At 33.4% G+C, this 72,089-nt stretch overlaps 1 protein-coding gene and 1 non-coding gene across 3 annotated transcripts; both read right to left on the bottom strand.

Annotated features, from left to right (window-relative positions):
• Window positions 1–47,221: 47,221 nt before the first annotated feature.
• LOC105784621 (probable indole-3-pyruvate monooxygenase YUCCA4) lies at window positions 47,222–49,473 on the bottom strand. 2 transcript variants are annotated; one of them, XM_012610518.2, is made up of 4 exons: window positions 48,575–49,473; window positions 48,222–48,470; window positions 48,013–48,144; window positions 47,222–47,585 (listed from the first exon to the last, which is right to left on the bottom strand). In XM_012610518.2, exons 1-4 carry the CDS (start codon window positions 49,205–49,207, stop codon window positions 47,373–47,375), a joined length of 1,227 nt encoding a protein of 408 aa, XP_012465972.1. In that variant the 5' UTR covers window positions 49,208–49,473; the 3' UTR covers window positions 47,222–47,372. The 2 variants fall into 2 exon arrangements, with proteins under 2 accessions (XP_012465972.1, XP_012465973.1); XM_012610519.2 differs by having other exon boundaries at window positions 47,223–47,585; window positions 48,013–48,135.
• Window positions 49,474–59,609: 10,136 nt separating this feature from the next.
• On the bottom strand, window positions 59,610–59,716 carry LOC128039334 (small nucleolar RNA R71). Its single transcript, XR_008193838.1, has one exon. It is a non-coding gene; the product is annotated as a small nucleolar RNA R71 (small nucleolar RNA).
• Between the last annotated feature and the right edge of the window lie 12,373 nt (window positions 59,717–72,089).

Below are 72,089 nucleotides of genomic sequence, written 5' to 3'. Positions count from 1 at the left end.
CAAATGATCAAATGTTTAAGAAATTTAGTCATGATATATATATCTGATAATAATGATGTATGAATGATTATATTATTGAGTTGCATTGATTAATTCGGTTTAGGTGATGGAAATGTCAAGAACATTTGTCTTTGATATGTGATGATCATGTAATGCCATGAAAATTTGTTTAATTGTGTGGTTTAAAATGTATCTATATTTTGTTATATAACTTATTTTTAATCTATTTGACAAATGATAAAAATTAATTCGGTTACTATGTGAGGTGAATTATGATTTGTAAAGCATATCTATATTCGGCAATAATGGATAAAATACATTTATGTCAAGGGTGAATGGTTAAACACTTGGGTTAGTATAAAGTGTGTATTTAGTAAGGTTTGTTGGAAAAGAAATAACAGGTTTTGGTTTATATCGAATAGAGAAAATTTGTACTATCTTTGTGGCTAATTTTGTTAGCTGTATGGGAGATGAATGGTTAATGTATGTATGTGACAATTAGCTTACCAGATAGTGAACTGTTGATAAACTACAATAGCTAAAAAGGAAAATTTGACGATATGAGAATATGTAATGATACAGATCAATTCAAGTACTCAGGACGAATTCAACAAGTATGTGAAAATTTATAAATTCATACGACGAGGAAGTGAAAGATTGTGAGTATATTTACATTTGGAAAGTTTTAATTTTGATAAAATTTTATAACTCGGATTAATATGTCTATAAGTGTAATTATTCTGGTAATGCCCCGTACCCTATTCCAGCGTTGATACGGGTAAGAGATGTTAAAATGTGACATCACCAGATTCGGCCCTAATGTTTAGGCCGGGTTTGGGGTGTTACAAACCTAGTTACTTGAACAATTAACCCTAGCAGAATACACGCTTACCTTGGTTTCTAAGAACAATGGTTCAGAACAAAGACTTGACAAAAAGAATAATCGATGAGAGAACTCTCTATGAGAAGGACTTAATGTAATACCCTGAAAATTACTACAGTAAGAAAGTAAGATAATACTCCTGATATAGTAAAATAAAGAAATAAAGTGATAAAAAGGGTAATTTTGAGTTATGTCAGCATTAAGAAGTAAATTATGACATATTAATTCAAGAAAGGATTAAATTGCAAAAGTGAGAAATTTTTGTTGCCCAAGGGTAAATACTCAAAATTTGAGGTGTTAAAGTTAAAATAAGAAAAATTAAAGAACCAATAGTGTAAATATTTTAAGGTTGGAATAATCTGAAACTAAGGAAAATGGATGAATTAGGACCAAATTGAATAGGTGAAGAATTATGAGGACTAAATCGTAATTTTACCAAATTAAGTAATGATCAAGGATGGAATTTTAAAAGATCATGAAGGGAAAAATGGTCATTTAGAAGAGAGAGAAATCTAGAAGATAATGATGATGTTGGAGATATTTTAGATTAAATAAATAAATAAATATTAGTTTATTAATATTTTAATTTGATTTTTAAATGATATTTTATTATTTATTATTTAGAATATATAAGTGGAAAGAAAGATGAAAAGGAACCAACCACCATCATTTCCATGCAATTCACGTTAGAAGAGAAGAGAAGAAAGAAAGTTTTGCTTTCTTTACAATTTGGTCCTTCCACCAAAAAATTCACCATTTTCAATTAGAAATCAAAAGAATTTCCATAGCCATCAAGAGAGAAAGATAACAAGGAGACTATGGCGAGCTATAATATCATGTCGGATTCAAGAAATTGAAGCTAGAGGAGAGAGAAAATCAAGTTAAAGGTTGAAATCAGTAGGACAAGGTAAGAACATTGAGATTTAAATATATTTTTAAGTTTGATATTATTGAAATAGCAAGGAAAAGATGTTATAGTAGAGTTTTCTTATATAAATTCTTATGTTATTGATATGTTATTGAAGAGAAATAAGTGAAAGTGATGGGAAATATTATAGAGAAAAGGAATAAGGAAGTTATAAACTTTGGAATTAACATTTTGCACTAAAACAGTTTTAGACAGCAGCAGTAGGTTAAGTTTTAAAAATCACCATAAATTGTGGAAATGAAATTAGAGAATTAAAAAATATGGAATTAAATCTTACTGAGTCTAGTTTTTCATAGAAGAAACAGTGTAAGTAATGGAATTGTAAATCATGAGATATAATAGATTTTGTGAGACAAGGTCAGAATGATTTCGGGTTCCTCTGTTCTGACTTTGGAAAATCATAAAATATTGTACAAAAATAATTATGGTTTATAATTTATATTTTTAAAATATTTAAAGAGTCTATTTTCAATATAAACAAACGGGAATATCATCCAAATTCTGTACAAGGAGATAATTAAGTTTTAGTGAAGAAGGATAGGAACTGTCAGACAGCAGAACAGAGGTGAATTTAAGGAATAAACTGTACTTATTGGCTAAATGAAAAATTCTGAAAATTTTATAGTAAGAATATATGTGAGTCTAGTTTCAGAGAAAATTAGAGGATCCTAATTTGGAGTTCTTTAGATAAAGATAAAAATAATTTAGTGGCTATGAATCAAATAGACAATTTTGAATAAATTTACAAGTAAATAGTAAAATCATAGATAATGTTACTTATAAGCATATTATATAAATTAAGGATGTGGAATGGAGAGGAGGAGGAGGAATATATATATATGAGTATTCAGCTAGCATGGATAATTTGCACGTTTTAGGCTCAGGGACTAAATTGAATAAAAGTAACACTTTAAGGGTAAATTTATAAAAATGTCAAAAAGTGGCCAAATTGCATGAAATGATTTTTTTATTATTTAAATTCGTAAATTGAATGAAATATTAATTTAGATCAAGATTGGGTGGAAATTTGAGAAAAATGGAAAATTTTCAAAATGTCCCTGAATTTTGGTATTTCTGCAATTTAGCCTGGTAAGTTCGTATGAACTATATTCTGTATAATTTAATTGACATGAACGCTATTTGGTAATGAATATTATATATATGTGTGTGTTTTATTATTGGAATTGAATTATTATTGGTAATATGTATAATTATTTATGCATTGAAATGATTATCGGAAGCTCGATTGAGTTGGAAGCTTGTTGGAGATATATCACATTATCCATTGGTTCTATCAATAATTTTGGATGATTTGATTCTGGTTATAATGGCATGTACAAGTGAAATTGGTCAACGTTAGCTCATTAGTGTTTTGAATTTGATTAGTTATAAATATGAATGCTTGATGAAAAGAAAAGTTTGAAAATTAATTAGTAAACTCTGGTAATGTTCTATAACCCTATTCTGGTGATAGATACGCGTTAGGGGTGTTACACTTAATTTATAGTCACTAAAAGTTTTAGTACTCTTGGTATACCTTACTTGACATAGGGAAAGGTTTACGTGCATGGATAGTGTCTTAATTGGAAAAGAAGTTAACTTCCTCATTTAAGTGTAACTCAACTTATACTTGTGAACCCTAGTTTGCTAAGCCAACTAGCGAGCTTTAGCTCGTCAAACCAAATGGCAAACCCCAGCTCACCAAACCAACTATCGAACACTCCTTAACATGTCCTTAGTAGTACACTACTTACCGATCTTGCTGACGAACTCTACTGAAAGCCTTCTGATGGACACCAGTTCGTCGTACCACTAGTGAACCCCTTTCTTGCGAAGTCCAAACTTCCAGGCCCTACCTTAGGATGTTATAACTTGGGAAAAACTAATTTTGTTCTAAGCATTTGAATCCTAAGTGAGAGCACTATCTTAGGCTTTAAACATAGACAACATATTAGAGTTTTATGCGATGATCAATTCAAAGTAGGGAAATCAACCTTCAACCTTCTATTTTGGGATTTCATCTCTCTTTGGAGGATTGTCCTAAAATAGCGAAAGAAAGAGAAAACATTAGAAAGGCTCATTATACCTCCATATGTCCAAGGGCCTTAATCCCAAATCACAGAGCTTATAGGTGAGTACTTACAATCCTGTGGCATGCCAATATATCCAACATAGGACTCACATAAGGAGCTCGCATAGAAAACTCACAAAAAACATAGTTTGTAAAACCAAGCTTTTAAAACATATCTTTAAAATATTTATAACATAAGTTCACGTAGAAGCACACATAAAACATATATTTAAAAACATAGTCACATATTTTGAAAATAAATTTTATAGAAAAGCTTACTCTTGGAACTTAGGTTTATAAAAAAACCCCTAAGCTTCTAAAAACACAATGGTTCATACACAAATTACGATCCTTGAACACTCACCGATTAGATGAGAATTTAAACAAGTTTTTCTTTTCCTTTTTCCTTGCTGACAAATGGTTCGGCTAGTTTACAACATACATAAACATACACAAATTACGTAACAAACAAAACACACTAAATTGAAACATAAAAGCGAACCTAGTTTCTTAGTCAATTAACCCTAGTAGAATAAAGGCTTACCGTGGTTTCTAAGAACAATGGCTCAAAACAGATACTTGAAAAAAAGAATAATCAGTGATAGAACACTCTATGAGAAGGGTCTAATTTATAGGTACTAAGTGTTTTAGTACTCTTGGTATACCCTACTTGACATAAGAAAAGGTAAAGTTCATGGATAGTGTCCTAATTGGAAAACAAGTTAACTTCTTCATTTAAGTGTAACTCGACTTATATTGGCGAACCCCAGTGTCGCGTGTAAAATGATATCCGAATTGTGCAAGTATACACTTCGAATCAAGTAAAAAAGTGATAAGTGAGATCGTCTCCACAGGGACTGGTTAGGTATAAAGTGGTTGAGTTATTATAATGAAGTATGATTAATGTTATGACGAAAATGATAATAAGAATGTAAAAGTAATTTGAAGGAATAATGATGTGTGTAATATGAATAACTAATAAATAATGGAAAACTACTATGACAAAACAAGAATAAGAATTTAATGAGAAATTCAAGAATAATCACATGAATAATATGTAAGCAAACAAGTAAACAACTAAAAATGTTATGGCGAAGATACTATAACAAAGGATAGAAGGTCTACGATGTTGATTTTGAAGGTCGAGATTACTAGGAATCTAGTCTTACTGACAGTAATACCTCAACAAAATTATACTCAATCTACTACTCAAAAGAGTTCTACGATGGTTTGCTTCTTTCGAGAACAAGACCTCAAGTTACCTTGCCTTAAGTGATATATGTCTATAGGCCTTTAGAACAAAACCCTACACTATTTTGTTTTCTTTCCATATGAATGATGCTCTATGTCTAAAGGTTCTACAAGTATTCGATCAAACACTTGTACATATCATTCAATTTCAATCTCATTAACCTAACCTTGTCAAAATTAGAATAATTTGATGAACATGATGTACATCCATCTATGTCTAGAGTCTGCAAACATGTAATATTATTAAAAAAAAAACATTGAATGAAACATTGTATTAAAGCAGATCTACGCTTCAACCATTAAGGAAATAAGAGTTTCATCAAGTAATCCCAACACTATGAGATTTAGCTCATGGGTTGGAAATTAAAATTCAAATCCAAAGTATCATTCAACATCGTTTTTATCAAATCAATTTTTGATGAGTAATCAAGAAATAATGGAACAACTTCGGGACTATAGCTTCCACTTATCTAGACCACACTCTAGTGATGCATTATCATGTGCTGGCTGAGTAGGACTATCTTCATCTTCCTTTACTCGTCTCTACTCAATCGTTACCCTCTATTTTTCTGCCTAAGGAACTTTCCTTTTGTTGTCCACCCCCTTTAGGTTTTCCTCTTTTGTCTTTTATAATCGTTTTCCCTAGGGTAAATCCAATAGTCCAAGATTTTCTTTCCTCTTTTTCAGGTAGTTATATATGGTACAAATTCAACTGGGCCTAAGACCAATTCACTTTAAGTGCTGACTAAACATCTTCCCTGCGTTGCCACGACATTCGTGTTGACAAACTGTCCAACCCTTTGCCCTAGCAAACCTTCAATCTTTTACTTCTTGTTCCTCATCTTGGACTTGCTAATCCACCACCACACACAACCGTTCCACAAGCAATTAAAAATAACTAATATTTAAGTATATTCCAAGCTCCTAATGTAATGTTAAAACAAAAAATACTAATGAAATGTCCTAAAATGCAACTAAATGTACCTAAGTACAGGCAATTAGCTAGATCTCAAAGCATAAAATATAACACTTTTCAAGATTTATCACCCATCTTGCCAAACCAACTGGCAAACCCAAGCTCGAGAAACTAATAGGCGAACCCCAACTCACCAAACCAACTATCAAACACTCCTTAGCATGTCCTTACGAGTACACTGTTCATCAATCTTGCTGGTGAGCTCTACTGAAAGCCTTCTGATGGACACCAGTTCATTGTACCACTGGTGAACCCCCTGCTTGCGAAGTCCAAACTTCCAAGCCCTATCTTAGGATGTTACAACTTGGAAAAAACTAATATTGTTCCAGGAATATGAATCCTAAGTGATAGCACTATCTTAAGCTTCATACATAGACAAAATATTATAGGGTTATGAAATGATCGATTCACATAAGGGAAATCAACCTTTTGTTTTAGGATTTCATCTCTCTTTGGAGGACTGTCCTAAAATAGAGGAAGAAAGAGAGTGTAACATCCTGTTTTAAGTGAAATTGGAACAGTGGTTTCGGGACCACAAATTCAACGTTAAAAAATTTATTTTATTACCTACAGCATGATAGTATTACTGTATAAAATTTTGATATGAAATTTTATCGTTTACATGTTCAATTTCATAAAAAGGCCTAAATCGCGTAAAGTGTCAAAGTGAAGTTCTATAGGCTAAAGGTATTAAATAGCTATAGAAATTTAAAGTGGAAGTCCTTATTTGGTAATTAGACCATAAATAGTGATAGTGTACATACATGGCTTGGCAATTGTGAAATTTTTAATGTTTTTAAAGGTTAAATTAGTAAATAGGTAAATAATGATAAAATTAATCAAATTAAACAAAGCCATCACCTTTTGTTCATCTTTCTCAACCAAAATTAAAAGGACAGAATAACCATGGGAGCTTGAAGTTTTGACAACCCTATTTTCCTTTGCATTGGTATGTATTTTTGTCCCTTTTTTTATTATTTCTATGTTTTCAGGATCGTTGTAGCTTAATCTAGCTAGCTCCAGGACTAATTTGTGAAACTATTAAACTATTAGGGTTTTTCCATTGTTGAATATACATGAGTTTTGATATTTGGTGATAGGAAATGGATGGTTGTTGGTAGATAAACAACTTTTGTAAAGAGATTTTTGATGAAATTGTTAATTAGGGGCTAAATTGAAAAATATGACAAATTCATGGTATAATTTGTGAATTTATAAAATATGTGGGATGCTATAAGTTTGTATAATAATTGGCTAGGCTTTGGTAAGGGTAAAATTGCATGAATTTCATTTTTTAGCCTAGGGATTAAATTGCAAAAAAATTAAAAGTATAGAGGTAAAATGGTAATTTTGCCAAAAAATATGTTTTGGATTAAATTGAGTGAATTATATGTTGAATTGAGTTAAATTTATCCGTATAGACCTAGTTAGACCTCGTACGGAGTTAGATCGGAGCAAAAAGACAGTCTCGAATTAATTGCCTCCATATCTACGTATACTCGTCGAGGTAAGTTCATGTAATTAAATCATGTTTATATGTTTTTAATTAAAATATAAAATGTTATGAATTGTTCTACATAATTACCGATTGCATAACCAATGACGTACGATGATTACCGAGCCTCGTTTGAACAATAGGAATTCGTACGATACAAATGATATGTCATTAGCGTTACATGATTTGGTTGAGGTCCTGCATGTGTTGCGAATACTCCACAGCTCGTGAGAGCATACCGATTTATAGCACGTGAGAGCATATTGATCTACAACTCGAGTGAGCATACCGATTCACAGCTCGTGTGAGCATACATGTATATGAATTGATGGATTACAGTTAATGAGCTAGCACACTATGTTTAAGCTATCCCGGGTATCCAATGGTATTCTAAACGGTTCAACGGGTAATGTACTGATTCAAAATGATAAGAGTTCTGATACGAACTATTACAAGTATACACATGAATTACATAGAAATGATGTTACATGATATATAGATAAATGAAATAGATGATACATGTATGTGGAAATTGATCAATGGTTATGTTCATCTATGGTTATTGGCTTCTATATGTATTTACATGGCTAACATGGTTGGTGTATATGTGCCTAGACATTTGGCCAAATTGTATTGGGATATGCTTGTTTACTTACCTATTATAAGACTAAATGGTAAGTTAAATTCTATGTTACATGAACTTACTAAGCTTAAATGCTTACTCTGTGTTACTTTTTGTGTTTTATAGTGAATCGGAAGCTCGTTCGGGTTGGAAACTTGTCAGAGCTATATCACACTATCCATCGACTCTTTTGGTACATTCAATTGTTTTAATTTTGGTTATAATGGCATATATAGGTATTTTGGCTAATGTTGGCCTATATGTTTAATTGTTGAAATGACCATTTGTTTGGCTTGTGTTTTGGTACTTTAATGATGGTATGAGTTTGGTTTTGACATGTAATTATTAGCTTTAATATGGTTGAATGATGGAAGATGAAATGATAGATGAATATGCGATATATATATGGCTTGTGACATGTTGAGAATTGGTACTTTGTTTGTATAGCTTAAATGACTAATGATGCTAATTGTAGAATGGTCATTTGTTTGGCTTTTTCATAGTACTAGAAAGAACATATGTTTTTTCGCTAGTTATTGGTTAATTTGTCTCCATTTAGTCATTTTTAGCACATATTTTAGCATTTTCAGTTCAGTAATTTAGATTTTATAACTCAGTGGATCTTAGCTTATTTATCCTTAATTTTGTCATGTTTTGATACTAATGTCGCTGCATGAGTATTTCTAGATTCGCCCAAAATTGTCACCGCACCTGAAAGCTGTCTAGATAAGAACAAAAATATGTGAGCTATCCAGTCTGGTACAACTAACTTGTACGTACATAGGTAGCATGATTCTGATGAAAAGACACATGTGCTATTTGGAAAATATATATATTCACGTGAAAAGAAAAAAAAGAGCTTTTGAATTACCATCTTCTTCAACATATCCTTTGAAGCTTTCGGCTGTGGTGGCTTAAGTCTCCTCTGGGTGAATAGATGTGAAAGGGATGTAGACCAACTCTTCACGAGGAGCCTTGAGTGCAGCACAAGAGGGAATAGAGAGATTCAAGTCGAGTTGTCTAGGAATAGTATTCTCCACTTGTTTCTTTTATTTCTCTTTTCTAAATGCTGGTGATTACTTTCTATTTCATGTTAGTATGGAAGTACACATGATTTATGGATTAAATGTTATTTTATTCAATCTTGCTTCTACTATTTAATCTTTAGGTTTAAATGTTTTTAGCCTGGAAGTGTTATTGCAGTCACTGACACTGGAAGGTGCAGTGACAGTTCACGCTAACAAGCACGACAATGGAAGTTGCTTCAGGATTAGAGGAATTTAATCCACTTGTTCTTAATAGTGTTCCATTGCCATCATCGGAAGGTGTGGTTAATGTGCATTTTTAAGTCTTAGATTAAATATAGAAGTTAAGCTTGGTAAGATATTCATTGCAATATAATGCATCAACAATCACCTATTCTTTTATACCTTGAGAGCACTTAGTATTCTGTTGAATATTCATGTTGGGGATCCCAGTTTATTATTATCATATTTTATCTTATTGTTTTCAAGTTATTACTTCGACAACTACTCTTACAATTTATCTCGTTTCTATCTATTTATTGCACTGACATTGATAGACAAACGACAACCATCCTCGTGGGAATGATATCTAACAGACTCATATATGTCTACTATACTTGCATCGACAGTGTACGCACGTTATTGTTGTGACATTAAACAGTCGATCACTTGTGTTTTGGTACTTTGATGATGGTATGAGTTTGGTTTTGGCATGTAAATATTAGCTTTAATATGGTTGATGGTTTGCTTAATGTGGTTGAATGATGGAAGATGAAATTATAGATGAATATGCAATATATATGGCTTGTGACTTGTTGAGAATTGGTACTTTGTCTGTATAGCTTAAATGAATAATGATGCTAATTGTAGAATGGCATTTTGGTACCAAATGATTGTGTTTTGGTAAGTAAATTATATGGTATGTATTGATGCAAATATGCATGTAAGTTAGTTGATTATTTGGTCAAGTTGAATACATAGTTATACATGTTTGCATATTGTCATTTGAGGTCTCTAAGGGCATATTGGTTGTATGAAGTTTTACCATATGTATATGACTTGTTTATGCCTAATTTGGATGCCTTGGTATGGCTTGTTATTATGTGCAATGTTGAGTGTAGGTACATGCCAAATTGGGTGAGAAAAATGGCTAGTAACATGGCCTATTTTCGTCAACATGGCCAAAGACACGGGTGTGTGTCTTAGCCATGTGTGACACATTATCAGGTGACACAGTCGTGTGTCCCCTGTAGCTTTCAAAGGGTTACAAGTCAGGCTATTACATGGCCCAGCACACATCCTGGCACACAGGCGTGTGAGATTACTACGATAGGTACACGGCCTAGCACACGAGCGTGTGGCTTGGCCATGTGACCAAGTGAGAAAGTTACACAAGCACGAACACGACTATGTGTCCCTATTTTGAATGCCCACACGGCCTGATACATGGGCGTGTATCTTGATCGTGTGAGTCACACGGCCGTGTGACCCCTGCAGTGTTGAAAATTTTCAATGTTTTCTGAAAAATTTCCTGAGTTTTCGATTTAGTCCCACTTATTTATAATGCATATTTAGGGCCTTGAGGGCTAGTATAAGGGACAATATGTATGATTTTACTTGGTTTTAATATGCTTATTGATATGTTGTGAAATGTTTGAAATTTTTTGTCCGCTTGAATTGTAAACTCCGGTAATGCTCTGTAACCCTGTTTCGACGATGAATACGGGTTAGGGGTGTTACAGAGAGAACATGAGAAAGGTTCCCTATGCTTCAGCAGTAGGAAGTCTCATGTATGCTATGTTATGCACACGCCCAGATATCTATTTTGCAATATGGTTGTTGAGTTGGTCGTCACTAGACGTGTGAATGTTTGGACTAGAAATACTGCAGCAAAATAGATAAAGAATTAAACAGTGGTGTCCACGAGTATATGGGTCAAATTGTAGTATAGAAAAGAGTTTACAACTAAACATTCTTGGAAGTATTTCAAGGATCGTACCAAAGAGAGGTTAAATTAAACTTAAACTAATTTTCTACACTAATAGGGCTAAATAGTACTAATTTAAAATTATATTATGAAAAACCAAATTAAGATAAATTTTCTAAAATAAAAAACACCAATTAACAATCAAAATTAATTCTAATAAACCAAGCGGGGGATTAACTCACTTCAATGCTCCTAATTAACTTCAGAACTTGGGTTTTATCGAGTTAGCTATAAATTAACTAGTTATTACCTCTTAAGCTCTAACTAGTTAACTAATTGACTAATACACATTTACCTCTCAGCCTCACTTTCTTGACCGAGATAAATTATGATTTAGTCGTTAAACTAATCTCTCGATCTCGTTTATCCTAAATTACATCCTAGGCTCGTTAATTTCTAGGGTTTAATCGCACATACTTTAGACCAACTAACTTAGATTTAAACCCTAATTCATCCATTAAATAGTCACACATACGTTCGTTAATCTCCCTAAGGAAATTAGCCACTCATGGATGTAGATGCAATAATCTCTAAACTCATATTTAACAAACAAAACAATAAATTAAATAAAATAAGGGAATATGAAAATAAATCCGTTTCGATATCGATTTGTGCATGGAAGCAAGATTTCCTTTAATGGTTGCAAAGATAACTCTGATTGCAATTGGAATCCAAAAAGAAATAAAGAAAAACTTGTAATTGCCCATAAGTCAGTAGAGTTAGAAATGATGGTTTTGGAATATTATTTTTCAATGATAGAGTCAGTGAAAATTATTTATTAATATTTAAGAGGGTATTACATTATTATACTAAAGTTAGGTCTAATAATTTTGGTTGTTTGAAAAGTTAGACAATGTATAAGTGTATCAGTTCTAAAGTCAATGGTTATTTGGCCTAATTTTTTATTAAATATTTACAGAGTTATATTACAATTGAATTGAATATCCGTCAAGTAATTTTATCAAATTAGTGTCTAATTAAGGTACAAGTGACTAAATTGTAAAATTGAAAAATTTCAATGGTTAAGGAATCTCTAATTAGATCTAGGATATGAGACTTAGAAGGCAATTATCCCACTACTACACTAATTGTGGATAGTAACTTAAATTTTAATTGAAGAAAAGGTTATAAAATTATAATAAAAAAAAGTTATGATTAAAATAACTTAAAATATAGATAATGGATCTTAATGAAGAAACAAACATCTTTTTCTTTTTTAAAGCATGCAAACCGATAGAAGAAAGGGTGAAAGGAGAACGTTTAGGCCTTAGAAATTTTAATTCAATTCCAAAATCGATTAGTGTAATTTAGTCATTTTCTATAATACTTTTTGAATCCCGGGAGCTTAAGCTCGCTAACCCATATAGTTTTTTTCGGTACTGTTAAAGATTGAGAATGTTACCATTGATGAACAGTTGAAGGTTTAGGGGTTAATTTCATAGATTTTAAGTTTAGAGTTGAAAACAGATTAAATTGTAAAGTCAATTAATAGTTTTGCTAAATAGGGACTAAAATGCATTAATTTCAAATTTTGAGGTAGAAATAAAAAATACGAAGTTAAATTGGTCCTAGAGTAAAAGTTATGTTAGTCTCGATTTTAGGGATTAAATTGAATAAAATGTAAAAGTTACATAAATTAGCAATTGAATGTGAAAATGATTGTGTACAGATGATTTGGTGTAATTATGTTAATTTGTAGCTAACATCAACCCAAATTCCTCAAAATAGAAAATAAAAGACAAAGTCATCGACAAATAGCTTGAAGTTTACGATTTGTATCACTTTAACCTGAACCTTTTCAATTGTTGAAATTTTGAACTACGTTGTATGGTAATAATATAAGGTAAGCTTGAAATGATTGAACGAACTCGATTTGAATTAGTTGGTTGTGATAAAGAATAAATTAAATAGATTTGAAAATATGATATGTCATCATAATTGTGCAATTTAATTCAGTTGATGCTGAATTATGTTGTCACATATGTGATTCGATGATTGGTTGATAAAATTATGTTGCGGAATTGAGAAATCGAGTATAAATGAAATTGAAATAAGGGTGGATAATGGATATTTGTGTTAATTGTGGTAGCACCCAGTAGCTCGGGTCCAGCGACCGGACCGGGTGAGGGGTGTTACACTTATCACCATTAGAAACATGTTCTTATTTTTTATAGAGAATCAAAGCCCTAATCGCTATAAGCCCACTGATATTGCTGCTAGAGCTAATCCACAAGTAGCACAGCCGAAAAGGTGTGGCCCTATAATGCCATTGATGACCTGATTGAAGTGTTAGTAGGGAGGAAGATGGACCCCCACACTTATTCTACACCGTATGCAAACTATGCAAGTGATGCTAGTCTACCTCGCAAGAAGTTGTCATTGATGAGTACTCTAGTAGAGGTTTGGTTCCTCGTATGGTTGACCTTAATTTTGCTATTGCAAGTTCTGCTCAATCATCCACCCTTTCACAAGCCTTGAGCAGTATGGATGTGGATGCCTTAATGGAGAGTGCATAAGTAGTCATTGCAACAGCAGATGCAAGGGTGTAACCGGGTGGTAGCAACCAAAAAAGGTTAAGGGCTGAAGGAGGCTCTCAAAGCATTAAGGAGAGCAGTGGCAGCAGACTGGTCCACCGTAGGCAAGGTAAGAAGCCAGACATCTACGAAAAGGAAGTTACTCTGCCAACTCTCCCTTCTCATCCCAAGGCACAACCAGAGTCCACCACTCTTGTGGACTTATCTCCCATTGGCCAGTGTCCACCTAAAGAGCCTATTCCCAGTACTACCCACTCTACTCTGCTTTCCATTCCTACTGACTCCAAGCCAATTCACTCTTCTTCTGGTAGAGCATCAAAGTTCTTCCCATGGAGAGACCTCTTGAACAAAGGTCAATATCCCTTCTCTCCACTTGATATCAGCCAGATATGGAAAAGGGGTCGCCCCAAGAACTGAAAGACTGTTCCTTCCTTTCCTCTTCTGAAGCTCGCTAGCCATCGTTGTTAGAGTTGGTGGACTCCTTTTAGATAATGGTGGGGGAGTGTGGTTTGCTTGGTTGGGCCCTCTGCAAATTTTGTAGTGGAAATGAATCTAAATGTGCTTAGCTAGAAATGGTCCTAGCTTCTCGAGACCAATAACTAGCCCAACTTTGTCAAATACATGATGTCATAGCTCGCTAGAACCAAGAGCTCACTGAATTTGTCTCCAGTTGGGAGACTAAATACAATTCCTTGAAACTCAATTTTAGGGAGAGGATACACTAGTTGGAAGGCCAAAGAGGGTGCAGAAGGAAAACAATAAAGCCCTAGAATGATATATGGTAGAAACCACAATGGGAATTACAGATTATATTCCCAAGTTGAGATCCAACCATATTCTACAAGCCTAATTCGCCATGGGGCCTTTTGATGTGAGCCAAGTGAACTTCAGTTGCATGTGCCAGTTCACCAACGTTGATCTGGGCTTCAATGGAATGAATCCTTCTAGTACTGAGTGGGAAGATTTCAAAAAGAAGTGGAAAGAATCTAACAAACTTTTCTTTTAGCCAAAAATTGAACCAACTACTCCCGCCCCTATAGATAAAGTCAGCAATGAAGGTGAGGAAGATGTAGAGGGGACTTTTGATCCGCAGACTGGGGACAATGTGTAATTATCTTTTTACTTGTACTTATCTTCTTTAAAAGAAATTTTTTGTCTCTATTCTCTTGTCTCTTATTTCCACCGCACTCCTCTTTCTTTCTTTGATTCCCTATAGCATTTACTACCAACTTGAAATGATTCGCCAACCTGCACTTTTTCTCATTCCATATCTTAATCTTATAATAACTTAAAAAACTAAGCTAGGTCTGATATAAAATGCATATAGGGGTTATTTCATAGCTTTCCATGTTTAAAGGATTAGCTAAATCAAAGCTCTGAGACCACTAAATTGTAACACCCTATGTCCGACCCAATCACCGAATCTGGGTATCAAGTGTCACTAATAACCTGGATAACTTAACGATCACTATCATGTTACTTACAGATTTAATCAATACTAAATTATACATTAGTACCAATTAACCCTTACTTGACTTCTATAAATAACAACAAATTCAACATTTAAATTTCAAGTACATTTTATACCATACAACTATTCTGTCCCTACAATTATTCTACCTTATTATGTATAATTAATTTATTATATTAGCTTGACATGTAGTACTCTAATTGTAGTTACACTATATCAATTTTTCCATTGAGGAGTAGCCTTTAAAGATGCCCCTCTATATACATGATATACTTATGGCGTTGGAACGACGGAAATGTGCAAGTATATACAATTGCAACAAGTAATAAAGTGACAAGTAAATGTCGAGTTATCGTACCCACAGGAACTGTGAAAAGAATTATTTATGAATGCTATTTAAAACACTTTAGTGAAGAAAAATATTTTGTTTGAAGAGGGTGATTAAATTAAGATTTTAAATTAAGTGAACTAAATTAATAAATCTCAAATGCATGATTTCAAAATATGATTTTAATCAAGATAACATAATTGTGTTAGATTAATTACATTTCTTAACTTAGAATTACTAAACTCATGTTTATATTGTTACGAATAAGTTCACGATAACTCGGTAATTTGCTAACTTATGAACATACTCACCTACCAAATTCCATTTATCTCTTGACTATATCTCTATGTCAATTCAACTGATTAAACAAATCTTAATAGGCAAATATGTTATTGCACATATATACTTATTAAATCGAAATAATCTCTTGTACATATCCCTATGTCAATTCAAACAATTAACTCGATTTAATAAGAACATAAAAGACTATGTGAGGTAACAAAGTATCCTTAACTTGAAACAGTTTAATCAAAATAATCTTGCAAGTTATGCAAGGGATATGTATCGTTAGATACCGTTGCTAATCTAACCCTCAGCTACCTTAGATGATTAAACATGCACTGATTAAGTACTATGTCCATTAATTACAATTTCAATCCGTTTAAATAATTAATTCATTAGTTATCTAACAATTGTAATGCAAGAATAACTTAGTCATGATTTTACTTAATCAAGCATCTTACCGAGGCCTATAACAACATAAACACAATTTTAATAATTTTAACAAATGAAATGCTATCAACCTAACACGAATTAAATTCAAGCTAAATTGATTAAATTAACCACTCCAACAACATAAATATTCATAGATATGTTCAGCATAACAACAACAAAAATTAAAAAGATAGGGAACAAGAATCAAATCTAGTGTTTTTCTGTGGCTTGAATAGTTGTTCCATTCTTCCTTATCTGTTGTCCTCATCGACCAAGGCTGTTATGAAAACTTAATTGCTGCTCCAAATAGCTGATGCATGCCCCTTTCCCAATAGGAGAAATCAGCAAGAGAGCAAGGGAATTTTGGAATGGAAAAGAAGAGAGAAAGTGGAGAGAAGAGAGGAATGATGTGAATGCTTGAGGTGTGTTTCTAAAATTACCAGCCTAAGGAGGTTTTTATAGCTGAGGAGTGCTGCTAAAAATAGCTAAAATTATCAGCCAAAGAGCCCTCCCTTGGCTGGCCACACATGTGGCAAGGTTGATAGTTTCAACTTTGCTAATTTAGGCTTGGGGCAAATCTATAAAGCCACCAATTGTGGGGGGGTTTGAATGCAACTTGAACAAGTCTTCAAGGGTCTCTTTGCAAGCTTAAATAATTAGCTAATAAGCTGATTCGGGTCAGCTCTTGGGACAATTTTTGGGCTGACCATTTCTTGGTCGGTTCGGTTCACTCGGTTCAGTTCAACTGGATCACTTTTTCATAATTAATTAATAATAATTTACTAACCCAAATTAAATTGGATATAAATTAAAATTAATTATCTTATGAATTAATAAATATAATTTTGGACCGTCTTAGGCTGAAATTTAGTTTGCCTCGATACTTCAAATTGCTTCTAGGTTTTGTGCTTCTAGCAGTGTCTGCCGAGCCATTTTTCACCCTTTGTACAAATCTGCCGAAAATAACAAAAAATCATCAAAATTAATTATAAAATTAATTGAAATTCAACATGTTAATATTTTAAGTGCACTTTAATTATTTTGTAAAATTAATTATTTTTTCGACAACAATTTTATCGAAACTGTATGATTTTAAGTTTAAAAGGGTATGTAAAATGTATAAATTTTCGTGTTTCCACACCCCCAAAATTAATTCATTACTCATCCTAAGTAATGCATAAATTAAAAAGAAGTACTCGAAAACACCTTGAAAAATTCCTTCGAATAACATTCTTTCCGAATTATGAATTTAATATACTTATGCTCAAAATAAGAAATTTGATAGTTATGCTACTTAAGTATACATATCGTTCAAATTAATCTCAACAACTATTATGATAGCACAATTAGACTAAATGCTTCTTTAACAAGACATGTTAACCCTTACCAATTTGATTTTATTTCCTTATTCAAGATTAAGTTGCAATCATTAAGTTTAACTTATGCCTTCATATGTTGAACATAGCAATTTCTCTCCACTAATGTAGGTAGCATAGAAAACTTGAATCAATAGGTCTTTAAAAAGGTTGTAACGTAGCTAGGCTAGAGGTAGGTAAACGATAGATAAATTTAGGCTTTTAAACCCTAAACTTAGCTTCAATCGTACTTTTGGAATAATTTCCCTCAATACACCAACTTACTTTGCTTTCACATGCTCCTTTGTACATCTATTTTCTTTCAAGTACATGTGCTCTTTTTTTTTGAGCATTTTACTGTATATACTATAATTTTTAGAGCATTTGATATTTCTTTCAAATCCTCAAAACTTATTTTTAAAGAATATTCTGAATAGTACTGAGTCTAGTGTTTGGGACAATTTAAAGATAATTAAGAGAGAAGTGATGGCTAAATATTGCAAGGGTTCATATAAAATTAGGCCATATAGTCTCAAAGTTGGGTTTCAAAGGATAAAATTTCATCAAGGTTGGCTTGAAAGGCTCAAACGGTCCAAACAATAGTTGCCTAAATCATTTTCAACATTCCATTCTTCCTAGGATTTCGCCTCAAGAAACTACTAAGTCAATTCTAGAGATTAAACTTTCATGCATGCCTACCTTTCTTAAGGAACTAAAAATTTTACGGTACGATTTGCATGCTTTATTAAAAATACATTTATATCATTATTCAACTAACATAACAATTTATTGAAATAATAGAACTTTATTTATACTGAAGTTTAACATACTTAACAAAATTTCAAATTTTTTAATAAAATATATCCTAATCATAATTGAAAAAACTATTTATTCTGAGTGGAAATAATTTCAATTTTATGGTCCCCCTACTTAAAATGAAGAATGTCCTCATTGTTTAAAATGAATAGATACTATACACCAGGTAAGATTATAGAAAAGGGGAGGTGAGTCAATTTGACTGCTTAAGTACCAAGCTCTTTCTAAATCCAATCCTAGACATGTATATATCTATTGTCACACTTTATACTTCGCGACTTGTTTAATTTTATTAATGATTTCCATCTCTTGTTTTATTATGCAAAAATTCCTAATTAACTTTATCCTAAAATAACCTAACAACATAAATAAAATAAATTCGAGACCCCCCTTTATTTATTTGCAGATCCTTCCGAATTCGACTAATCTTTTGCTCCATCATTATTGTCTTTGCATGAATCACTTCGCTCTTTTTTTGATAATGGGCTCCATGGTTCAAATATGTAATCTGGAAACTCAGGTACAAAAATAAATGGGTCATTGTAAATTTTCGTAAGATCACTTCTCATCGAGTCATCCCTTATTTTTGACTATTTCCAGTAAGCTTGTTGCTGCCACTGCATATTTTGCATTATGTCCATTAACTTTGACAGCGCATCTCGAAGATCTGGGTGAGGCGGTTGAGCTCTGAACATTGAAGTCAGGTTCAACTTCTGGTTCCATTGGTTCCACCTTATCGGGGAATTCAGCTGATTGCACTGTCTCAATCTCTATGGGATCTTCTTCTTCTTCTTTTTCAGGATCCTCACTTTCTTAAACTCATTGCTATAGAACAGAGTCTCCAGCTATTCGATAAAGGTCCCAATCTATGATTGTGCCCTGGCTATAGCCCGTCTTCTTTACGTTTGCAAGAATCTTAGCTTTCAAGCATAGAATTGTTATCGTAAAGGGAAAGTAAGCTGGGCCAGAATGTGAACGTCTAACGGCACAATTCCGCATTTCCCTCAGAATGATTTTTCCTACATCAATGGTCTTCGCTATTAGAATCGAGTATAATAAGACCATTCACTCTAATGAGATTGTAGTCCCATGTGAGCTAGGCATAAGGCTGAATCGGATGAAGTAGAACCATTCCTTTGCGAGTGGTGTCAAATATTCTCTTCGACAAGTGTGGATTCCTTGCTTTGACACAATCCACGCTTTGACACAATCCACTTAGAACCTGGAACTATAAGTTCCTCGAGAATTTCTTGCAAATTTTCCGGCTCTATATTGCTCATCAAGGAGGAATATTCATCATTTTCGAAATTAAGCAATTCAAATAACTCATTCATAGCGTTTGAAGTTATTGGTACCTTGATTCCATGAACTGGAACTTCCGTCAACTCGCTTGAGGTTAAATTCGCATAGAATTTGTGCACTAATTACTGATTCACACTAGGTCTCTTCTCACAAAACAACTCCCAATTGAGAGTTTTAGCAACCTGACGAATACGTGCCATAAAACCAATATAGTTGTTTTCTTTCAATATGAAACCTTTCTCTGGATGCATTTGTTGATTCTTAAAGATACTCTCGCATCTTGCTTTGGCTTATTCACCGTGGAACTTGTTTTGTGATTCATCAATTTGGGCAGATGCACAAGTTCTCTTGCAAGGCATGATTAACCTGGTCATAAGATGGTAACAATTATTTTCTCAAAAATTTAATTAATATAAAATATTAATAATTCAATAAATTGAAAATTTAGATAATTAAATTAAAATTTAGGAGAAAAATTGGTCTTACCACCTTTTTTGTAAAAATTAAGAGCTCTTAAGAAAAATAATTTTGAATCAAAAGATGGCAAAATTAAAAAAAAATTGAGGGGTTTTTTGTTAAGGAGGGGTGAAAGGGTGATGTGCCGCTCGGGTATGCAAGGCAGCAGCACGCAGTAGGGGATGGATGTAAGTAGCGTACGAATCATTGAGCAGGCTTAGTGTGGGTGCGCACGAGGTGCTGCTGACTGATCAGCTGGGCGATGCTGTGGCTAGGGAATTGTTAGGAGGTTTTGGCACTTAAGGGTTTTGGTGTTTTTGGAGGGAATGGTGTATGAATGAAATAAAAATAAGAATAAATGGGTGGAATTTATAGTGAAAGGAGTAGGAGCTAGTGTAGAATTCTTAAAAATTCTAAGTTCTAATTCTACTCAAAGTAAATAACAATTAATAATTAATATAATGGATGTTAAATCATTATTTGCTATTAATTTATTAAGATAAAACTTATCGAATAAAATATGATTAAATTAAAACTAATTCTATCTCTAAATAAAGTGATAATAATAAATATATATTATAATGGATATAATTATATATTAATAATTATCATCTTTTTTCTTTTATTGAACTAAAACATTTATTCTAGATGCTTTTTGAAAATATTTACAAAAAGAGCATCTAATTTTAATATTTACAAAAGAGTAACCAAAATTTTTAAAATAATTCAATTAAGTTCCTAGACTTAATGAAAATTCAAAATTAGGTTGCAACATAAAACTTGGATCAAAATTGACCCTTTTATTTGAAAAACTAAAAATTTATTTTGTCATTTAGGGAATAATTTCTTGGGAAATTATGTTAAAATCAATTCCCAGGAAAGATTGGAGAGGTCACAAGCGGTCCCGCTTAAGTTCCAATCTCTTAGACATAATTTATTTAAACTTCCTAATCCCGAAAATATACCCTAAACCATTTATTCAAACAGAGGAATAAGAAAAATTAAATATCTGATAAAATGAACAAGATTTGGTTATGTTCAATTTTATCTCCCTAGTAATGTTTCAAGCGTTGAGCATTAACTCGAAAATTACCTCCCTTACCTTGAATTTCAACAACTCCGTATGGATAGTCTCAATGAATCATAAATGGACCGGACCAACGTGAATTTAACTTACCTGGAAAGAACCTTAATCTAGAATTGAATAACAAGACTTGCTAACCTACTTCAAATTCTCGAACTCGAATGTGCTTGTCATGCCATTTCTTAAGTCTCTCCTTTAGTAATTTGGCATTCTCGTATGAAGACATTCAGAATTCTTCTAACTCGTTAAGTTGAAGCATCCGTTTCTCTTTGGCACTTTTAAGATCCAAGTTGAGCCGTTGGAGAGCCTAGTAAGCTTTGTGTTCTCACTCCAAGGGTAGATGGCAGGCTTTCCCAAAGACTAACCTATAGGGTGACATCCCTAAAGGTGTCTTGTATGTTGTCCTATAAGCCTATAAAACATCATCCAGTCTTTTGGACCAATCTCGTCGGTTCGGGCAAACTACCTTCTCAAGTATGCCTTTGATCTCCTTGTTTGCCAGTTCAGCTTGCCCATTCGTCTGCGGATGGTAAGCCGTAACGATCTTGTATTTCACTCCATGTTTATCTAATAACCATTTCAACCCCTTGTTCACAAAATGGGATCCTTCATCACTGATGCTGGCTCTTGGGGTTCCAAACCTTGTGAACACATGTTTCTGCAAAAACTTTATTACAACCTTAGCATCAATTTTCGGATATGCCTCTACCTCAACCCACTTAGACACATAGTTACTGGTACTAATATGTACATGTGACCAAATGAAAGAGGGAAAGGACCGAGAAAGTCAATACCCTAAACATCGAATAATTCTACTTCAATGATGTTTGTTCGAGGCATCTCATTTCTATTGGTGACATTTCCAACCCTTTGACATCGATCACAACTCTTTACATAAGCATATGCATCTTTGAATAGTGTTGGCCAAAAGAATCCGGCTTGCAATACCTTGGCTGCAGTACGTGTACCTCCGAAGTGTCCCCCACTCGGAGCTGAGTGACAATGGTATAAAATCATATGTACTTCATCTTCTGCCACGCATCTCCTAATCATTTGATCTGCACACTTTTTAAACAAATATGGTTCTTCCTAGAAATAGTACTTCACATCGTGAAGAAACTTTTTCTTTTAATGATACGTCTTATCAATCGGCATCAAACCACAAGCTAAAAAGTTAGCAATATCAGCAAACCAAGAGGTATTATAGACATGATTTACCTTCAGTATGTGTTCATCTGGAAACGTCTCTCGAATTGGTATAACAGGAGAGTTCCCTTCTTGCAGCTCCAATCTGGACAAGTGGTCTGCTACTTGGTTTTCCACTTCCTTTCAATCTTGAATTTCTAGATCGAACTCTTCAAGTAGAAGTTCCCATCGGATCAGTCTCGGCTTAGCATCTTTCTTGGAAAGTAAATACTTAATTTTCGAGTGGTTCGTATAAACAGTCACTTTGGTACCTACAAGATAAGATCAAAACTTGTCAAAAGCAAACACAATAGCAAGTAACTCTTTTTCTGTTGCCCTAGAACAATACCTTCCGTGGCTTGACTAGTTGCTTCGTTCTTCCTTCTTCGTTGTCCTCATCGACCAAGGCTGCTATGAACACTTAATTGTTGCTCCAAATAGCTAATGAATGCCCCTATCCCAAGAGGAGAAATCAGCAAGAGAGCAAGGGAATTTTGGAATGAAAAAGAAGAGGGAAAGTGGAGAGAATAGAGGAAAGATGTGAATGCTTGAGGTGTGTTTCTAAAATGACCAGCATAAGGGGGTTTTTATAGCTGAGGAGGGCTGCTAAAAATAGCTAAAATTATCATCCAAAGAGCCCTCCCGTGGCCAGCCACACATGTGGCAAGGTTGATAGTTTCAACTTTGCTAATTTAGGCTTGGGGCAAATCTATAAAGCCACCAATTTTGGAGGGGTTTGAATGCAACTTGAAAAAGTCTTCAAGGGCCTCTTTGCAAGCTTAAATAATCAGCTAATAAGCTGATTTGGGTCAGCTCTTGGGATAGTTTTTGGGCTGTCCATTTCTTGGTCGGTTCGGTTCACTCAGTTCAGTTCAACTAGACCACTTTTTCATAATTAATAATAATTTATTAACCCAAATTAAATTGGATATAAATTAAAATTAATTATATTATGAATTAATACATATAACTTTGGACCGTCTTAAGCTAAAATTTAGTTTACCTTGATACTTCAAATTGCTTCTCGATTTTGTGCTTCTAGTAGTGTCTGCCGAGCCATTTTTCGCCTTTTGTGCAAATCTGTCAAAAATAACCAAAATTCATCAAAATTAATTATAAAATTAACTAAAATTCAACATGTTCATATTTTAAGTGCACTTTAATTATTTTGTAAAAATTAATTATTTTTTCGACAAGAATTTTATCGAAACTGTATGATTTTAAGTTAAAAAGAGGTATGCAAAAATTTGTAAATTTCCATGTTTCCAGGCGTGATTCGCGCAAGCTTGGCGGAGTCTGGCTTGGTCCTATCATACATCTTTTAAGTCACCCTTGTCTCTGCATGCAATGTAGTACATGCGTAAGTTCAGAAGAACTTAGTGAGATTCTGTACAATGTTAGACATTTGGTAATAAAGATAAAATTACATAATCAAAACCCCCTAGTCTTTTTAGAAGATTTAGTGGTTTGGTTGACATGGCCAACACCGTATGTTCCTTAACTTGATCACTTTGGGCCTATAGTTGGCGAACATATCCTCTATTTTAGCCACAATTGTGCTCTTCCAATTAATAATTTCTTCCAGGGCTTGACCCTATTCATCTAAAACTCAAGGTTCCATCTCACCTTTCCTAGTTTGACTCATTAAATATGACCATATCTGGAACTATATATATAGATTGTGTGTACTATTAGCAATTTAGTAGGGATCACGCCATAAATGCATATCCTTAACTTGAACTCTTTACTCCATACTAAACTTGGTATGGAGTGATTGGATTCCCTCTTAGCAATCAACTTCCTATAACATAAACTATAAATAAATCCCCCTTTAAAAGAAGACCCGTTTACTGGTGACCCCATTTGTGACTCCAACAATCCGCTTATTTTGTAAATTCCCGACATACTCTCCTTCCTAAGATAAATCTTTAGCAGAATTCCTTCTTAAAGATTCCTTAGTAGACTTCCCCCCTTTTTCTAAAGACTTCTTTACCTAAGACGCTTAGAATTTAAACCTAAAGAATTGTAACGCCCTCCACCCAACCCAATTCACTTGATTTGGATCTCGAGTGTCACTACACAAAACTTTACCATTTAACAAAAATAATTTAAAACTTTTTACTTCTTTAAAACATGTTCCATGATGTTTCAATTGAAAATTTTATTATATGAAAACAAGGGAAATATCTTACAATAGTTTGTTACATAAATCTTCATACAAATCCTTACACAATAGAAATTTATCAAAAACAGACTTGAAAGGGTGTATTCCCAGAATACGCCACAATTCCACTGTATGCATAATACGTCACTTCGCCACCAACTTGGCGCACTCCTAGCATTGTCCCTCAAGGCGAACACTCTTCTCAAATACCTAAAAAGAAATAACAAATCTTGTAACTACAAGAGTACTTAGTGAGCTCATTAACCATATCTTCATGGATGCTTTTCAATCTTGTACAAACTACTACAAATCAAATATTACTTTGCATCATTTACATCAGCTACTAACATATAGTCCTATCACTCCCATATACACTAGTTATCATTCCCACATTATACTTGATTCTTTATATCTAATTAACTAAGGAATCCTTCCACTCATTTCAGAAATCTCTTGTCCCATGCTACTTTCTTAACATAATATACTTTCTTAACAGTTGTTCACTAACATTTATCACGGGCAGATTCTCATATATGATTTCTGAATACTTACACAGAATTTAATACCATCAATTCAAACTCAAACAACCCCTGATTCAATACCACGTATTCATACTAATAAATCATTATGTAGACCATTCAATTGCACTCCACATCATGCTATATCATAATCCCATAATTCAAGTTAGCATTAACTTAGATTCAGAATAATTTTAGAAGAAGATACAATACCACTCACTTTTCATACTTGGAGATCATAATGACGGATACCCTTCTAAACGTACGGATATACATCTATTTTCACTGAAACCCTTGAAACTTATTTTCTCTTAGTCCAGAACATATTGATACCATATCTTAGTCTTACTTATTACAGAACTAAAAGAATTTACTCATATATTACAATAGAGATAGACATTTAGATTCATATCTTACCACACATCCTTGACAATTTACGTCACATAGGCCTAACAAAACATTTCACACAGACAATCATATAGAGTATGCCACCGACACGTTCCATTCAGAATTTTCCATAAAGGCATCCCTTTTAGAATACGTCACAAAGACATTCTTAGTTGTCGTGTTGACAATAAGAATTTTTCTAAACTCACATTACGTGAGGTTTGCCCATCATCATCTTGAAACACGCAGAGAACCCCATCAGGAAATGACCATTCATTAGTTCATTCACAGATGGTGCCACGACCATGGACTTTTCCTCCAGATTTCGTGTTTTCTATCCTGGAAAACTCCATTAGACACCATCGTGATGAACAAACATAGACTCCCTTGACAGACTCTTCAAACACTAACACAATTTAAGTTCAACATTTAATTTACTAACATACACCCAATAGAATACACATCTCATAGCATACATTACAGACATATACAGCCATACTTCAACAGCACAATACTCAAACACCACTCATCACATACTTGAACTTATTAGACTCCATATCAAATGCACATAATAACCTCCGCAACCATTCATACATTCATAGATATTCTTTAGTAATCATTCATATAGTCGCGTACATATCATATTCATGCTATACATTCCATGGTTTCAGATTCATAGTTCGATCAATTTCGTACAAACATACTTCGGAATGAACAATATACATGCAAGAGTCAGTGTATAAACTCACATGATTCTCACCTACTGCAGTTTAAAGCTCCAAATCTAAATATCCATCACAAACCAACAACAACCATTGCTTAGAAACATAATTTCATTATTACTACTCTTATTCATGCAAATTTCTTATCATATCAATTGCTGACAATCTCATGCAAAAACTTTATTCTTATAGCTTACTGTTCAATTACCACATACAGATTCACTCACTCAGAATTTAACATGCAAAATTGAAATACTTACCTGATGTGAAATAACCACTGATCATAAAAAGACCATAGCTTCTAGATCATCAATGTAAGGCACATTTAGACTTAAGGAGGGTTTCAATAAATACCTCTTAAGGAAGAGAAAGAAGAAAGAAGAACCCCCTTTGTCAGAACTCATCTCTCACATATAAATATAACTTAACTTACTTAGTGGAATTTAACAAATGTCATATGTTTTAGTACTTGCCTTCTTAATGGCCTAGAGTTTCCAAGATAAATATTAATAAATACCTTGAAATATTAATTATTAAACTTGGAAATCTCGTTGATTTCTAACCAAGTTACTTAAAGCATAACTAGCACAGTATTCTAGAAAAATCAGGCGTACTGTACCTTTGGCGAATAATCATTCCATATTTCTCTTTTATCTCTTAACACAAACGTCTTCTTAATATAGCAGAATATCATGAAATAAAATTCTTACTAACTTATGTGGCAGCTACCACATGCCTACACATATACGCCAAAATGATCATTTGGGCGGATAACATGCTACACAAACTATTTACTGCTATAGACACAACTTTACATTCGCTAGAATTAGGGTGTTGCAAGAACCATTTAGCTACCTCATTGAAATTGATGGTTTACATGCCAACTCTAGCCGACCCTTAATGTCAGATACTTATTCGTAACTCCTCTGAAGGAAATACCCTTTTATTTCACATATGCTCATGTTCTAAGTTGCACCATGTTCATCTTGTCAACCTACTCGCCATGCGAGTCATATTGTAACCTCCCTAATTATGTATTGATAAAATTCTTGCTCGTCGTCCTGGCAGACTCCTTTCCACCATAGGATGTACCTATTCACCATTGGTTCATGTTATGTCTACCTATAGACTTTTCATTTTGAAGAATCAGTAAACCTCTTCTGAGGTGTCGCCTTGAAGGACCTATATACCATTTACATAGTGTCATCTCAAAGGATCTATCAATAATCATTGTCACGATGTCACTCTATAAAGCCAATAGACCATCATCACAATGTTGTTCTATAGAACCAGTAGATAACCATTCCACAATGTCGCCAAACTCCTTTAAATCCCTTTAGTCCACTCATTCCTCCATTACGTCGGTTTTCCCTATCTCCATCTACCCCATCAAATTGATTTCCTCCATACTCCATATATAATAACCATGCATTTCACACAAGTCATTGCATATTATTAACATACAATACGCTATTGACTAGAACACTAATTCACAATCATTCGACAACCAATGATCCTACTAACAGCTTACACATAATCTCACTATATTATGCATACACAGTATATCCAAACACATTTTCATACATAACATTGAGTTCAGACATATTCATAGTAGACATTGAGACAAATCATTCAAGCATCTCAACATTATTAACCACCTAAAGGTAGAGCATAAAATCTCACCTTGAACTTTCATTCCCGCTAGCTTAGCTTGTCCCAAAGCCAAAGCCTCTTCCATCCTAGAAGCAAGCATGACAACCCTATGTCGGTTAAACCAAAAATATTCAAACCTTAAAACCCATAATTTAACATCATTCAAAGGCTTCCCAAAATTTTTCAGAAATCCTTACTCCCCTTTCATCAATCCACGAATACAAAAAGATAGAAAGTCATACCAATTCTTAGGATTTTCTACTTCTAAACTTCAAATCTCACGATCATTGCCACAAAATAATTGTAAACAAAATTGAGAAGAATTGTTTTCTCAAACACACATATTTATATACCTCATTTGCACGGCCTCCATAGTCTAAAACAACCATCCATCACTAATCATTCTATCTCCAAATAAGGAATAAGTCGATTCCAACTTAACCGAACCAAAATTAGAACTTATCTAGTTGCCAAACAACCACCAATATTTCCATATTTTCCAATAGGACCCGCCAACTTACCATATTATTCAATTAACTCCTAACTCTACTTATATTTAGGATTCTATTGAAAATTGGGTGTGACAGAACCTCTGAGGCAGTTTGCTCTCTGGTCTCTTCCTATCGTGAGCTAGTTGATAATTTTGTAGTTGATCTGTAGGAGATGCCAATGAATCAAATAAAGTCTCTAACTGATCTGAAGTGACTTTATTAACCTCCTATTGTTATGAAGAAACTTTAGCCTCACATAAGTGAGAATTTCATCACGACATCCTGAGTTTCCTCATCGTGACATTGCCATTATTTTGTCTCTTGCTCGTAAAGAAATCATCACATCACTGCGATGTCATGGGCCTCCTTGTCATGACAATCACGCTCCACCTTGCTTGAAACACTCTGCTTTATTGTGTCAAAAAGAACAACTCTTTTCTCGAGTGAAGCATCGTGGTTTCATCAAATGTAACATCTCTACTAACCATGGTTTTCTTAGTTACAAGACACCATAATTTAAAACCCTTTACACCAGTAGTAAAACCAGGAAATATACATTTCACATCCCTAGGTTCAAGCTTTCTTTCACTAACAGGTGCATAATCAAGGCAACTGAATACTCTGAGATTAGAGTAATTTGGAAGGTTACCTAACCATAGCTCTTTAGGAATCTTTTCATCCAATGCTCAATATGGTGTCCGGTTCACCAAATAACATGCCAGGTTGACAACTTCTACCCGAAACTGATTTCCTAAGCCTATGTTGAGAAGTATGCACTAAACTCTCTCAAGTAAAGTTTTGGTCATCCTTTCTGCGATGCCATTCCACTGCGGGGTATCGATAATAATGCAATGTCGATCAATTCCTTCATGTTTGTAATAGTTAATAGACTCAACTGCAAAAAACTCGAGTCCATTATCAATCCTCAATTGCTTTACCTATTTCCCAGTTTGCTTATTTAGTAAAGTCTTCCATTGTTTAAATATCCCAAAGACTTCATTCTTGTGCTTTCGGAAATAAACCCCAACCTTTCAAAAGTGGTCATCAATAAAGGTCAAGAGATATTTGCCACCTCTTTGGAGGTGACTTGAGTTAGACCCATAAATCTGAATGAATTTAATCAAGAGTGTCTTCCATCCTATGTACTATAGAATCAAAATGACTCGTGTCTATTTCCCGTAAATGTAGTGTTCAAAGAAATCTAATTTTCCAAATCCTGCACCATGCGGAAGTCCTCTCTTACTCAAGACAGTCATAACTTTCTCGCTCATATAACCAAGTTGTACATGCCACAATCGAGTCGAGTCTAACTCTAAGATAGACGAGGAAATTATTGTTGCACCAGTCACTATTGAACCCTACAGAATATATAGACTGTCTGTGTTCTGACCTTTCATCAAAATGAGAGCTCCAGAAGATACCATAATGTTGTTTGCCTCGATGATGATTCTATAACCATTCGAGTCTAAAATTCCCAAGGAGATGAGATCTTCTTCAAATCAGGCACATGTCTGACATCTGACAATGTCCTAATAATCTCTTTGTGCATCTTGATCTAAACAGTGCCAGTAACAGTTATTTTACACGGTAAATTATTCCTCAAAAGTACAACTCCACCTTCAATTGAACTATATGTGGAGAACCAGTCCTTGTTGGGACACATAGTAAGAATACCTCAAATCTAGGATCCACTTGAATTTAAGCTTAGACCTTTCAGTTGTAAACACCAGTAACAAATCATCACCCTTATCCTCGGTAATATTAACATTAACTACCTCAACCTTCTGCTTCCCTTTCTCATCATTTTGGACAGCCCTCCTGTTTTTATTTTGTAGCTTACAACATTCTACTTTAATGTAACCTAACTTCTTATAGTAGTCACATGTCTTCTCTTGATTCCTTGACTTTGATTTTAACCTAGACCTGCCAGACCTGAATCCTTAGACTGTTTCCTGCCTCTAGCAACCAAAATCAAGGCTTGCCCATTGGACTTGTTACTTGAACCTAACTCGTTATTAAGATTTTCCTTGCTCAATAAGTTACCCTTCATATCCTTAAACAAAAGCTTATCTCTATCGTAAATCAAGGTCTCCCTAAAAGTCTTATACAAAGGAGGCAGAGAACATAATAATAGCATAGCATGATCTTCATCATTTATATTAACCTCGACATTTTTTAGGTCATTCAAGAGAGTAATAAATTCACTAATGTGAGCCTTAATGGACGTACCTTTAGCCATATGGAACGTGTACAAACGTTGTTTCAACACCAATCGATTAGCCAGAGACTTTATCATATAAAGGGATTCTAACTTCCTCTATAAGGCAGATGTCATTTTCTCCATAAGCACCTCTTACAACATATTATTTGTGAGGCTTTTGACCTAAATTTTTAGGCTTTTGACCAGTAACGACCTTCTTCAAGCCGTTTTGAACTAGGATTGTAGTCATCCAAACCTGCCACAAACTAAAATTTGTGATCCCATCGAACTTCTCGATATCAAATTTCATCGTCTCCATCCCTAAACGAGGTAATTATGGAACCCTAAATAAGCTCTGATACTAGTTTTTTGGGAATCAACCCGAATAAACAATGAATGGAAAGAGTAGAGAAGACCAAACACCCAAATTTACATGGAAAAGCTTATCTGATCTATATGACCAAGAGGATAAAAACCATGGGCAAAGAAGGCTACAACTTTTCATTAATGAGCAAAACAAATGAGAGTACAAGATGGAGATAAAATTAATATTGATATGTAAATCCTAATCCCAAAAACACGACCCTCTCTCCAATACAAAGTTCTCTTATTCTTTTTTCCCTCTCTTCTATTAGGGTTCTAATGGCCCATTAAATAGATTAAGATTAGAGGTCTAATATGATTAGAATATCTCTGGAGTAAATAGAGTTCGACTAGGAGAAAGATTTTTGTTTGATTGTCAAAACATGACTGCGTTACTTAAGAAATATGTCACGTCATTACGGCGTCACATGCTTCTTTGCCGGGATGTCTCTGTCGTGTTATCATGACTTAACATGCTTTCTCTTTGAGATGTCATCGTCACGTCGTTGTGACATCTCATGCTTTCTTATTGGGACATGACCTCTATTTTGCAAGAGTTTGTGTCTATCTTCGACGTCTTCATATTGACTCTGATGAATGCCTGCAAAGTGTCTGAAAATGTAAGACACACTCTACAAGTTCAAGCTGGTATAGACAAAAAAAATGGGGCTGAAACACAATGAAATGGTCAAAACACACCGAAATTTTGATTGAGATGGAACATGGACTATTTGTAGCAATTTAGGACCAGAACGGTATGTACTAGGCGATACGACCGGTACTATAACAATCTATTTTTCAGTGGTATCAGAAATAATGGTTTGGGGGCCACCAAATTCGACGAGTAAGTTCGTAAATATTATTATTTAATATTTACAAGTCAAATATGGTTTTTAAAAGATTTTTGATTGATAATTTATGCTGTATAAATGATTTATTTAATTCAAGTAATAAGACGCTAAGGTCAACTGGTTTTAGAAAATGAGATATCAGGACCTCGTTTCTATAAATCAAAAATATTTATGACGAGTCATTAAGGTGGTATTAAAGTTTTGTTAAAAAATTTTAACGTTTCAATAGTTAATTAATTAAAAGGACTAAATCGTAAAAGAAGTAAAATTTGATCACTATTTGATTTGAGTGATTAAATGGTTAATTGAATAAAGGAAAAGAGACTTAAATAGTAATTAAACCATGGTCAAAGTTTCCAAGCATTGGTGTTATGATCGAATCCACTAGCTTGTGGATTAATTGTTCTTTTAGTCCTAATTAGTTTAGGATTAAATTGTAAATAATTTTATTTAGTTAGAATTTAATTTAATTGAAGGATCAATTGTGAAATTAAACCTTACTTTAATGGTAATTATGCCATATATTTATGTGATGGACAATTATGGACATGATTTTGGTGTTTTATTTAATTATTAACCAAGGTTAAAATGGTAATTTGATAAATTAATTAAATTAAACAAAACATAAGTAAAATAATGGTTGTCATCTTCCTTTTTCTTTTAGTTTTCAACCAAATGAAGCCATGGATATACCTTCAAGCTTCGGCCAAACTTCCATGTATGCATGTAAGTTCGTTTTAGCCCCATTTCTAATAATTTTTATGTTTTTTATATCGTTGCAACTAGGTCTAGCTAGCCCATACCTTCGATTTTAAAACTGTTAAAGATTTTGAATGTTTCCATTGCTAAACCTTGTGATTCTAGATGTTAAATGATGAATTTAGAATTTTTATTGATATTTAAAAGTATTTTTATTCAGTGATTTTTGATGAAGTTACTGATTAGGGTCTAAATTGTTAAATTAATAAAAGTACAACGATTTAATGTGAAATTTTTGCACAAATGGATTGTTTTGGATACCATGAACATTTGGCTAAGTTCAATTTTGGGGAAAAAATGGTTAACTTCCATGTTTTGGGCTTAGGGACTAAATTGAATAAAAGTAAAACTTTAGGGGCAATTTTGTAAAAAATATCAAAAATTACCAAATTGCATGAGATACATTGTTTTACTGCCTAAATTGATAAATTGAATGAAATTATTAATTTAGATCAGGATCTAGTGTAAAATAGAAGAAATGGAAAATTACCAAAATGCCCCTAAACTTTGGTATTTCTGCAATTTAGCCAGGTAAGTTCGTATATTTAAATAGCATTTTAAATTTTTATTTTAAATGCTATTATGTTATATAATCATATCATGTCTCAATAGAAAATCCAACGACGTATCGACAACCCTCAGATAATGAAAAGGGATAGCTTCGGCTATCGAATATAAAAAGGGATAGCTTTGGCTATCGATTATGAAAATGGATAGTGACGACCATCAAACATGAAAAGGGGTGGTAACGACCATCAAATATGAAAAGGGATAGCTTCGGCTATCAAATGTGAAAAGGGATAGCTTCAGCTATCGATTATGAAAAGGGATGGTGACGAACATTGATTAATGAAAAGGGATGGTTTCAACCATCGAATATGAAAAGGGATGGTTTCGACCATCGAATATGAAAAGGGAAGATTACAAATATCGTTTGGCACACTTCGTGTAAGCTTCAGTAATGATTTCGAATGACTTCCCTACGACAAATATGGAAAGGTATGATGTACTATTGATCAAAGTATCAATATTCATGATTATGAAAGGTATGATTTAAGTGATGCTATATTTATGTATCATATCTTACCATGTGATGATATCATTAAGTTATGTCTTTAATCACTAGCTTGTGATTATGGTAAATGTTCAATATGAACCAAGACATGTGTGTATGAAACTTATTGAAATAGTGTTAAATGGAAGACATGATATGTTATGAAGAATTATAAATCTGATTGAATCATGTTTAAGTATAATAGTTATCCATGTCAAATTCATATGAATCATGTTTAAATGAACTAACATGTGTTGTTGATGTGCTTAGGCTTGCGCCGAGCTATTGGTTGGATTGTATTATGTTAGTTTTAAAGAAATGCATTGAAATGGCATGTGACCAAATGGAAAGATGCTTAGATGTATGAAAGGGTGGTAAGAATCTAAGTATTCAATTTCTTATGAAATGGTTTATTTTATAGTTGATTTTAAAAGAGTCATACTTAAATGTACTCGTTTGTGGTTATAATTGATGTTTATGCTCATGTCTTGTATGTTATACAAATGAAACAATTGAGAATAGGTAAATGAAATGGTAAGTAAGTAAATGAAATGGATTACCGCTTTAAAAAAAGAGAGATGATTATGTAATTCAACTAATGAGACATTATTGTGTTATAAATGGAAAGTGTTCAGGTTGTTAATGAACCTATTCATTTGTGGGACATTATTTATATAGATTGGTATATCTTGAAGCATTAATCTAGGTTTATTCATGATGTCGAAACCGTTTTTTGAAAAACAAAAATTTGGTTGTCGACTTTAAAAATAAAATTCGCCACCGATCCTTTATTAAGGTGTGATCGGCTCACCTTAAAAATTATTTTGGTCAACGAATTTTGAGAAAACGAGTTCGGGAGTCAGTTACGTACGAGGAAGGGTTAGCACCCTCGTAACGCCCAAAATCGGTACCAAATTGATTATTTGATGTCTTAGTGTCGAAGGTTAAAAAAATTTAAAATCAACTCACACGATGGAATTTGAAAAAGGATAATCAATTGTTCAAGTCATGTAAAGAAATTGAGTCCCAATACGTTAGGGTACAATTCCTCATAATCCCCGAACTTTGAATATCACTTTATTTTATGTGAAAATCTTCATTTTGAGAAAGTAACATGCCACACCCAATACGTTAGGACACAACAAGTTCCCAAAAATGATTTTTGTACTCATGCACTTTGAATAAAGAATATCCTCGGTTATTTAAGATTAACAAAGAAAATCAGAACCCAATACATTAGGGCTCAATTTCCCTCGAAAATCCCAAACTTCAAATATTGCCTTTATTCAAAAAAACCTTTGAATCAAGAAAAAAACCTTGATGTATGTTTAAAGCCAAAATATATTTTCAGAAAGGGTATGTTAAGGTTAATGTACAATGTGAAACAAAATTTTAATGTAAAACATATATGAATATGTATTTACAATATATATACAAGTACAATATACAAGCAAATTCGAAAATATGAGTGGGCATACTTAACACATAAATATAAGTGTACATATAAAAGGTAAGTGAAGAAACATATACAACAAACTTATAATAATTTCTAAAAATATGCATGTATACATGTAATGAAAATTGTAAAAATAAAATAAAAGTATGAAAATATGCAAATGTGTACATATTTACAAAGGCAAGAAAATGAAATGTATAAGTATATATACATAGGCCAATTGTGAAAATTAAGATACGTATATATTCAAATACATATATATATGTACAATATGTAAATAAAATAATGGGATACATGAACTAACAAAAAATATTTATAATAATTAAAAATGAAAAGTGTATGTAAAAATTTTTTTTAAAATATGTATGTATATATATTTATATGTATAAAAACTATGAAAAAAAGTAATAATACAATGTGCATACAATAGATATATATATTTAAATATTAAAGTATATACATATTAACATGCATATGCATAATAATAATAATATATAGTATTATAGTAGTAAATAAAATAAAACAAAATAATAGTATGGCGTAATTGTGATAAAAACTAAAATGGGTTAAATTGAATTAAAACGAAAAAATGGGGAATTTAAAAGAAATTAAAAAATAAAACCAACTTGATTATGCAGAAACAATGGAGGACCAAAGGGAATTAATCCTCCTCCTACATGTCACAAGAAGACTAGATTAAATCGTCACGGTAAAATATTTGGGCCAAATTTTAAGGAGGAAAAGAACTTGATTAAAACACGTCACAAAGGGGAGGGCTAAATGCAATTTCTACATTTAGGTGGAGACGACGGACCCCCAAAGCTAAACAATGCGCCGTTCTTGTTTCTTCTTTAGGTTTTAACAACAAAATCGAAGTTAATTTTGTTTCCCCTTCAAAGAATGGAAACAGCTTCCTTAGGGTTTCTTCAACCTCCAAATGTCATTGTTCACCTTATGCCAAAGCCCCGATCACGACGAAGCCGGCAACAACTGGGTGACTCCAACGAAAGGTCTATTTTCCTTTTCTTTTTCTTTGTTATTTTATACGAAATAAAATGAAAAAAATAAAAGAAAATAAAAACATAAATAAATAAATAAAACGGACACTGCGAAGTGAAACAAAGAAGAAATCACCTATGCAAAAACAAGTTTGATTTCTCTATTTTCTCTCTATTTCTTTGCATATATTTTTGACTGAATCCCCCATTTACAGATTACAAATGGCTTTTTATAGCCCGAAAAAGAAAAAGAAAATAATGAAAAAATGTTATTTCTTGTTTTTTTTCTTTCGGACTCCTTGAGTCCGGGTTTGCAGGCGTTCGTGGAGCAAACGGCACGTGTAGAGAGGTCGACCCCAAGACGTGCGGCGCCTGGAGAGTCTGCTGGAGGCGGGGACTGCTGCTAGGGTTTCTTTTTTGTGTGTATTTTAGGCTAGTGGCTTGAAAAGTATTGGGCGAGGGTTAATTTTATTGGGCCCGGGCATATTTGGGCTTTACAGCTGCCCCTCTTTACTCGTTGTCGTGTAACGGGAATAGAGCAAAAACTAAAAGCCCATTTGTGCCCGCCCTTATTGAGCCTCAACTTCTTCAGTACTTCTTTACTTCAAATAGCCTCATTCCTTCCTACTGCATCTTCAGAGGTATAGGAACTGGTGCTTCAATCTACTCTACTGCAATGTATGTCAGGGAGATAGGATTCGTATGTTGTAACTTCTCAAAAGAACTAATTTTTCTATCTTTAATCTGCTCCACTGCAACTTCAGGGAGATAAGACTTGTAGCTTTAATTTGGTCTGCTACAACTTAAAGATAAATCTGACATGATTTACTCTGCTGCAACTTCAGAGAGATGAGATCTGCGGTTTTAGTCCACTCCATTGCAACTTCAAGGAGATAGGATTGGTTACTTCTGTCTGCTCCACTGCAACTTCAGGGAGATAAGAATGGATATAATCTGCTCTCTGCAACTTCAGAGAGATAAGATCTGTTGTATTTGATCTGCTCACGCCAATACATGAAGACAAGATCTAGTTTCTTCGATCTACTTTCTTCGATCTACTTCGCCACCAGTATGGGAAGACAAGATCTGCTAACTTCAATCTACTCCACCACCAGTATGGGGAGACAAGATCTGTTGTCTTTGATCTACTTCACGCCCTATACATGAAGACAAGATCTGCTTTCTTCGATCTACTTCGCCACCAGTATGGGAAGACAGTATCTGCTTTCTTCGATCTACTTTACGCCAATACATGAAGACAAGATCTTCTTTCTTCGATCTACTTCACGCCAATACATGAAGTCAAGATCTGCTTTCTTCGATCTACTTCACCACCAGTATGGGAAGACAAGATCTGCTGTCTTTGATCTACTTCACGCCAATACATGAAGACAAGATCTGTTTTCTTCGATCTACTTCACCACCAGTATGGGAAGACAAGATCTGCTATCTTTGATCTACTTCACGCCAGTACATGAAGACAAGATCTGCTTTCTTCGATCTACTTCGCCACTAGTTTGGGAAGACAAGATCTGTTATCTTTGATCTACTTCACGCCAGTACATGAAGACAAGATCTACTTTTTTTGATCTACTTCGCCACTAGTATGGGAAGATAAGATCTGTTATCTTTGATCTACTTCACGCCAGTACATGAAGACAAGATCTGCATTTTCCGATCTACTTCGCCACCAATATGGGAAGACAAGATCTACTGCTACTCCACTGTTGCTCAGGGAGATAAGGCTTTATACTTTCACCGATCTGTTCTCTGGGGAACATGACCTGTATGATTCATTTATGAACCTAATAATGCCTAATGATTAAGATGTCATGATCAGAATGAATCAAATGCTCCGAACTAGACATGTATGAATGACATTTGAATGAATGCAGAATGTCATGAAAATGATATTTTAACGCTTGAGTTATTATTACTCCAAGTTTATTAAGGTTTCATCATTAATGTGTTATAACACCTTCTTGCTCAGCTGGCGTCTCAAAAAAAAAACACTTAGTCAGATTGCCCCACTGTAACCTTTAAAGTTTAATCCACTAGGATGCAAAAATTTGTACCATCTTTCTCCTGTTGTAAACCAAGAGTAAAAGATTTTGCCTTTTCTCAATCCTCTGCTATCACAATTCAAGGTACAGGATGTGAAACTCTTTGGTCTCTTACACCATTCCCAAGGTGTCGTACCAAAGGCTCATGCTCAAATGAAGGCTCTCTTCTCCGAGGCAACCTCTTCCTATTGCCTGATGATCATTGCTTGCTGGTTTATTTAAGATTTATCACCAACCCGACATCTTGCCATTTTGTTCAATTAACACTTTAGACAAGAAAAGTCAAAGGGATAGTCTTAATTTAGACTCTTCTTTATCAGATTTCCAACCTGGTGCGTTCTAAACAATAGTCTTGTTTGAGGTTCCTATATTATTCAGAAACTTCTAGAGTAATATACGAAACTTCCCTTGTGAAAGTTTTATTAGTCTATTAATCATTATTCTAATGCAACATGCTTGCAAGAGATCATAACCATGGGTAGGAATAGAATTGGATCTGAAATGAATATATTATCAAAGATAATAAAGATGGATAACAAAGAAATTGATTTAGGAATGCGCATCTTGGCAATGAATGAAGTGTTCCAAGAGTAACAAAAATGGCATAAGGATTAGGTGCCCCGAATATCGCAGCTTAAACTTCTCTGTACAGACTTTCTGAAGACCATTCTGAGTTTAACATGTGTTTAGGAGATCTATAGTACTTTGTCGATGCCCCAAGATCTCGCCTACCCTTTCCTGTTGATTCAGGTATAGCAAGACCACTGTATGCCCCACTCTGATTGGTATTTGAGATGCTTTGATTACCTCATGCCCCATTTTGATCAATATTTGAGCCGCCCATTTCAGGTTTTCAGCTCAAATCCCCTTTGGTCTAAAGCGCCCTTTGTGGGTTTTCACCTTAGCCTCTCCATTTTACTTTTTCCATTTTTCATTTTTTCTTTTCACTTTTCCATTTTTTTTCATTTCATCATTTTTTAATGACTCAATGTGCCCTTTGCGGGTTTTTACGTTGGTTATCTCCTTCTTTAAGCAGAGTATTTCCTGACTGAATCTGAGTTTACAGGACTTATCATCCATCTCGCTCACAATCAAAGCTCCTTTGGAGGGAAAAAACCTTCTCTATAACATAAGGTTCTTCCCAATTTGGCATCCGTTCCCCTCCAAAACATTTTTTATAAAGGGAAGATCTTCAACATTTGGTCACCCTCGTGGAATTCTCTGAGATGAACATTTTGTTATAGGCTCGCATCATTCATTTCTGGTACATCTGACTGTGATGAATAGCTTTTAGCCTTTTTCTTTCTATCAAGTTCAATTGATCACATTGCGATTGGATCTGTTCTGCTTCATCCAACTTGCTCAGCCAATACCCGGAGAGAAAGAATTTCAACTTCAATAGAGAAAACCGTGATGAACTAAAGAGAGAGACACTGCTCCGGTAGAATTTTCACTGTATCATTCATGATATTAATCTTAACATACTGCAAATTTTTGATATCGTGCTGTTGTTCAGATTGTAATGACACTGCTTAACCTGGACATATCCTGGTATGACCATGCGTAGACATCTTTGAATTCTTGAAGTAACTCAACAATGTCATGCTTTGTCTTTGAAGTCATATCAATTCCAATCTTTACCAAGCTCACAAATTTTAATAATTCTTTGTAAGCTAGCATCTATCTATCCTCTACCATCCTCAATAAGTCTGGAGATAAGCTACAATCCATGTCACCTTCAAAGTTATGAGATCCCTCTAAACACATGCCTCACCCAAAAGGAGATTCTGAGTCTGTAGCAGCGTCACTCATGTCATTGATATTTGGGGACCCATGGTGGGTACCAATGAATATACAAAAGAATGTATGAATAATATGAATGAATGAATGAATAATTTGGCAGAAAAAATCAGAAAGAATGAAAAAAATCGTAAAGAATGAAAGAACATTTGCTCAAAGATGTATTTCATTAAAATAATAATGTTCAGACGTGATCCTATTTTACAAAGAAATTCCTATTGCTTCTAGGCTGAAAGCAACAATTGTGTTCTGAACATTACTCTAACAGACTCTAAATACTTTAGGGGTTTCCTCTGCAGTCCCATTATTTAAAACCTCTCTAAGGCGAATATCTAACAAGGACCCTTTTAATTGTGTCTGCATATATGGCATCGATGTGCAAACTTCTCACCACTTCTTCATACATTGTAGTCCTTCCATCCTCAATCATGATTGGGTAACGGATTTTCTGCACTTGATGAGTCACCCAACTTGACAATACCCATGTTGATGAATTTTTCAACTAGCTTTTTGAAGATAATGCAATTTTCTATTGAGTGCCCCGTAATTCCCGCGTGCTAGTCACATTGCGCGTTCGCATCATACCACTTAAGATACGGAGGTTGTGGAGGTTTTAAGTAATGAGGAGCAACAACATGCGTATCAAACAAGCTTTGATACAGATCCTTATATGACATCGGAATTGGTGTGAATTGGAGCTTCTCAATACCTGGTTTCACTCTAGATTCTTGTCTTAATAAACCTTGTTGGTTAGTAGCCACCTTTCTTGGCTGACTCACAATAACTGGTTTAGAGTAACTTGTGTTGTTCACCTCATTTTCTCTTTTCCTTGAGACTGACCTCTTGTTACTCTCCTCTGCATCAATTTTCCCGCTCCTTATGGCGCTTTCAATCATTTCACCATTAATGATTATGTTAGAAAAGCTTTTTGTGACACTCCCTAACATATGTGTAATGAATGGTGCCTTCAATGTAATTATAAAAAGCACCGTCATTTCTTTCTCTAAGAGCGGTGGTTGAACCTGGACTACGACTTCCCTCCATCTTTGTGCGTACTACCTAAAGCTTTCGCTCAGCTTCTTCTCCATGTTTTGAAGGGTAATTCTATCAGGAGCCATGTCTGTCACATGACTATACTGTTTCATGAATGCTTGTACCAAGTCCCTCCATGAACCAGTCGTGGTACGGCTCAGCTTATTGTACCACTTAGATGCTGCCCCTGTTAGGCTATCTTGGAAACAGTGTATTAATAGCTGGTCATTGTTAACGTATCCAACCATTCGCCTGCAGAACATGGTGATATGAGCCTCTGGGCAAGTCGTCCCATTGTACTTCTCGAATTCCGGCATCTTAAAGTTATGAGGGAGTACCAAATCAGGAACTAAGCTCAGCTCTTTAGCGTCAATCCCACGACAGCTTTCAGTGACTTCCATCGCCCTGAATTTCTCCTCGAGCCATTTGCACCTTTCCTCTAGCTGCTTTGGTAACTCCTCCTTTATTCTTTCCTTTTCAGCCACTTCATCGAAGTCAGGAATGGTAGAGTTAACAGGGTAGTTTTCGGGGTTAGAGCCCAATCTAGCTTGAAAGTTCAAGCACCGCCTGGGACCTGAGGCTGATTGTGACAATGGGTTTCATGGATATTTAGCTTGAGTTCGAACATGTGGAGGAGTAAAGCCTGGAGGATAGAGTGGTTCATCGACATCAGCCATGGGACCCTTTCCCTTATCACCTCCTCCAGTCAACAGTTTGGTTAGCTTCGCCATCATATCATCTTGGGATTCTCGCATCTTCTCAGACATATCCTGTTGCATCTTATCTAACCGCCATCGCACAGAATAAGTCGGTCTTGCATCTCCTCGACAATCGCTCGAGTTTTTCCAATCTCTGATCCATGTCCTTAATCTTTGCTTGAGTACCGTAACGGTGTTTGGTTGGTTGGTTGGTTAGTTTCCAGGTTAACTGAGCAATGATTTTAGTTAATTAGGATCCTTTAACCGTGTTTAATGCATATGATGTAATGAAATGCAAATGCATGAAATGAATGCGAAAAGAGACGTTGATTCATGTTTAATTTTTTTACTAGAAAACTTTACTAGAAAACAAATCTCTTTACATAAAGCGGACATATATATACGGCTTTACCATCATACTCCAAGTGAAGGCATCGACCCTTCAGATATTAAGATACATCTCACGAATTTGGTCTCCTTTTTGTTTGATCTAGGTCGTAAATCCTTGCTCATTCACGTTCATTAGCTTCTTTATGAGATTGGGACCTTTGATGACTTTTGAATAAACTTTGACAATTTGGATCCTCAGGTCATGCAGCAAAGTCGTATACTCCTCTTGTTAGGCTTTTCGTGCCATGTTTTCTTCAGACCACCGTATTATCTTCCACCTTATCTAGAAACTCGTATTCCATAACAAGCTTTCTAATCTAGTAATCGAACTCAAATCAACATCTCTTTTCTAAGATGTAAATGGAATGCAATCATGATGTCATGCAACCAAAACAAAATAAACCCAAGTCAGTATCACACCAAAAAGATATAATCCAATACAAACATGAAATAGCAAGAACATTTATTCAGGAATCCACTAGGGTTTGGTATAGCTCTACCTAGGGCAAGTTCCTAAATCTCACTATATGAGGCTTAGTTTTTAGAGTAAGGGTACCCGAACCAGCAAATTCCTCGATCCTCACCCATTATAGGCTCATGTGGATCGAGTTCAGTTCAAGGGGATACATTTTCCTATGGCTGCATGGAGATGAAAATCTCACGAAGACATAGGTACGGATGTATCCCGGAAGCGGTCCACTACCCTGCACGGAGGTGAAAACCTCACGAAGGACTAGTTTCTCGCTCCCATTTAAAGGGGTAAAACTGACCAACTTATGAAATGAAAAATGCAAATATAAATGAGTCGACTCGGACCAACCATGCAAACATATCATAATGAATGTGAGGGGAAATCATGGTTTTAAAACAAAATTTGATTTTTCGATCACAAGACAAACAAATAACCAATTTATGGCTCGACTCTTTAATGTCCCCAGTAGAGTTGCCAAGCTGTCGAAACCGTTTTTTGAAAAACAAAAATTTGGTTGTCAACTTTAAAAATAAAATTGGAGTCACCACCGATCCTTCATTAAGGTGTGATCGGCTCACCTTAAAAATTATTTTGGTCTACGAATTTTGAGAAAACGAGTTCGGGAGTTAGTTACATACGAGGAAGGGTTAGCACCCTCGTAACGCCCAAAATCGGTACCAAATTGATTATTTGATGTCTTAGTGTCGAAGGTTAAAAAAATTTAAATTCAGCTCAAACGATGGAATTTGAAAAAGGATAATCAATTGTTCAAGTCATGTAAAGAAATTGAGTCCCAATACATTAGGGTACAATTCCTCATAATCCCCGAACTTTGAATATCACTTTATTTTATGTGAAAATCTTCATTTTGAGAAAGTAACATGCCACACCCAATACGTTAGGACACAACAAGTTCCCAAAAATGATTTTTGTACTCATGCACTTTGAATAAAGAATATCCCCGGTTATTTAAGATTAACAAAGAAAATCAGAACCCAATACGTTAGGGCTCAATTTCCCTCGAAAATCCCAAACTTCGAATATTGCCTTTATTCAAAAAAAATCTTTGAATCAAGAAAATAACTTTGATGTATGTTTAAAGCCTAAATATATTTTCAAAAAGGGTATGTTAAGGTTAATGTACAATGTGAAACAAAATTTTAATGTAAAACATATATGAATATGTATTTACAATATATATACAAGTACAATATACAAGCAAATTGAAAATATGAGTGGGCATACTTAACACATAAATATAAATGTACATATAAAAAGGTAAGTGAAGAAACATATACAACAAACTTATAATAATTTCTAAAATATGCATGTATACATGTAATGAAAATTGTAAAATAAAATAAAAGTATGAAAATATGCAAATGTGTACATATTTACAAAGGCAAGAAAAATGAAATGTATAAGTATATATACATAGGCCAATTGTGAAAATTAGTATACGATATATTCAAATACATATATATATATGTACAATATGTAAATAAAATAATGGGATACATGAACTAACAAAAAATATTTATAATAATTAAAAATGAAAAGTGTATGTAAAAAAATCTTTTTTAAAAATGTATGTATATATATTTATATGTATAAAAACTATGAAAACAAAGTAATAATACAATGTGCATACAATAGATATATATATTTAAAATATTAAAGTATATACATATTAACAACATATGCATAATAATAATAATAATATATAGTATTATAGTAGTAAATAAAATAAAACAAAATAATAGTATGGCGTAATTGTGATAAAAACTAAAAATGGGTTAAATTGAATTAAAAACGAAAAAATGGGGGGAATTTAAAAGAAATTAAAAAAATAGAGCCAACTTGATTGCGCAGGAAACAATGGAGGACCAAAAGGCGAATTAATCCCTCCCTCCTACATACTGCGTAGCACTGGATTAAATTGTCACGCGGGTAAAATATTTGGGCCAAATTTTAAGGAGGAAAAAGAACTTGATTAGAACACGTCACAAAAGGGGGAGGGCTAAATGTGCAATTTCTCCATTTAGGTGGAGACGCGCGGACCCCCCCAAAGCTAAACGGCGCCGTTTCTTGTTTCTTCTTTAGGTTTTAACAAAAAAAATCAGAGGTTAATTTTGTTTCCCCCTTCAAAGAAAGGAAACAATTTCCTTAGGGTTTCTTTAACCCCAAATGTCTTGCTGTTCACCTTATGCTAGAGCCCCGATCACGACGAAGCTGGCAACAACTGGGTGACTCCAACGAAAGGTCTGTTTTCCTTTTCTTTTTCTTTGTTATTTTATACGAAAAAAATGAAAAAATAAAAGAAAATAAAAACATAAATAAATAAAAAAACGGACACTGCGAAGTGAAACAAAGAAGAAATCACCTATGCAAAAACAAGTTTGATTTCTCTATTTTCTCTCTATTTGTTTGCATATATTTTCAACTGAATCCCCCCTTACAGATTAGAAATGGCTTTTTATAGCCCGAAAAAGAAAAAGAAAATAATGAAATAATGTTATTTCTTGTTGTTTTTTTCTTTCGGACTCCTTGAGTCCGGGTTTGCAGGCGTTCGTGGAGAAAACGGCGCGTGTCGAGAGGTCGGCCCTGAGACATGCGGCGCCTGGAGAGTCTGCTGGAGGCAGGGGCTGCTGCTAGGGTTTCTTTTTTGTGTGTATTTTAGGCTAGTGGGTTGAAAAGTATTGGGCTAGGGTTAATTTTATTGGGCCCGGGCATATTTGGGCTCTAGACATGACATATAAAGTTCATATTTGAAATGAAATGTTATGTTTAAAGTTTATCCGAGCTTACTGAGCATTTATTGCTTACGTTATTGTTTTTCTCTTACTTTACAAATTATCAGAAGCTCGATTGGGTTGGAAGCTAGTCGCAGATCCATCACACTATCCATCGGTTATATCGGTACCTATGGATGTTTTTAAGTTCAATTATAATGGCATGTATAGGCTTTTTGGTTGTTGAAGTTTCCATATGCTTGACTTGTATTTAGGGTTTTGTGTGTTAATCTGAACTTAGTTTGTTATGTAAATATTTAGTCTTAAAGTGGTTGTTACCTTTGATCATGATGCTTAGATGATTAAGGATGAGATGGTAGTCTAAAATGGAAGCTATAAATGTCTTGTGATGTGTTGGAAATGTGATGAATTGGTACATTGTTTTATATGAAATATATTTATGTTTTAGTGCTAATTGTTGAATGGAAATTTTGGTACCAATTAGTATGTTTAGTAGCTGGACTCAATGGTTGGTTATTGATCTAAGATTAGTTCAAGTTTAGTTGAACATTTTAGTCAAATTGAGATTGTATTTATACAAGATTAAATGTTAAGTTTGAGGTGCCCCATGGGCATATTGGTTGTATGTTTGTATACCTTAAGTTTATAGCTTGATTATGCTTGAATTCGGTGCCTTGTTATGGCTTGTACTTATGTGAAATTTTGGTTGTAGGTTCATGACACGTTGGGTGAGAAAAATGGTTTGTAAAATGGTCTATTTTCGTCCACACGGGTAAAGACATGGGCGTGTGTCTCAGCTGTGTGTGACACACGGCCAGGTGACACGATCGTGTGTCCCCTGTAGCTTTCAAAGGGTTACAAGTCAGGCAGTTACACGGCCTGGAACACAGGCGTGTAGGGTTATTTTGAAGGGCACACTGCTTGGCACATGGACATATGGCTTGGTCGTGTGACCTAAGTCAGTGAGTTACAATGGCACACTACCATGATTACTATACGACTTTTTTTCAAATATTATACAACATTAGACAATCATTTGAAAATAATATACTACGAAGGTTCATTAATGAACCTTATGAACCCATCAATATTTAATAATCTAACTCAAAATTTTGATCATATTTAGAACAAATAAAATAATAATTACAGTCATATGTTAAAAACATCGAGGCTTTTTACCAAGCAAAATTTTACTCAATAAATCCTAGATAAAGAATCAAAATCAATGGTGAGATAAAATCTTTCACTATCCTAAAAAGATAGAAGTATAACAAGTTAATCAAATCAATCATAGTCAATCATGAATTAGAATTAAAGTTAATCAAGAGAAAATATATTTTAAAAAAACTTCTTGCAGATCTTCTCATTGTGTCTAAAACATTGACGAAAAAATTTGATCTTTGATCCTCAAATGAATGAATTTTCATAGATATTAGAAGGTGCAAGATTGAATCCCTTTACTTGTGATTTTTTAATTTCTTTTCTTCTACAGTGGGGATCGGTTTTATATATTTCTTGACACAAAATAATAATAACTAGGTGGTCGAGTGGTTAAGGAAGAAGGATTAAAACATTTATACTTGGTTTTAGAAAAAAAATCGGGTATTTTACTAATAGCATGTTATAAAATAAAGAATATGTGTGAATGGATTCACTATTCATGTTAACCAAACACGCTGTCAGTTCATTTCATATAATTTTGGCCTCCAATCTGAAAGATTTCTTTATGAAGTTTGATTAGAAAATGTTTTATGACCAATTTTCCAAAATGGAATGCAAATCTTTCTTTTGTTCTATCTACCCCATACCATTATGGGTACCAAAATCACAAATCTAACACAATTTCAAAACAAATTTGTTGAATAAATTTTGAAAGTAGATTCTATTCATGAAATTATTTTGTACAAAGTTAAACTTACCTCGTCATAAGAGGTAAATGGATGCAAAACTCCTTTGTAACAAAATTGGTGCACTTACAATATTCTAGAAAGAAAACGAAAAGCCTAACCTCCGGTAAAATCGAACTTAGAAGTATTTTTGTATTTATTATTATTTTGTTTTAGAATCATGTTTCTTTGAGCAGGATAACATGAGAATTACTACAACTGTCGTTTGGCCTCCATTGTCGAGCAATGTCCCTAGCAATTTTAACGGCGTCAGAAGCCGTTCCTAGGAGCCCTCTTCTTGTAAACCCAACTGTGTATAATCCCTTCTCTGCTTTCCATCCGTTAGGAAACGGCGTTTTTGGCATGCCGTCTTTGTTGAAAAAATCACATCCCTATATTTCCAAAACAGGAAAAAATTTACTGCCACTAATAAAATCAACTCTTTTAATCAATGTTTGGTGCCAAAAGAAACGGTGAAAAATCTGTCAAAATATGGTAACAAAAACCCATTTTCTTCTTGGTTTAGGCTAATGAATCCTAAAAAACAACACTATATTTGATGACAGTTACACATCACAGAGAATTTAATTTCCGGCAAACCCTAATAAACAAATATTTAACACATTTGAAGTTTGAACACATAAAATATGTTTTCTTTCATGGAGAAAAGAGGCTTCCTTTTTTCTTCCCTGCAGGGAGAAAAGAAGAGATTTGTTGGCTTGTGGGCTAAATACATTTGTCCAAGGCAGAAAGTGATGTGTGATACACAATAAGATAGAACTAAAAACTAAACAAAATGCAACAACTCATTGTTATTACCTTGAGCCAAGTAGGCACATTACTTTTGTACCCAGTTGCCAAGATTATAGAATCAATCTCCTTTTCTTGTCCATCCATAAACTTAGCTCCATTTCCTGTTATCTCTTTCACACCTTCCATCACCTGAAATACCTACCAAAATCAACTAAACCAACTAAACATATATATGTTGGAACAAGATGTGATTGATCGAACATGGGTCTATTTACCTTAATTTCCCCAGATTTTATCTGTGATAGTGCACCAACATCGAGCACCGGTGTCTTTCCAGTGACATTCTTGAGCTCAATTGGACCAGTTTTTGGTCGCCGGAGACCTACTTGGTCAGTGTTGCCTAAGATGAAGTTAGCTACCAGCAACAGGAACTTATCAACTAGCCATAATGGGAACCATTTGATAAGCGCCATGGCTATTCCAAATGTCGAGAAACCAAACATCTCCCTTGGCAATACATGCACCTGCAAAACCGAAAAAAATCAAACATATAAACAATATATATACGTTTTTAACTATTATTTACATTAAAGTTAAGTTAGTCCGATATAGAATTAGATGAAGTTACCGTGTTTCTAACAACCATATGAGGGATTGCATTGTACCGGCAAAGGTCTAAGCTGACCTCCATGCCAGAGTTGCCGCATCCAATGACCAAAACCCTTTGGTTTTTAAACTCAGAACCCGACTTATACGAACTGGTATGAACTACAGGACCGTTGAACTTGTTAATCCCAGGAATGTCTGGTATTACAGGCTCAGCATTTTCACCAGTAGCTGTAATAAGCCACCTTGAAATGTATTCAGAGTCTTGAGTTTTAACCCTCCAGAACCCCAAAATGTGATCGTAATCTGCGCTTTGCACCGCTTGGTTGAACCTAGGTTGGATTGAGAAGTGTCCAGCGTAGGATTCCAAGTAAGAGATGAACTGGTGCTTGGTTGGGTACTTGGGGAAATTGTGAGGGAAACCAAGGAGTGGCAATTCACAAAACTGTTTGGGGAGATGGAGTTTGAGACGATCATAGGTTCGAAGTTGCCATAGAGAAGCTAAGCAGTCGCTTTTCTCAAGAATAAGAGAAGGGACGCCCTGCTGAGTAAGGCAAGCTGACGTTGCTAGACCCGATGGCCCTGCACCTACAATGACAGGCCCATCAACCCAAACACAGTTTGCATCATTCTGATGGAGTTTAGAAGAACCCATGTTTGGACAATCCCGAGAAAAAACAAGGATATGGGGAAAAAGAAGAGAGGACCCGAAAAGAAAACAAGGAAAAGGATAGTGGAGGAGGGCTTGAAAAGAAACAAAGAAACCCCTGCTCTCTCTACTCTCTAAAGCTCTGTTTTCTCACTTTCTTTTTGCTTGCTGAGAAAAATCTTTTGAGGATGAGTTGGGAGTTATAAAGAGAGATGAAAAGCACCCAAGAGAGAGAAGAGTAGGAGTCAATGGGAAGAATAAAAACCAGAGTGGGGGAGGGTGGGCCTTTAATGCACAAAAAAAAAAAAAAGATTTTCTTTTTATATATGGAAAGAGTAAATATGGAAGTTAAAAAAGGGTTTTGGCAGGAAGAAAGGAGGTGGTAACGGAGGCGTAGAGGTTTAGGAAAAGGATTTTGTTCTGTTTATCAACTCAAGGTCGTTTCTTCTCAGCTTCTCTCTCTTTGGTTTTCGGTTTGCAAAGAGCAGATATAAAATACATTTTAAGTATGACGTTTTCTTTTATTAGATTTAAAAAATTCATGTTTGTTTCAAATTAAGTAACAATAACTTTCTCCCTTCCGCAGTGGTTTCAAATATGCATGAGGCGAGCAGCTTAAGCTATCCGCCTCGCTTCTGACCAGAGGAAGGGGAAAGATGGTATCAAACAAGATATTACCGTCATCTATATTTTTTTAATAATTTAATGATACATTAGTATTTTTTTAAATTAAAATTCCGAAATTTAAGATAAAATTATTGATATAGCATTAACCAATTTGACAGCCATAATATAGTGTTTCATACAATCATTTTCTAGGTATAATAAAAGGCAATTACTTTTTGAATTAATTGGTGGGAGGGTGATTGCATATTATGCGTTAAAACTATTAATGTAATTTTATTCCAGACTTAGTTTTTCAACCAAGAAAATATGATTTCTTTTTGTTTAATTCATAATTTGGTATTTAAATTTAATATTTGTTAATATGGTATTTTTTAATATGGTATCTGTATTTCATAAAAGTTAGATATTTTGGTACTCAAAGATAACGGTGTTAATTTTCTAGTATTTAATTCAAGTTTTGAGTTGATTTCATGAAAGTTAATTGTTAATATTATTAGGTTTGAATTTGTCATGATTATATTAATAGAAAAAATTAGTGTGAAGTGTAAATTTGTTTAATTTTGTTTTTAATTGTCAAATACAATCTAATGAATTTGATTTAATTTGAGTTTTAGAGTTTATTTGATGAAAATTAATTGCTAATATTATTAGTTTAATTATGAATTTTCATTAAATCAATATTAAAACTCAAACTAAACACTAAAAACTTAACACAATTACTTATGTACTAAAATATATAACTTTTGTCAAATATAGATATCATATTGAACAAAAATAATATTGGTACCACATTAGAAAAATCAAATTATATTTTAAGCATTCCTTTTAATATTGTTGCGAAAGTAATTTTTCTCATTTAGCTGAAAAGTTAAAATTTTTGAGACAAAATTATTTATTTATTTATTTTATTATGCAATACTTGTTTGTCACAAAATAATAAAAAATTTAATTTATTTTAAATACTATTTAATTGAAATTTTAAATTATATTCTAATTCAATACATATGAAATATTTAAATTTTATTTTCAATTTAGTACTATATTAATAAGATAAATAAATAAATTATTTTTATTTAAAATAAATATATTAAATTACTTGTTTGTTAATAATAAGGTAACTTTTGTAAATAATAAATATCAATGAAAAATATTAAAATAATTAAATTTGTATTTTATTTGATGGTAAACTTACTCATGGGTTGGGTCACCTGCCTAAACCCGAAGGTCTACTTGAAAAATGGGAGGGTTTGAACAAAATACGAGGTTCGAAAAATAGGCTTGTGGGTAAAATTTAAGGCCTGTTTTTCTATATGGGTCGAGCCTTGGGCAAGATTTTTCTGCCTTAGCCTAGCCTGAATATTATCTTATAAACAAATATTATATTAATTATAAATGTTCAATAATAATTATATATTTTTATTTTTATTTATATTAAATCACTAATTCAATAACAATTAAACTCATTGCCCAAGACCTAAAAAAAACTTACCGAACTAAATAACCCAGAAATATAAAATTTTAAAAATCATATTTAATACAATAAAATATGTATTATATTTATTTGTGTTTTTTAATATAAATACTTTTTAGGGTAAACTATCAAAATAGTCACTTTTGCCTGCCTCAGGTTACATTTTAGTCACTTAGTTTTGAAATGTTACGTTTTAGTCATTTATGTTATCATGTTGTAACATTTTATTCACTGAGTCGTTAATTGTTGTTTACGGCGTAACGGTAAGTTGACGTGACACCTTAAATTATCATTTCAAATGAAAATTTTAAGTTAAATTATACAATTGCTCCCTATATTTTTTCCGTTCAGTTCAGGATTCGAATCCGGTAACAGTTCCAGTCCCATGAGCCTTGCAATTATGCTTGGTGACCGTCATTGTTTATCATTATTGTCCACCTCATCTTCGCATTGGTTCGCAGATAATATGGAGGCATTCATACGAATCTCTCGAGGCTTAAGGCTTCCTTTGGCATCAACGATGGCTCTATTGTCCAAAGAGAGCCTTGGAGCTTCCTTGAAGAATTTCCATGGCGACCTCGTGTTGCCTTCTTTGTACTCAAAAACAGAAGGGGGAGAGGCGACTTGCTCTGATTACCAATAGGCGTGGAAAGTTATGATGTCTAAGATCGAAGCTCCAATGTAATCGTAGATTGCTTCTAACATTTCGGTGGCACTACTACTCGACCTTGTGGCTGTTTCTCTCGATATTGTTAGTGTCTTAATTGTCTTCACTTGCTCCGTTTTCTTTTCACTCGCCTAAAACACATTAAAAAAAAGTCGATAAAACAATACAAACCAACGTAAAAAAAAATGAAAGACAGAGATCATAAAATAAAACCAACCAGCGTTTCCTCGGGAGGGAGGCGCTTAGCGGAGTAAAGGCATTTGCTAAAAAGAAGCTGGTGATGATCAAAGATCTGAAGGAAACCATCCATGCATCTCATTTGTTTCCCTATTTGCTTCTCAAGATTTTTCTCTGGCACTACACTCATCATCATCTTTCCTTTATTTTTTTTAAGAAAAAAACTATTCACCCTCATATTTATCTCAACAATCTTTTTCTTACTAATAATTTAATCTTTTTGTTTAGACTTTGTGACAAAAAGAGTGGAAAATAAGAAAAAAAAAGTAAAGTTAAAAGAATGTAAAAGAAAAAAATTAATTGTTCAAAACGAAAACATATAGGGACCAATTGTATAATTTAACCAAAAATTTGTGTTTGAAATGATGATTTAATGTGCCACATCAGCTTATGGTCACATCGTTAACGATAATTAATGACTCAGTGACTAAAATGTTACAACACGATAACATAAGTGACTAAAATGTAACATTTCAAACATAAGTGACTAAAATGTAACCTGAGGCAAACAACAATGACTATTTTGGTAGTTTACCCTGCTTTTTAATGTATTTGTAATGTGTTAGAAAACTTTTATTTTAGCATTTTTAGTGCATTTTGTATTATATTTTAAAAAAATTAATTTTAAATAAAAAGTAAACTTAAAAAGTAAAAAATGGTTGGACCTGGGTTTACTTTTCTTAAATCAGGTTGGGCTTGGGCAAAAAAGTAAGCCTAGTTTTCGGGTCAGGCCCGGGCTAGAAAAGTGTTCTAAATACCTTGCATAAGCTTGACCCATGAGCACCTCTATTTAGTGGGGGCAATTTTGAAATTTACCATCACATTCGTTGTAAAGTGCTTAGTGAACCAAACACATTGATATAACTTTCTCAAGATTCTAGTTCATATTCCAATTTACCAAACGTTGTAATGTTACTTTCATGGAAATCACAAATCTTAGGAATTACATTCTATTGAAATCTTACCATGACTATGTATTACATGCCATCTAAGGGTAGCATTAACTATGGTATATCACAATACCATGAAGAACTTTGAACATCTCCTAGGTGTTTTAAATTATATAGTAAAACAGTTAGCCTAAAAACTCCACAAGTTGTGTATCAAATTATTTCCTTTTAATTTTTTTATGGAGTTAAAACATGCACTATAAACATACTAAATACTAACATTTTAAATATTTTTATCATTCAGTGAAATTGTAACTTTTATAGGACATAATAATGATTTGAATGAAAAATAATTATTTTTCAAATTAAAAAGATATTTTCACTATTTATTATTATATTATTATTAAAAAATAAATTGGTCTTCAATAAAAAAAAGAATGAGATTGAACAAAAAAAATTAATCCCTTTTCGTCAAGGTCAAGTAGTGAAACATTCCAAACCCTAAGCATGCGGGGTAGCAACTGCAACCCTAGCCTTTTGATGGTAGCCTTTTCCCTCTCTTTCGTTGTTTTCTTTCTCTATTCTCCATTGTTTTTATATGACATTCTCCTCCCCTTAAGGCAGTTTGGGGCTTCTTCTTTGGTCGCTAATGGTCATTTGTCGATTGGGGGCTTTCGCCAACCTCCTTTCCCATCTTTTTCCCTACTAAAATCACAGCATCATTTTTTTTCTTATCTACAAAGTCTTCTCATTTGGCAATTGCCCTCTTTTTTTCAACATTGGAATGCTACTCAAAATAATAATTTTCTTGGGGCTTTGTCCATAGCTCCTCCCTTGAGGGAGGCTTTTTCAAGTCTATAAGGACTCATGTTTTCTTGGTCATTAGTGACTCAATTGTTCGAGTTCGCGATGACTCAATTTCTCAAGTTCAAATCAACTTATTTTTCCTACATATAATCTAAAGGATTTAACAATTTATGAGATTTCATATATTTCTATTAAGAATAAGATTGTTGGTGTTAGATCCAATGCACAAATTCGCATGCTCCATTATAGCGGGTGAGCGCTAAATGATGTAGCTTTGTATCCATGAAATTTGAATTTTTACTAGTTTTATTTCTCAATATAAAATGTTTTTTGATATGGCTTGATTAGAAGTCAAGTGTTCATACTGTTTTTCTTTCATATTTAGATGCTAGAGTAGTAATTGGTCATTGGTTGTTCTCATTATTTACTTTTATTTAATTTAAATTTTATTGTACTAATGCTTTAGTATTTTTTTCTTTTTATGCATAAAAGATAAAAATTTAAACAAGCTAATCAATTCAAGCAGTTCACATAAATTCTAGTCATGCAACTTTTGAAGTAGATTTTTGCTTCGAAGTTTTCATGTCTCGAGACATATAGTTGTCTTTCTCAAGACTTACATACCAAAGTCCTTTTAAAAAATTTTAACATCTTAGAAAAATTTGGTATTAACTTAAAAAATATTGGGATAAATTAAAACTCATTTAAAAAATATATTTTAAGCATATTGCAAGTCTTTGATAATGTTTTGAAAATGTTTGATAAAATTTTCAATCACATCTTCACCAAATGAATTTGGAAATATAATACATATAAAATTTATCTTAAATGTTGTTATATCAAAATCTTGGGACATCAAAGCTAATAAAGATTCACAAAACTAAGAGTCTAGGTTATGAAATCTTATTCTTCAAGTTGCCTTGTAAGAAGGTATTATAAACATCTAGTTGGCAAATCAATAAATTATTGATAAGCTATAAAACTAACATATTTTAATCCCATTCTTAATGCGTTTTTGCATGATTAATTATGCAAACTAGTGAATTTGATGCTCCTAATCCTTTAAATTCATGTTTCTATACTTAGGAGTTTTGGGAGCGAAAGGAGCCAAAATTGAGCCAAAATCAGATAAAAAGAGCTGTCTTTAGGATCCACACGGCCTGGGCATTTCCACACGGGCTAGACACACGCCCATGTACCAGCCCGTGTCGATTTCACACCCTACTTTCCAAATACATAGAAAAACTTAATTTTTAGGGTTTCTGAGCATTCTAAAGTCTATAAATACCCATTAGAAGAAAACATAATGGGGGCAATCGAAGAAGATCGAAGAAAACACTCGAAAAACACCATCGAAGCCAACTCAGAAGCGGATCTCCATCAAGATTGAAGATCTTCTTTTAATTTCTTTTTGAAGTTTTATTGAGTTTCTTTATGTCTTGTTGTTTTTCTAACTTTAAGATATTTTCGTTCAGGATTATGAACTAATCCCCTAGATACCTAGGGGAGATGAAACCTATGATAGATCCTATTATTTAATTTCTTTTTTACACGATAAATCCTTAATTCTTGTTCTAAATTATGTATGTTTATTTCTTGTTTTAATATATTTGGGATATTAATTCATGCTTAATGTGCTTAATTCAGTGGAGCAAAAAGCCCTGTTTAAGAGTAGATCTAGTATAATTGAGTGGAGTTGCATGCAATCCTAGAAATAGGATGAAATAAATCTACTAGATTAGAGTCAAATCTAATAGGGGAATCTATAAATCAAGTTAATGCGACGATATGGGTTTTATTAGAAAGAGATTTCAATTAATCAACCTAGAGTCAGTTGTTCTTACTCTTGAAAGAGATATTATCATAATTTAGGGATTTCTACGGATCAAGTATCAAGTGAATAAATCGTTTAATTTAGATTTATAATAATAGGTGAATCTAGGTGGATTCTTTCTCGGGTATTGCCTATCTCATTGGTTATCTTCGATTATTTTCCTATTTAATTCTCTGTTGCGTTCTTAGTTAAATTAGTTTAGTAAATTGTAGATTAAAACACAATCACTCTAATTTGTCGGCTAAATAATAAGAAGAAGGTAATTACTAGTACTTTTAGTCCTCATGGATATGATATTCTCTACTCACCATACTTATACTATTGCTCGATAGGTGCGCTTGCCTTTGTCGTATTTATAGTTAGTTTAGTGACCATCAAGTTTTTGGTGCTGTTGCGGGGGACTAAAATATTAGGAACACTTGATTTTTATTAATTTAACCATTTATTTTTATTGCATTTTATTTTTATTTTTAGTTTAATTTTTATATTCTAATTTATTTTCTTTTATTTGCTTCAAGTAGGTTCTTTTAGTTTATGACAAGAAAAAAACCTATCGGGACCATTACTATTTGACAATGAAATTGAAAGTACTGCTCGTAGAAATCATAGAGAAGTAGGGCAAAGTCGATAGAATATAGTAGACGAACAAGAAGACATTATTATTACTAAAGAGATGGGTGATAATCAGAATAATCAGCTATCTCCTGTAGTTGTTGCAAATCCTGCAAATCCAGATCCTGTTCCTCGTACTACGTATGATTATGCCAAGCCCACTTTGATTAGGGATGAATAGAGTATTATGCGACCCACCATTGCTGCAAATAATTTCGAACTAAAGCCGAATACCATTCAGATGATACAAAAATTTGTTCAGTTCGATGGTTTGCAAGACGAAGATTCAAATAGTCATTTAGCCAATTTTCTAGATATCTGCGATACTTTCAAGTTTAATGGCATCACTGACGATGCCATTCGCTTACGGTTATTTCCTTTCTCATTGAAGAACAAAGCTAAACAATGGTTGGACTCTTTACCACGAGGTTCCATTAACACATAGGTTCAAATGACCGAGAAGTTTTGTAACCTCCCAAACCTGGCCTAGACATTATGATCGAATTGGGAAGGTCACATTGGACACCTTAGTGTCGAACCTACCCTAACGATAGTTAAAAACCTTCAAGTACTCCTTTTTATAAAACCGTGGTTTCTATTGCTAGCTTTGGAAAACATCCATTTACTTAGTCTAAGCATGTTTAGGTCAAATTAGCGAATTAGGTAAGCTTTTGTAAAACCTTACTGACTGCGTTGCCCTTAAAAAATCATTTTGTTATCTTCTTAGCAGTGGATATGTACCATTACTAGTAAAATTATTAATTTAGCCATATATCATGCATAGACCATTTTAACCTATTTATAAAAACCACGTATCTATACCAAATATGTGTGCCATGCATGCATGAAAAACCCCAAAATCTCAAACAGTCCCAAACCACAGTTTAAAGAAACTTTACAATCCAAAACTGAATAATAATAAAATAACCAAAAAATATAATTAAATTAAAATAATATGACAAAGTAAAGTCCGAAGTCCGCCGTACGTTTGCATGCCAATTCTAATCTTAAGTTCTATCATTACCTAAGAAGTTGAGATAATGGGGTGAGCTTAACAAGCTCAGCATGATACTAAACAAGTATTAAGCATTCATACAAGCAATTTCATAGTGGTACCAATAGCACAATCAAACACTATCAATAATAATTTTAAATGCACATGATCGTGAAAAATGCACATGCTAGATCGTACCCATACCATCCGCTACACACCACAAGTTCCCCAGAACCCGTCTGCTGAACTCCAACGTACGGCAACAATGCTCGATGTGGTAAAACAATCAATAATGCAGTAAAACTGCCAAATAAATAATGCGATATAATCGCCAATCCCCTTGGTACTCCAATGCAGTGCACTAACTACAAATATATGCGGACTTAGTATGCCACCGATACTTCACGGAACTCCTCTGTCAACCACAAAGTCTCATCCTAATGCACATGCAATATGTCATACAAATTCACACGTAATCACATTTCAATACTTTTCACATTTATTCGACATGTTCAACATGTTCTCAATAATCACATACTTTCAGAGAAAGGAAGCAGTGTTCCAATTTTCAAATTACCAATAAGATGGAATCTATCAATATCGTTTAATTCACATACTTAACAAATTTCATTGTGTAGCAATAGCAACCTCACGTATATATATCATAGTAAACATTTAATGCATTTAAATCATGCACAAACCTAATATCTCAACATTTCATACCATTCTATCAAACATTCTCATGACACATAATATAATTATGCATAACAATCTCAATTACATATTCATATAGTCAAACCAGCAATTTTGTCAACACATTAGTCTTTTAAGGCTTGAAACGTACCTGGTTCGGCCACTCGCAAAACTAATATTTTGGCTACTATGCCAAACCAATCAGCAAGCCAATTTATCAAATATAACATTAAATTTATCATTATTAAACAAATTTTACAAGTTTAGGACCCACACTTTATTTTTCGCTTTCTCGCAGCACGCTAGTGAATCTTCCAATTTTCCTTAGTAAACCTTTATACGATCCTAAATCAAAATTCAGTATAAATTAAATAAATTTACCACTTAACCAACTCCCAATTACCCAATTATGGGTTCAAACCAATTTTCAAATTAATAACTATTTTACGAATTCAACTAGTTCAATTTCTTACCTTGTAGATGCGAACAGTACGTAGGATCGTTCTTCAGCTTTACGGTTGATTCGAGGCATTTGGGTCAGCACCTAATTACATAATATACTGGAAAATCAGTAGCTAATAATTATTAAGTTCCTTCATTTAATCAATCCATAACATTTACCCTACAACTATGTCGAAACAATAATTAATTTTACGCTGAACTGCACTTATGCCTCCCAATTTGTGAGTTTCGAATGCCCAAATGACCAAGAACGTTTTTCCCTAATTGACAATGGTATAATAACTGGTTAGGAGGGTTCAAGAACTCAAATTAAGGTTGGAATTAATTGGGCAAGATTCAATAAACAAAACAGCCTCCTATGCTACACATATACGCACACACCACCACCCATGGTGGCTGAATTTGAGGTTAAATTTTAAAATGGTTTGAGACCTCATTAAAATATGGAAAAATACATTTAAAAAAATTTAAAAACCCCTAAATTTCATATCTTGAAATTTAGGTTTTTAATGGACAAGATTAATTAAGAAATTGAAGAGAGAAGAGACCTTACACAAGCTAGTCAAGAGAAACAACAATGGCACTTTCTAGGCGATGTTTGGGATTGATCTTGGAGTTCAAAATTTAAGATTTGAGGATGATTTAATTGAGGAGAAATTTTAGCAATATAATAGAAGAGATTGTGCACAATCTTGATGCAAAAAGAAGAAGAAGAAGATGGTAAAATGGGAGGTGTAGGCAATGAGAACAATGGAGGAAAAAGGGAAAAGAAAAAAAATAAAGGTGAAGAGAGAGAGAGGGGATTAGGGACGACTAAGGTAGAATAAAATGGGTTAAAATGCTAATTATTTTGATAAAATCATGTATTTATACCTAGGTTTACTAAGCTTGGATGCCAACACATAAAAAAAACAAGGGAATTTTCAAAAAGATTAATTTATTTTGTAACAGTTGAGACTTGAACTTGGGACCTCTAACTAACTTTCAAGCTTTCACATTTAATGACTAACCATTGTGTCAATTCTCTATTTTTGATATTTTTCTAAATTTTATGGAGCTAAATTTGGGATGTTACAAGTTCCTTCTAAGGTACTTTCCACCGGCTAAGACAGCCAAGTTGAGGAATGATATCTCTTCCTTCGTGCAGATCGATTTAGAAATGTTATATGATGCATGAGAGAGGTATAAGGACTTATTGAGACGGTGCCCTCACCATGGGTTACCTCTATGGCTACAAGTTCAAACCTTCTACAATGGTTTGAACCTTTCAACGAGGCAATTAATTGATGCAGCAGCCGGAGGAATACTTAACAATAAAACACCCGAAACGGCTTATGTATTTATTGAGGAGATGACACTGAATAATTATCAGTGGCAAGTCATGAGGACAAAGCAGATGAAAGTACTCGATGTTTTCAACTTAGATGGAGTCATCATTTTATCCAATCAGGTAGAACAATTAAATAAGAAAATTGATGGTTTATATGTTTCTATGCAGGTACATTCAGTGATGCAATACGATACAAATGGAAGTGGAATGAACAATCCAAAATGTTTACCCTTCGCTCCTAGCATAGAGAATGAACAAATCAGTTAAATGGGTAATAATTCTAGGCCTCAAAATAACCCACATAGTAACCACTATAATGCAGGTTGGAGGAACCATCTCAATTTCTCTTGGGGTGGTCAAGGAAATCAAAGAGTACAAACCCTTTTAGGCTTCCAACAACAACCTTACCAGTAAGAGAAAAAAATGAACCTCAATGAGATGTGAATGAAGTTTATCTCGGTGTCAGATATCCACTTTCAAAACACTGAGGTAGCATTAAAGAATCAACAAGCATCAATTCAAGGGCTCAAGAACCAAATAGGTTAGCTTTCTAAGTTAATCTCAAAAAGACCACAAGGTAGTTGAATTTGAACCAGAACCAAGGCAAGAAATTGTGGTAAATAACGATAAGGTTGAGGTAAGCCAGAAAGAGGAAAAACTAGTTGTTAAGGAATATAAACCTCGAGTTTCATATTCTAATACGACGAAAAGAGACCACACGAACGAACAATTTTGTAAATTCCTTAAACTCTTAAAAAATTACATATTAACTTACTGTTTGTTGAAGCTCTTTCGTAGATGCCCAACTATGTCAAATTCTTAAAGGAGCTTTTGACAAACAAAAAGAATTTAGATGATTCGTTGATAGTGGAGCTAAATGCAGTTTGCTCAGCCATATTGCAAAATAAACTACCCAAAAAATTGAAAGATCCAGGAAGTTTTATTATCCTTATTTAATTGGTAGTTTGAATATTGATAATGCTTTGACTGATTTAGGGGCTAGTCTGCCCTACAAAATATTTAAACAACTAGGTCTTGGGAAACCCAAAAAAAATAGGATGAGTATTCAATTAGCGGATAGAACCATTAGATATCCTAGGGGTGTTATTGAGCTTTCTCAACTTTACCCGTTCATTTTATTTGGTACTGGGACCTTCTCTTGTTTCTTTTTCTAAAATAATAAAACAACTTCTTTATACATAAAAAAAAAAACAAAATTTTATGAAGTAACATGAATATGTAGACATGCAAACAATTTCTAGATAGAAGTTTCCTTCTTATCTAGTATCCAAATGAAAATCTTACTAAACCACTCTTACAAAAACTTTCTTCTATTTGGTAAAACTTAAATGAAGATTTAAGAGTTTACTAGTAGGCAACTAGGAAAAAAGATCTTTTTAAGCTTAACGGACAACACCTTCTTTAATGACAAAGAACTCTCCTGGTTTTCATCGGTGACAATAAAGACTAGCAGAGAAGATGAAACAAAAGTCTTTCTCCACTACTAGGCTCTCCTATTTATAGATAAATCACATCCAAATATCACTTAGGATTAACTCTAATCAGTAATCATTCTTATACGTTTCCACTAATTAATCAAATCCTACAAGGCTCTATAGGTGTCCTAATTATCGACGCGTTACCTCCACTAGGATGCTAGATGACTTAAATGTGTAATATTATCCATTACACTTACATTACTAGTGACACAAAAACATGGGTGGCTGACTTATTAGCGAGAAGGTCTACCTAATAAGGTTTTGGCCATGACCAATAACTCGCCAGTCTGCAAAGTGGAATTGTGCAATGCTGGCAAAGTTCTACAAACTACTTCACCACGAAGTTACCAACCTTATTGGGTCTAAGCTAGCAACTTAGACAGTCTTCACCAGCGTAGTCTCCCAAATGGAACCAGCTCGCCAAATGAGGGTGTGATAGTAGTATTATAGATATAACATTTTTCTTTATTTATTTTCAATTGCATATTTTTAGTTTTAGTTAATTTTTTCTATTTAATTTAGTTATATTCTTGGTGGTGTTGTCTTCGCAGTGTGTGACACGAAGTAGTAATAAGCCAATTCTGTTGGATCTTAAACCTGAAAGGACATTACACAATTAAAGAAGAAGAACATTTACGAGGGAAGAGCCACCACAGATCATCAACTTTGGGAAAATCCACTTTTTGAGGAACCAGAAAAGAAAATTCCACGACTCAATGAGCAAATTCTACATCTCGAAGAGTATATGAAAAACCACAACCATTTTCTAAGGGATTATCCCATGCCCAATTTGGATGATATGCAAGGTAGCATGAATAGGTCGTTGATCAACACTAATAAATTTGAGATTAAATCGACTATGATCTTGATAATCCAGAGTAATCTACAATTTGAGTGATTGATGAACGAAGACCTGAACCTGCATATTAAATGATTTCTAACTAACGCTATTCATTTTTGACTTTTCTCCTTTTCCTTGTGTGATGGTGCATTAATGTGGTTAGAGTCACAGGCTGTAAAGTCGAAATCTAGTTGAGATAAGCTTGCTAATAGGTTATTGCTGAAATATTTTCCACCAAGCATGATGATGAAGCTGAGAATGGACATTACTAACTTTCGACAACTTGAAGGGGAGGTACTCTGCGAGGCATGCGTATGTTTCAAGCTAATGTTGCGTAAGTGCCCTTATCTCGGTCTTTAATATTGGCTAGAATTGCAAATTTTCTATAATGGATTGGGTGAAAATTTGAGGTTTAGTTTATACGAAGCATCTGTGGGGGCATTCATGTCTAAAACTTATACTGAGGGTTGTCAAATTATAGAGGATATGGCTATAAATTCGTATTTGGGGCCAATGGAGTGGTTCACTTATAAATCTAGACCACCTACTATAACAACTTGTTTTTCAATGGTGTTGGAAATAATGATTTTAGGATCATAATTTCAATTAGAGAGTTCATAGATATATTTAATTAATATTTATGAGTTAAACATAGTATAATAGTGAATCTTGATTTAATAGATTTTATTAATTGGTCAATTAGTCAAGGTACAAGTGGTGCATACCGAAAGTCAAGTGGATTAGAAAGTGAGGTATGGAGACCTCGTTTCTGTAAAAAAACTGTTAATATTTTTATTAAATATTTACGGAGCTATTACATAGGTGAATCGAAGTTTGGTCTAAAAATTTTAGTGTTTGGATGGTTAATTAAAGAAAATGGATAAAATCATAAAAATTGTAAAATTTAATCGCTATTAATTTTTATTAGCTAAAATGTATGATTAATGATTTTTCAAGGGTTTAAGTGACAATTAACCCCTATTTGAGTGTAATGGTCAGTTAACTCTTATTAATTAGCCATTTACATGTTAACTTTTATTTATGTTAAAATATTAATTAATAATGTAATAAAACATAAAACATAAAACAAATGTATCATCTTTTCATTTTCTTCTTTTTTCCACCGAAAAACCACCATGAATAAGTGAAGGAGAATCTTCAAACATTCTTAGACGTTTGGCTCTTCTCATGGCAAGCTAAACGAAGTTGGTTTTTCGTAACTTTTATGTTTTTGAGATTGTTGCAACTAGGTTCAGCTAACCCGTATCTCCGTTTTCAAAAATGTTAAAGAATTTAAAATTTTCCATTGATGAAATCTAGACTTTTTTTTATATAGAAAATGGTAGACTTGGAAGCTATGAAATGTTTAAGGGTTATTTGATAAAGTAAATTTTATTAATTTTGCATTTAGGGACTAAATTGTGAATATATCAAAAGTAACATTAAATTTATATAAATTTTGATTTTGAGGGTCGTAAAAGGACATAATTGAAATTAGAAAGAAAATGAAGCTCAATTGTGAAAGTTATACTTGTTTCGATTTTAGGAACTAAATTAAAAAATTTTAAAATTCAAGGAAATTATGTAAAATGAAATTGAAATATTATAAGCATGAATTTTGAGTGTCATTATGAAATTAGATTGATATTTCACATCTTAACTATTATATAGTTCAAGTTGATTTAGGCGAAAAAGGAAAACTCAAAATAGCCCTAGTATCTAAAACGTTACTATTTTATCAAGTTCATACAATATAAATATGTTTAATTTGCTGTTAAGTTTCATTTGTATATTCATTAATGTCATATTGATATATTAAAGTGGCTATGAATTAGTACCTAAATTCAGAAATGAATCAAATTGAAATGGATTGTTGCGAAATGGTATAATATGTGGTTAAATCCTAATGAAATTAGTAAAAGTCTCGTATACGAGGTTGCAAATTATTTCTTATAGGTTTTGAGCTCCAACATGTATTGTAGACTCGAGAATACATGTTTATTAAGCCCTAGCCACGCTATTTGTTGTGCAGGTTCAACCTAGCAGGTGACCAGGCACTATTCTCCGATTAATGTAGGTTTAACCTTAATGGGTGACCAGGCACTATTATCTTATTCGTGTAGGTTCAACCCTTACGGTTGACCAGACACTATGATTCATTATTCGTGTAGGTTTAACCTAAATGGGTAACCAAACACTATTATTTTCACCTGTGTACAGAGTTCTTTTACAAAGTTTCATCAAGTAGAATTATGAAATGAAAATGTGATGATATGTCATTGGATTTTGGCAAAAGAAAGTTTATGACATGGATAGTTACTATAAGTTTGTTATGATGGATATGTGAACTATTGTGATTATGTTTATGGTTTGTGCTCAAAACCTTATGTATTTAAAGAATGCTTATAATAAGAGTATATGATGAAATTGAATGGTGCATGTGAGCAAGGTGATAGATTAGAAAATTATTTCATGTTATATATTGGGTTGAATTTGGTAATTCACCATTTGAAGCTATATCTATTTATCTGGATTTAGCTTAAACCTCATTTGGCTCATGTTGTTTTGGATGCCATGATAGGTGAGATTGTTTCATATTTAATCATGTTTTTTTGTAAGTAATTAAGGTAAGCTAATTGTTTATATTGTATGAACATACTAAGTATTTTAAATACTTACTCATGTTACTACTTTTCTATAGATTTTGGACATCCGAAACGTGTTGATTGGATCAGCGAGAAGCACACACCTACTGTCTCTCGTTTCAGTAGACTTTTGATGTTTCATTTTCGTTACTTGTGGCATGTACTTAGGTTGGATTGACTTATGTAAAATAGTGTGAACTTTAGTATAATAGTCTTGTATATAAGCTTATGGTTTTGGTTTGATTCTTGATATATGGTAAATGCCAAGTTTGGTATTTTGGATGGCATTGTTCTTATGTTTTAGATGGTGGCAACAATTGGTTATAAACTTGGGTTTCTGGTAAGCAAATGTTATAATTGGCATTCTTAAAATTGTGAATTTAGATGGTTAAAACATATTTGGTTGTTGATTTGAATTGATGAATTGTTGGTACCAATGAGGGCATATTCGTTGTATGTTTAAATGATTAGGTAAATTGGTTTTTTGGCTTTGAAATATGTATGTTTTGGTGTTGGTTTGTGGTAAGAAAATGTTATAATTGGAATTCTTGAAATTGTGAATTTAGATGGATAAAACATATTTGGTTGTTGATTTGAATTGATGAATTGTTGGTGCCAATGATGGCATATTGGTTGTATGTTTAAATGGTTAGGTGAATTGGTTTTTTGGCTTTGAAATATGTAGGTTTTGGTGTTGGTTTGAATAACAAAAAATGACATTATAGGTGTGAAAGCTTGCACAAATAGGTCATTGTTGTTGCACTCGGGCTACCACATGACCATGTGCCACACATGGTTGGATGACACAGCCGTGTCTTTAATCCGTTTAGGTTGGTTTTTAGTTCATATGACCATAGTGACCTTACACAGCCTAGCGACATGGCCGTGTGACCATGGATTACACCACAACAGCCTGTTACATGATTTGGGGACACAACTGTGTGATATTGCACCAGACGGCTTTAGTCTGTTACACGGTCGTGTGACCCTTATTTTACCTTTTTACCTATTATTTTGTAAATGTTTCAAAATGGTTTTGATTTAGTTCCAATCTATTTTAACAGTTTTTTTTAAGCTTGATTTGGATTGTAATGCATGTTTAACATGGACATAACTTGTATATATTAATTTATTGTATGTTATTGACTAAATTGCATATGAATGTTGGAGTTTACTGTTGTAACATCCTGTAGCTCGAATTCGGCGACTGGATTGAGTATGAGGTGTTACATTTAGTGGTACCAGAGCTATGATTTAGTCAATTCTAGGATTGAATGTAGCGCGTATTGTGTCTAGAAATACAAGCCACAATAGTCTATATTTTTGGAATGATGCTTCTGACCTGATTTGACATTGTTTTTCTTATAGATTTGCAATATCGGCTAATCAGCATCGTGCATATGCAATAAAACAATAAATTTATAAAAAAAATTTCAAGACCAATTTTATTGCAAACGTACAGGTCAGTTGTAATATTTATAATGTTACAATGAAACATCAGAGTATTCCAAGGATTGAACTCAAGGGGATGGTGATTAAGTGATAGCTAACATACACTATAGAGTCTAAGCGGTTACTGATACGATTCTAGTGTACGGCAATTAATATCAAGAAAAGATTTCAAGAAAATTAAATATGCCACTCTAAGGACTAAATTGCAAAGAATATAAAACTAAGAGAATATTCAGTAAATAACTAATGGTGGTTGGCTGATTTCGATGTGGTTCATTGATCCTCGAATAATGGAATTAAATTGTGTAAATTACTAAGTGGCTCCATTTTATCTTTCGATCTCAATTTTACCAACATAGACAAATTACTCCGATTTATGTTCCGATCTCACCAGTTAGTTCTTGATTAATGAACGAGTGCGCGACAAGATTACCTTCCGGTCTGACTTGCCTCGATATTCCCTTAAGGGTGTCACTTCCTAAGTTTTTAAGTCTATTCGATTTAGTCTAATTTATTACGATTTAGTCCTTTGTCCAAATATTTCAGTTTCCCCACATCTCTATTAACCCACCCCTTTTGAGGTTTACCTACTCATGCTAAAATTAAAAGAAATGGAGATGGAGATGGAAAACAAAACAACTATGAAAGTAAAACTTAAGAAAATATGAAAGTTGAGATTTTTATGTAAGAAAACTTAAATAACATGAAACTAAAAGCATTTAATAAGAAAATCTAAAGCAATAAACATAAAAGGAGCAAACTTTAAAAGATTTAAAGTAAAAGAAATCAAATACATTAAACTAAAGCTTAAAGTGTCTTGAAACCAAAGTACAATGACTAAAAGTGTAAATAAATCTTAGCCATAGTAATAACTAACTTAACTAACACTAAGAACATTAAGAAAAGAAATAAATGCAAAAAAATAAACTATAAACTAAGGAAGAAGAAAAGAAAATGAAAACCTTAGAAAAAGTGCAGAAAAACTAAGAAAAACCTAAAACTAAGTTAATGTGTGTGTGTCTCCTCCTCATCCAACTTTTCCAGTTTTAAGGTATCTTCTGATGACTTTTCATTGCCAAAAATGCCCTTACACGGGTTTTGGGTGATTGGTGGATTGGGTGGACAAAGATTACCCTTTTCGTCCAAGTTTGTCCCCTTGACCAAGGTAATGTCGCGATACCTGAAGTGGATATTATGATACCTCGGGTAGCGTCGAGCCTTGGGGTTTTCTTTGAACTGTAGATATCATGATACCCCAAGAGGGTATCGCGATACTACTGTTGAAGTTATCGTGATTCCAAGGTGTGGATATCACAATACCTTTTCCCTTGATGCCACTCTCACTCATTTTTTACCTCCAACACGTCCCTCCACCACTCAATCAAACGTTTGGCCTTCCAATGGCGCAATTGACCAAATTAGGTAACAAAATGGAAAAAAAATGAGAAATTTTCACTTATTAACTAAAAATAAAAAAAAAAACAAAAAGACTACGCTAAAGAGGCTATTTTGTTTAAGAAAAATCTCCTTAAGTATATCAGAAGAGCTTAATTCGCCACATCAATTTGTGGCATATCATCAATCGAGTCTAACCATGCCAATCCTGATGAAGTGATAGTAACGTTTTGGCTTCCGAATGATAAGTGTGTCACTGTCTGTTAGTTTTGTAAACGTTAGAAAGTGAAATTAAAAATGTTTTCTTTTCAACATAATGAATAAGTGGTTTTCATAGTTTTTCCAAGTCAATTTTGCGACTGACAACCTCTACCCTCGACTGTGTCTTTTTTGACACTTCCCTGTACTCAGAATATTAATATGGTAATTGATCAACAATTTCTGATTGATAATTTGGTTGAGCATGAAGTAGAGATATATCAGTAAGAATTGAAACTTGTGCACCTTCCCAAGTTTATACTGATCAAGTCAGAGAAGAGGCCACTATTCCTGATGATATTACGAGTATATTTTCTTTATCTATAATTTTTTATATAGATCGTGATTACATTTGGAGTAATGTAACCTCCCAAACTCGGCCTAGACGTTATGGTCGAATCAGGAAGGCCACATTGGAAACCTTAGTGTCGAACCTACCCTAACAATGGTTAAAAACTTTCAAGGACTCCTTTTCATAAAACCGCGGTTTCCATTGTTAGCTTTGGAAAACGTCTATTTTCTTAGTCCAACCACGCTTAGGTCAAATTAACGAATTAGGTGAGCTTTTGTAAAACCTTACTAACAGCTTTGCCTTTGAAAAATCTTTTTGTTAACTTTTTAGCAGCGGGAATGTACCATTACTAGTCAAATTATTAATTTAGCCATATATCATGCATAATCCATTTCAACATATTTATAAAAACCGTGTATCTATACCAAATATGCGTGTCATGCATGCATGAAAAACCCTAAAATCTCAAACAGTCCTAAACCACAGTTTAAAGAAACTTTACAATCCAAAACCAAATAATAATAATAAAATAACCAAACAAATATAATTAAATTAAAAGAATATCAAATAGTAAAGTCCGAAGTCCGCTGTACGCCCTCATGTCAATTTCGATTCGAAGTTTGATCATTACTTGAGAAGTTAAGATAATGGGGTGAGCTTAACAAGCTTAGTGTGAGACTAAATGAGTATTAAGCATTCATACAGGCAATTTCATAGAGGTACCAATAGCACAATCAAACATTAACAATAATAATTTTTAAATGCACATTGTCCTGAAAAATACACATGTGAGATCCTACCCATACCATCTGCTACACACCACGAGTTCCCCAGAACCCGTCTGCCAAACTCTAACGTATATGAGCAATGTTCGATGTGGTAAAACCATAAATAATCAATAATGCAGTGAAACTTCCAGATAAATTATGTGATATAATCGCCAATCCCCTCGGTACTCCAAATACAGTGCACTAACTACAAATATGTGCAGACTTAATATGTCGTAGGTACTTCATAGAACTCCTCCATCAACCACAAAATCCCATCCCAATGCACATGCAATATGTCATAAAAATTCATACATGATCACATTTCAATACTTTTTACATTTATTTGGCATGCTCAACATTTTCTCAATAATCACATACTTTTAGAGAAAGGAAGCAGTGTTCCAAATTTCTATTTACCATTAAAATGGTATCTATCAATATCGTTCAATTCACATACTTTACAAATTTCATTGTGCACCAATATCAACCTCACATATATATATCATAGTAAATATTTCATGCATTTAAGTAATGCATAAAACTAATATCTCAACATTTCATACCATTCAATCAAACATTCTCATATCACATAATATAATTATGCATAACAATCTCAATTACACATTCATACAGTCAAATTAGCAATTTTTCCAGCAAATCAATCTTTTAAGGCCGAAACGTACCTGGTTCAGCCACTTACAAAACTAATATTTTGGCTACTATGCTAAACCAATCAACAAGCTAAATTATCAAATATAACATGACATTATCATTATCAAACAAATTTTACAAGTTTAGGACCCACACCTTATTTTTTGCTTTCTCGCAATACCCTAATGAATCTTCTAATTTTTCTTAATAAACCTTTATACAATCTTAAACCAAAATTCAGTATAAATTAAATCAATTTACCACTTAACCATATCCCAATTACCCAATTATGGGTTCAAACCAATTGTCAAATTAATAATTATTTTACATATTCAACTAGTTCAATTCCTTACTTTGTATTGATGCGAACCGTACGTACGATCATTCTTTGACTTTATGATTGATTCGAGGCGTTTGGATCAGCACCTAATTCCATAATATATTGGAAAATTAGTAGCTAATAATTATTCAATTCTTTCATTTAACCAATCGATAACATTTACTTTACAACTATGTCGAAACAACAATTAATTTTACACTTAACCCCACTTACGCTGCCTGATTTGTGAGTTTCGAATGCCCAAATGATCAAGAACCTTTTTTCCCTAATTGAAATGGGTTTAATATATTATTAAGAGGGTTTGAGAACTTAGATAAAGGCTGGAATTAACTGGGCAAGATTCAAGAAACAAAACAGCCCTATATTCTACATATATGCGCATGCACCACCACCCATGGTGGCCGAAATTGGGGCCGAATTCAAAAACATTTAAATTCCCCTAAATTCCAGATCTAGAAATTTAAGTTTTTAATGGACAAGATTAATTAAGAAATTGAAGAGAGAAGAGACCTTACACAAGCTAGTCGAGAGAAACGACAATGACACATTCTAGGCAATGTTTGGGATCGATCTTAGAGTTCAAAATTTTAGTTTTAGGGCTAATTTAATTAAGGAAAAAATGCAGCAATATAGGAAAGGATATGGTGCACAATCTTGATGCAAAAAGAAGAAGATGGTAAAAGGGGAGGTGTAGGCAACAACAATGGATGAAAAAGGGAAAAGAAAAAAATAGAGATGAAGAGAGGGAGAAGGGGTTAGGGACAACTAAGGTAGAAGAAAATGGGTTAAAAGGCTGATTATTTTGATAAAAAACTTTATTTATACCTAGGTTCACTAAGCTTGGATACCAACACATAAAAAAACAAGGGAATTTGCAAAAAAAAAAAATTGTAAAATTTGAGACTTGAACTTGGGACCTCCAACAAACCTTCAAACTTTCATATTTAATGACTAACCATTGGGTCAATTCCCTATTTTTGATATATTTCAAAATTTTATGGAGCTAAATTTGGGATGTTACAAGTAATGTATTCTTACTTTTGAATTATTTTAATAACTGAGGAGATTATTTCAGTAGAGTTGACTGATTATGAAATTAGAATAACAAATCTATTAGATTAGTATATTTGTGCTAGTAACATATTTCACCGAGAGTTTGTTCTTGTGAAATTCTTACTAAGCTGATGTCATTGACATTTGATGAGTTTTATGTAGTATTCAATATGAATTGATTGATTTTATATGATATTATGATTGATTGCAGATAGATATAGATTGTACTTAAGTGTTAGAGAGAAAATCAATAAATGTTGAGATTGACAAATTTGATTGTGTGAACAATAGCAAGCTAGTGTTAACAATCCATGAAATGATTAGGAAGAGGTTGTGAATTGTATCTTGTTCGTATCCTAGATATTAGAATGTCAGAATAGATGATTAATTAGGTACAAATGATTAAATAATTTATTGATATATTTCTAGAAGAACTATCCAGATTATCCCCCGTATGAGAAGATGAGTTTGTAATTGATGTGACACTCGAAACCCCTTAGATCTCTATTACTTTGTATAGAATATTACTAACAGAATTATAAGATTTGTAGGCATTGATAAAATAGCTATTTGATATGAGAATTGTTCAATTGAGTGTGCAATCTGGGGAAACGATAATATGTTTTGAAAAAGAAAGATTGGATTTTAAAAATAGTATATAAAACACATGTAGCAGATCGGAGACACCATGAAGAACCAACATTTGTTAATATATAGTTGACTTATTTATTTAGTTAAAAACTATCATATTTTTGAGTATTGACTTTTGATCGATTGTTGTTAAATTTGAGTTATGAGTGTGATGTAAAAAGGTTTCTTTTTAGATTTGATTTAAACATGTGAGATTATGATACCATCGCTTAAATAAATCAATAGTTCAATCATTTATAAGTCTAGCGGACAAAAATTTCTAGCTGTATCTGAACAAAATTATTGCTATGTTATCAATGATATTCAAGTTATGTGAGGAATGAAATTGAATACGATCAGCATTGGAAAAACAATATTACAGAAATTACGAGAGAAATGAGTATATGTTAATATCAGTAAATGTAAATTCTAATTTTG

The sequence above is a fragment of the Gossypium raimondii genome, chromosome 2 (assembly GCF_025698545.1).
Source record: "Gossypium raimondii isolate GPD5lz chromosome 2, ASM2569854v1, whole genome shotgun sequence".
Classification (NCBI taxonomy): domain Eukaryota; kingdom Viridiplantae; phylum Streptophyta; class Magnoliopsida; order Malvales; family Malvaceae; genus Gossypium; species Gossypium raimondii.
This window is presented reverse-complemented; position numbering and strand designations above follow the sequence as displayed.

Excerpts from the sequence above, each read along its gene's own strand:
- LOC105784621 (XM_012610518.2), bottom strand. The coding sequence starts at position 49,207 with ATGGGTTCTTCTAAACTCCATCAGAATGATGCAAACTGTGTTTGGGTT. Across the intron at positions 48,471-48,574 it reads ATATGGTTGTTAGAAACACG|GTGCATGTATTGCCAAGGGA; the intron begins GTAACTTCATCT and ends TCGGTTTTGCAG. Across the intron at positions 48,145-48,221 it reads TAAAATCTGGGGAAATTAAG|GTATTTCAGGTGATGGAAGG; the intron begins GTAAATAGACCC and ends TGATTTTGGTAG.